At 47.3% G+C, this 72,089-nt stretch overlaps 1 long non-coding RNA gene across 1 annotated transcript; it reads right to left on the bottom strand.

Annotated features, from left to right (window-relative positions):
- Positions 1-11,867: 11,867 nt before the first annotated feature.
- Positions 11,868-71,267, bottom strand: LOC130541909 (uncharacterized). The gene is made up of 5 exons (XR_008956003.1): positions 71,097-71,267; positions 37,967-38,983; positions 17,593-17,728; positions 17,030-17,172; positions 11,868-13,349 (listed from the first exon to the last, which is right to left on the bottom strand). It is a non-coding gene; the product is annotated as an uncharacterized LOC130541909 (long non-coding RNA).
- Between the last annotated feature and the right edge of the window lie 822 nt (positions 71,268-72,089).

Raw genomic sequence — 72,089 nt, 5'->3', positions numbered from 1 at the left:
CAATAGATACTTGAGACCTATGGGATGTTTGTTCATTATTCACTTATTCACTCAGCAAATATTTGTTGAGTGCTTATGTGGCAGGCATTGTCCTAGGTGCTAGGGATGTTCTAGCTAAGGGAGTCTTGACAATAAAGTAAATAGGTCAAATATATGTCAAATGTTGATGTATGCTATAGGGAAGACTATAGAGAGAAGGACATTCGGAGTGTCAGAAGGTCAAGATGGACATCTCAGGTTGGGCAGAGAAAATTTCCCTGAGAAGACAACATTTGAACACAAGCACCCAAAGAATGGAAGCAGGAATAAGGGAAGAATGAAAGAAAGTAGGAAGAAAGAATGAATGCAAAGTGAGTTGCCAGGAAGTCTGGATAGCCTTCCAGGGCTGATTCCTTGGTCTTTTCCTGGACCCAAGAAGATAACAAGGACAGAGAGCCAGCAAGACTCTTCTGCAAGGCAAAGAAGTCACAGGTCTGGCAGAACTGATTAGCAAGCTGAGGCGGAAGTTAGCAAATCCTGCCTCCCAGGAAGTAAACAACAGAAATAGAGGCTTTAAGGACCAGGTCTTCCTACTTTCATAGCAGACCTTTAAATTCCTTGAATTCTTTCTCTCTCATATAGACCTCACACACACACACTATACACACACACACACACAGGTGTGCATGCACACACACACAGAGCCATGCACATACACGTCAGTTCCTAACAGAATATCTGACAAGACGCTCCCTCACTGCTTGTGGAAGCTTTGAGGCAAACTCTTAGGACTTCTGTGATTTCACCAGGTTACTTAAGGAGGGAGTCTAGCAAGGCCAAGAAACATGGTTGGGAGGCTGGGGGAAGAGCTGTTTGAATACATGCAGTATGAAACCTTACCACTAAAACAAACAATCAAAAAGCTATGGAAAATAATTCTATCAAGTTAGCTAGCAATTCCCAGAGATTAATCTGTTTCTGGAAATCAGCTTGGTCCCCCTGATGTCTTCTAGGAAGGTTCAAGACATTTATATAACCTTGATATCCCACCTTTCATCCATCCTCTGAATCAACATGGGCCTCCTTCTGTGTTTTCTATGGAAAACATGGGTTTTGGAGTATGACAGACCTGGGTTTAAATCCTAGCTCTGTGTGTTACAGAAACTTGTTTTTAGGCTTAATTGTCTTAACTATTTGTTATTTTTTTTTTTAATCACTGCACGATCTCTCCCACCTACTGCATATTCCCAGAGACAGAGCTTGTTTTCTTGAGTATATTTCTCAATAAGCCACTTCATGAGTCTTCCTGAGGGCATTGTGGAGTAACAATGGATGGTGCCAAGCTGTTTCCTAGGGGCTTTCTGTTTCTCTGTCTCATACAGCCTTTTAAAACCCTGTCATCCTGAGAAATTCAGCTCTGGCTCAGCTTGCATATCATGTTCAGCAAAACAGAAGTTTCCATCTCTCTGCTTCACTGTCCCAGCTAATGATTTCCATCCTCAAGGCCGCCTCAGGGATTGAGATGGCTGTGGAGTTCTAGCCATCACATCCATGTTACAGGTCAGAAGGAGGAAAAGCAGAAGGACCACAATGGGCTCCTCCAAACTGAATCACTCCCTTCAAGAGCCCCTTCCATAAATGCCACCTGCATCTCACTGGCCAGCACTCCGTTACACAGCCACACATCACTGCAAGTGGGATAGCAACACAGCCCATTAAAAGTGAGGACTTGTTATAAGGGAGGAAACGGAGAACAGATGTTTGAGTGGACCACCAGTGGTCTCTGCTAAAAGTGCTGGAAGCCACCATTCAGGCACCTGGAGATGGAGGCCCCCCACACATGGATCCCACATTAACTGAGAATCTCATACTATCATGCCTTTGCACCTTTGCCCAAGCTCATCACCAGCCTGGAGGCTTTCCAGCCCCTTTTAGCTAACTCTAGTCTTTCTTTGAAGCACCACTGCTATGGTGCCTCCAGAAAATTTTCCTTATCCACCACCCAGGTACCCAACCCTTACTCTGTTTTTGCTTATTGCAATACTTTTCACATTCCTTGTAATTCTGTCTTTACTGCGCTTACCAGAGAAAGAACCAGAATAAGAATACATCCCTGTGCTATACTAAGTGCCAGTCAATTTATGCATTCCTATTATTTCTCTCCTTTCCCCCGCTTTCTCTTCCTTGCTGCCCATTTTTCTTTCATCTTTTTCTTTCTGTCATGCTCTTGCCTGTTCCTTGGGCCTGCCAGGGGCATGGGAGGTAGGTCACCATGGAGTTCCACTGATGGTCTCTAAGGTCAAAGAGTATCCTAATCCTGAATCCATTATATCAAAGCTTCAAAGCCAAAAATGGGTGACTAATGGTCCTAAAAAGTCAGTATAGCTCCCAATCTGTTTTAACTTACTCTTAGGGAAAAATGTATGCTCCAGGAGAATCTGGTCCAAGCTATGCCATTTCAATGTCCTTGACCTTGAGAAATGATAATTTCCCTTATAGGATATCATGACAAAGAATGTGGCAAGGTACCAAAAAAGTGCTGCATCCTTTGCAGAGTGCATGTGGATTTTACATGAGTTATGGGCATTCTTGTGTCACCCTGAGTAGCTTCTCCCAACTGGGCCTTGAAGGCCACACCTCCATGGTTGAGACAGATCACCAAGGAACTGGGAAAACTTCAGTTGGGAAAACCAATTGGGACACAGACCTTCCTTCCCCTAAGCCCTTCTGGACCGGAAGGTCTGTGCTTGTCCCTTGGTGTCACATCTTAGAGGTGGCCTATAGCAGGGGTGGGGGCAGGAGTGATAGAGGTGGTGATGAGGGCTTGCTGCAAACATCCTGTGAAGAAAGACCCAAAAGCATGAAGGAGACAGTCTCTGATACCACAGCCTGAAGTAATGAAGGGCAAACCAGATCTCAGATTTATCAATTTATCAGATTTCATGTCAATTTCTGGGTTTATCTCCCTTTTATTTATTATACTCAATCCTTTTGTAGAGTCATGTTTAAATGTTCCTTACTTATCTTTGTGGGCTTTACAGTATAAAGAGAGAGGTGTCGGGTCAATATATGACCCAGGGGTGAAAGTAGAAATGGTTTCTTCTTCCTCCTTCCCATCCCCCCAGGTCAAGGAAGTAGCTGAAATTATCATTACTGGGGAGACAAGAAGTATTTACTCTTCCTAAGAAAGGTGATAATCTCTAGCATAAGAGAAATAAGACAAAATTTCCTGCTAAAGAACAATCTAGGGTACAGTGGGAAACACCTACTATTTTGATCAGAAAATCTGGGTTTGGACCTCTGTCCAGCCACTTACTGACTCAGAACCAGATGCTTAACCTTCCTGAGAACCGGTTTCTTCCATCATGAAGGAGGGATTATAAAATCTACTTCAGAGTGATATCATGAAGATTGAATGAGATTTCAAACTGTAAATATAAATAACATGTCTCATATTAAAGTAGGTGTCTATAAATGCACTTTTGAGCCTGACTCAGACCCTGAAAGAGCAAATACCAGAGCAAGGACTCATACTCCTTTCCTAAAACTAGTTAGTTTGCCTTCTATCTGGAACATCCGTCTCTCTTCCACCCACCCCACAAGGTAGTTTACTCCTCTTAAATACTTAAAGATGCTAATATGATTTCACATAACTACTATCAATAAATTCATATTGAGTACCTAATACTAAAGTACTCTCCTGAGCATTGACAGGGAATGGGGGTGGCATGGCAGGATAGAGTCAGCTAAGTGAGATTTACTATATTCAGGACCTTACAATGTATATGGAAGTCAAGACTAAACTACTAGAGAGCAGCAGTAAACAAGAGCCCTCTTTCCAAAGTTTGGGGAGCCAAGGGGGTGTTTCTGCCAAGTTGCTGAGTATGTCTATTCTTTGCATATACTCAGGAATAAGGAGGAAAACTACAGAGAGGACCCACGGGCGCACTGAGAGATGCACCCATGTGAGATGGATTTATGCCAAAACTTCATTTATCACCTGATCCCAAGTAGTTCCCCCTTGGACTAGTGGAGCACAGTGGCATTTGGGGACCCAGTTAGCAGTGTCAATTGAGAGCCAATTCTGTGTGTAGTAAATCCCTGAAAGGTCTGAAGATTTCCACTTACCCAGTGCACACTAAGTCTAGTAAATGGCCAGAGGTCCCTTTGGGAAAGGCTTAGAGGAATATTTATGGAATATGGTTGTAGAAGGTTGCAGGCTCATCCTCAGGGGAGGCCAGTCTCCCCTTCATTCAGGATGCTCAGGCTCAGTGATCTGGCTTATGCCTGAACAGTAAGAAGCTAAGGCTGCATTGTGCCCAGTCAAATTAAGTTCCTGGACATCAGATCTAGCATGTTTCTGTAGAGGAAGTAATATTTCAGTAGCCTACCCATCTATTTCATTCCTAAGGACACAGTAATCAATTGGTCATGGTGAAAGAGCTCAGCAGGTTATTCAGTTTGCCTCTTTGTCCCTCCTGCCCATTACAGTGATTGTGGCTACCTTGTCTCTACCAGTTAAGAGCTACTCCTTAGCCACAAATTTCCCAGCATCCCCATGGAAATTAGGGAGCATATCTAGGAGCTGCATCTCCTCGTGTGTACAGAGGAAGAGACCATAATGCTTTTCAAAGATGCTGGTGTTCTTGTCACTAATGTGTTTTCCAATTTCTCCTCTTAACAAAGGGAAAAATAAAAAGAACGTCTAGGGCCTCTTGGGGCCTATAGTGAGAATGTAGAGGAAGGGTATGCAGGTTGCATACGAGAAATTCATTCCCATATTCCTATCTCATCAAACACTTGGAGTCAATCTTCTACATTATGTTTCAACATCACTCAATATAGGCCATTTTTGAGTGAAAATTTCAGCCCAGCAATCAGGTAAACTAATTTCCTGAGCCACTTCTAACATTAGATTCATCATTTCTGCTACATTCACCTATATAATGAATTTGGTTTGATCCAGATTTATTTTCTGTCCTCCTTATTCTGACACCCTTAGAATTCATTCCCACATGTGTTCCATGCACTTTTATGCTGATATAAATTACCAGCATCTCACATTTATGATGGAGGATAAACAGGAATGGGGGCTGGGAGACTTGAGGATAGGCACCTTCACAAGGCACCTATTCTAGGTGAGGTTATTACTGGGTCTTCAACAAAGGGAAGAGCAGGCTTCTTCCTCTAACAGGGGAGGCTTAGAGAGACTTGGGATTTCAAACCTCAGTTTCAAACAAGTGAACCCAAGCAGAAACTGTGTGTGTCTGTGACTTCAGCTTACATTATGATTCTACAACATGACTAAATTCCAAGCGTAATATTCACCATGACTTGCCTTGTACATGGAAACAGATTCTTTTTGGCTCACTATGAAAACATCCTGGTTGTATGAACATCGGAGTTACAAATTTAAACTTATCATTGTCTATATGCGAGTTCTGCAGTGCAGTTAGAAGCGTCTATTCCATGTTACAGTTCTAATGGTTATTATTGTTGCTGCATTAGTCGAGTTCAGTAGTTACTTGGTCCTCAAGACCCTTAGTACAATAAGCATTTTATCGCAGTCAATCGTAGGTGACAATTTTATCATATTATCATTGCACACTATGGATTAGTAGTAACCCATCTGCCATCGGCAAGGAGTTTCAACATTGTGTTCAAAGCTAGTGGGGGATGGGGGGGAAAGCAGGCCCAGACACTTTTGATGGTCTTTTTCTTCTAAACACTTCCATTACCAATATTATACCAGCCGGTGTCCAATCAGGAAAGCAGATCACAGTAGGAATAGCAACAGAAAAAAATTTAATTAATTACACAAGTGTTGGAGGGCTGAGAAAGCAAAAAGAAAACATTGAGCTATCATGTTACTATTAACTAAAGAAAGCAGCTACCACAGCTAGGATTGGGGGACAAAAGGAAGAGGTTGAGGTTATCAGAACAGAAGCTTGAAGGCAGACCCTCAAGCAGCTGGGCTCATACCACTGAGGAGAGGGTATAATTGAATGCTGCTAGTCCCTCAGGAGCTCATAATAAGAAGCTAGGGCTCTGGAACCAGACCTCAGAAGAGGTTTGCTGCTACTGACCCTGCCCAGCTACTGGTGGTATCTCTGAAGGGTCACTCTAAGGCTGGATCTAGCCGTACTGAAAGGAGCTGAAGGACAGAACTAATTGCTGCCTCCGGAGGGAAATGATCTTGTTGAGCATTGCAGAGAGGTACAGAAGTAAATTAGAAAGCAAAATTACCTTCCAATCTCCTTCTAGAATTCCCTACTGCAGAACCTAACAGGAACACAGATGACAAAGAAGAAAGGTTGTTAGCAGAGTGATAACACTGCCATCACAGAGCAGAAACTGCAAGGGTGTACTTAGAAATCAAAGGCAGCAGCTTAATGACTAGTACAAATACATCTTCCTAAAACTGACACAAGAAAAATAGGAAAACTTATGTTCTGACCATTAAATAAATTTGAGCACAAGTCAAAAAAGTCTTCCTATAAAACAACCTACAAACCCAGATGACTTCATTGGCAGGTGCTACCAATTACTCAAGGAAAGAATAATTCCAATTATACACAACCTTTTCCTAACTCATTATATGAAGCTAGCATAACTTTTATATCAAACTCAACAAGGATAGTACAGAGTAAATTATATTTCTCTTTCATTCATGAACATAGATACAAAAATCCTCAACAAAATGCTAGTAAGATGAATCCAGCAACATATAAAAATGGATAATAAATCTTACAAAATTGGATTTATTGCAAAAATGCAAAGTTGATTACATGTTAGAAATCAATTAGTACAAACCAAGACAATAACATGTTAAAGAAAATATAATTCAAAAATCTCAATAGATGGATGAAAAAAGTACTTGATAAAATTTAATGTCCATTCATTCATAAATTCTTTTAAATACTTTGAGTGCTTAGAAATAGAAGTAATTTTCCTGGCATGATAAAGTTTATCCATTTAAAAAATTACAGACAATATAGTACCCAAGGGTTAAACTCTGAAAATTTTCCCTTTGAGATATGGACCAAATGGAAGATTTTTCTATAACCATTTCTTTTCAATACTGTATTAGAGGTGCCAGCCCATGCAATGAGGCAAAACAGAGAAATAAAAGGGTTACTGAAGGAAAAGAAGAAACAATACTGTCATTATACACAGATAGCATAATTGTGCACATTAAAAAATCTAGAACAATCTGCAGATTAATTCTTTGAATTAATAAGAAAATATCAAGTTTCTTGTATATATAATATATATAATTTGATTTCATATATATATATATATATATATATATATATATAATCAAGGTAAAAAATCAATGGTACAAACCACTCTGAAATCAGACAGTAGTTTCTTTTGGACTAACACTCCCACAGATAACATTTATAAAATACTTAAAAACCAACTATCTAAGGGTATAGAGGGCAACCAAAAGCATTTCGAAACTCGTGAAGAGTCAAACTTTGAAATAAGGAAATTGCCTTCAGTCTGTTTTTGCCTGAGGACACTCTATGGTCTATATAACATGAGACATCTAGATGTCAAACAGAAAGCTTCTGGCTTCCTGGCTCAAGGAGTCAGGAAATGGGCTTCCACAGCAGCTGAAAAATAAAATGAAACTTCTGGAAAAGAGTGGTGCATGAGGAGAGCCTCCAAATCTCCACATAATTCCACCTAAATCCTTGATCAACTCTTGAACTTCACATATATGGGGGAGAATCTCAGGAGATCAGTGGGAAACAACAGCTGCATGGCTGAAAAAACTGAGCCTGAGCAAGGATTTCAGCTGTTGCCTACTCCAGAAGAAACAGTTTGAAGTTTCAGCCCAGCCAAGTTAACTATTTGCTAGAAAAAAATAAAGATTCTTCAAAGGAAGATAAAGAATACACAGTCTGCACAACTTATCATTAACAATGTCCAGTGTACAATAAAAAATTACTAGACATTGGTGGGGAGAGGAATAAACAGAAGAATGTGACCTAAGTCAAGAAAAAAATGTTGTCTATATAAGCCAAATTCCACATGTCCCAGATGTTAGTAATATCAGGGAAAAAAAACTTAAAGAAATTATTATAAATGTGATCAAAGACTTTGGGGAGCTAACTTCATAATGAATAAGCAGATAGGACTCTCAGCAGAGAAATGACAACTATAGAAAAGGACCAAATAGAAATTTAGAATTAAAATTACAGTATCTAAAATGAAAAGATGACTAGATAGTCTTAACAGCATACTGGAGACAGTAGAAGATAGGTCCAACAAGCTTATTGATAAATCATTAGAAAGTATCAAATCTGAAGAAAAAAAAAGAAGAAAACATTTTGAGAAAGGAATAAAATCTCAATGACCAGCAGGAAAATATCAAGAAGTCTAACATTCATGTAATGAAACTCCCAGAAGGAGAGGAGAAAAAGACTGCAGAAGAATAAATATTTAAAGAAATATGGTGCAAACTCTCCAAAATTATGTGAAAAACATAAATCTACACATCTAATAAGGAGGTCAGCAAATCCTGTGAAGGATAATTCCTATGAAAACCACATGTAGGTGGAATTATAGAAACGATGTTGAAAACTAATGATAAATTGATAATCTTGAAAGCAAAGGGAAATGATATATTGCATACAGAGAACAAACAATAGGAATTATGGCTGAGTTGCTCATAAAAAAGCAATGTAAGCCAGAAGACCATGTAAAGACATCTTTAAGTGTTCAAAAGGAAAAAAAATAATCTTTCATCCCAGAACTCTACATCAAATGAAAATACCTTTCAAAACTGAAAACTAATGAAAAATTTTAGGACAAAGAAAACTGGAAGAATTAAACAGCAATGAACCTGAAGTATAAGAAATGCAAAAAGAAGTTCTTTAGACTGGAAGGAAATGATACCATATGGAAACTAGGATTTACGGGGAGAATAAAAACACCAAAAAAGGTTAATAGTGGATTAACATAACAGAGTATATTTTTGTTTCTTCAAAAATCCTTTTAAAAGTATATAACTATTTTTTTAATTATGACACTGTATTGTGGGATTCTTAACATATGCAGATATAATATATATAACGCATCAATAGCACAAAGGACTCAGGAGTGAGAATTAACATATACTCTTGCAAGACTCAAATTTTATTTGAAAGGATAAAATATTAACTCTAAAAATACTCCGATAAGTCGAGGATGCATATTTTAATCCTTACAGAAACCTTAAAGATACAAAAGAAAGAAAGGTGGGAAAGGGAGGCAAGGAAAAAGAAAGGGGGGAGGAGGAGGAGGAAAAAGAAAGGGGGGAGGAAGGCAGGCAAGAAGGAAGGAAGAAAAGACAGAAGAAAGGAACAAAGGAAGGAAGGGAGTCTTGGCTCTGATTTTCCCAAAAGCAGGAAGGAAAGGAAAAACACAGAAAGCAAAAGCAGGTGGGATAAATAGACAACAAATGGCAAATGGTGGAGCTAAATTAAACCATAGCAATAATTACATTAAATGTTAATTGACTAAACACTCCAATTAAAAGACAGGGATTGACAGACTGGACTTTAAAAGTAAGTTTCAACTATCTGCTGTGCATACGAGATGTGCTGTAAATCAAAAGACACAGATAGGTTGAAAGTAAGATGACAGAAAAAGATATACCATGTAGACACTAATCATAAGAAAGCTAGAGAGTCTATATTAATAACAGACAAAATGGATTTCAAGAGAAGTATTACCAGAAATAAAAAGTGACATTTCATAATGATTAAAAGATCAATTAATCAGTGAGAGATGACAATCATTAATCCCTATGCATTTAATAACAGAATTTTAAAGTACATGAAGCAAAAACTGACAAAATAAAGGAAGAAATAGATATATCCATGAAAATTGAAGGTTAACACCATTCTCTAAGTAACCACAGAACAACTGAACAAAATAATAAAAATATAAGAGATCTGAACAACACAATCAACCACCTTCATCTCATTATCATTTCTAGAACACTCCACCAGTGACAGAAAAAGATACACTTTTCCAAGGCCACATGGAACATTTACCAAGATAAACCATAAATCAAGTCTCAATATATTTCAAAAACTTGAAGGGGAATTTGTGTAGCAGCACACCTTCCAGTCCAGCACAAGCATGTGAATACATCATCACTGGATTATAATTTAATATAATAATTTTGGAGTCTATACGTATATATGGACATACATACACATACATACATACATGCTTATTTACAAATATGCATATATTTTTATGTGACAAAGCAAATGGAGCAAAATGTAAACAACTGATAAATCTGGTATAAAGTTATATGGGAGTTCCTTGTACCATCCTTACAACTTGTCTGTAATTTTAAAATTATAACAAAATTTTTTCAAAGTATCCCTGTACACCAGCAACAGGAAATGAAATATTTTAAAAGATACCGTTTATAGCAACGTATCTAAGAATAAGTCTTTATAGGGAGAATTATAAAACTTTGTCAAGAGACTTCGAAGAAGATCTAAATTGAGAGCAATACTGTATTCATTAACTGTAAGAGTCAATATTATAAATGTTTAAATAATCCCAAATTGTTTTATAGATTTGGTAATATTTAAATCAAACTTTCAACAAGATTTTTTTAGAACTTGACAAGTCAATTCAAAAATTTATACAAAAATGCAAAAAGACAAGATAGAGCAAAACACTTTAGATGAGGAAGAAAAGGCGGGAGGACCTGCTGTACCAGATAGTAAGACATCATAAATCTTTAGTAATTAAGGTTGTATGATGCCAATGCAGGGACAGACCTCCATGTATGGACGTTTGATATATGACAGCGATGTCCTTGTAGATCAATGAGAAATGAATGAATTTGCCAACAAATGACCAATAAGTGTATGAAAATACCCTCAACATCATTAGCCTCTGGGGAAATGTAAATTAAAATACAAGGCATCACAACATACACTAGGATGGTTAATAGTAGAAAGAATATACCAAGGGCTCACAAGGACGCGAGGCCACCAGAACCCTCGCAGGCTGATGGTATAAAAAGTGTAAAATGGTAAAACCACTTTGGAAAGCTGTTGGGTGGTTTCTTTAATCCATCCTGAATTATTCCTGTGGTTCCTGTGGTTTTTGTGTATAAAGCCGGTTGGTGATTTGACTTATAAAGTCAAAATTATACCTACTGTATGACCCAGCAATGCCATCCCTACATAATTTATCATATGCTTGGAAGCTTTGTTAATAATTGCCAGGGGCGCCTGGGTGGCTCAGTCAGTTGAGTGGCTGACACTTGATTTAGGCTCAGGTCGTGATCTTGGGGTCCTGGGATCGCACCCCGTGTTGGGCTCCAACACTCAGAGGGAAGTCTGCTTGATGATTCTCTCTCTCCCTCTCCCTCTGCCCCTTCCCCCACTCATGCTTTCTCTCTCTCTCAAATAAACAAATAAATCTTAAAAAAATAATAATGATTGCAGAAAACCGGAAACATTCCAAATGCCCATCAAGGGGAGAATGGATGAACTGTGATCTGTTTATACGCAGAACACCACTCAGCAGTAAAAAGGAACAAACTACTGGTAACACCCAACAACACAGGTGAATTGCAAAAGCGTTCTGCTAAGTAACTAAAAGAAACCAGGCAGAAAAGAGTATTTTCTGGATCATTCCATTTACCAAATATCTGGAAGAGACATCTATAGCGACAGAAAACAGATCAGTGATGGGGGAGGGGACCGAGTGCAAGGGGGCAACAAAGGACTTTGGGGGGTGATGAAAATGTTCTATGTCTCGATGGTGGTGGTGAACACGTGATGATATACAGTTGTCAAAAGTCGTCAAACTACACTCTAAAAGAATGAATTCTATTGAGGTGTAATGTAATTTACACCTCAATAAATCTGATTTTTTTTAACTTTAACTAAAGAAAAAAGCCACAATGAGATCGCCTTAAATACAGACCAGACTGGCAAAATACTAAGTCTGTTGATCCCAGTTTGGGCAAAGATGAGCCGCCACAGGAACGTCGCAGACTGGGTCGTGGGGAAGCAGGCTCTGTGGTGGAGCCCTGTGTGAGAAGTTCACAATAAAAGCACAGGAAGAAACAGGAAAAGGAAAGTTGCTAAGGCACAGGCCTGACAAAGCCCTGATGGGGCGCTCCAGAGTGACGGTGGCTCATCAGAGTGGTCCCACGGTGATCCGGAATGGCCCCCTTTATTGTCCCACCCCCAGCCACAGCCCTCGGATCCAGGCTGTCCCCGGAAGGGCAGGTCCCAGGACAGAGACAGCTCTGCGGTGGAGACAGGCCCTGCAGGAGCTGAGCTGGTCCGCAAGTCTCGCTGGAGGAAGGGTCCACGCAGGGCACCTTCGGGTTTGCCATGGGAACGAGCACACTCTACTGAAGGTGTTGTGACTTAACACAACCATTCTGGACACCCGTTTGATCACGCAGACAATACGCATGCCCGATGACCCAGCATCCTGTCCACAGTACGTAGCCTCGTGAAACGCATTCCCTGCGTCCTGAGATAAACGCTCATCACGGCACTGCTTGTAACAGCCCCAAACTGAAGACGACTCCAAAATCCATTTTGTAAATTACAGTATATTCATAGAGTGAAGTCATCAATCAATTTTATATCAATATATACATACAAAACGCATACAGCATATATATCGCCGAAAATGAACAAGATACAGCCGCAAGAGTCACAAGGGTAAGTCTCATGGACACAACGTTGAGCAAAAAAGAAGACACAAAGAATATCTCCAGTATGATTTCCTTCATACAAAGATTTCGAATTGGCAAAGCTACACCCTATGGTTTGGGAATGAATATGTAAATTATAGATCTGGCCAGTAACATAGTGAAATGGGTTTCACAGAGGTCGGGATAACAGTCACTCACTCTGGAGGGAGAGGGGGGTGCTCTGATTAGAATAGCACGCTAGGGAAAGTTACCAAAGTTTTACCATCCATGCATGTTCACTTTATAATTATTAATCAAGCTCCACGTGTACCTTTGAGGTACTTTTCTTTGTGCGTGCTATATTTCACAACAAAAAGAAGGGAAAATGGGACGTACGTAATGGTTAAAGGAAATAAGCAAGTGTGGTCTAAAAAGGAAAGGCTTTAGGGGTCATATAATGGTTATCGATCATCTAAAGAGCCGCCCCACGGGGCCCAGCTAGGACGTTTGGGAGAAAGAATTTTCTAATGATTCAAGCACTTGCAATGGGCTTCCGGGCTCAGCTGCTCCTGGGCCTGTGCCGTCCAAGGCCGGGGATGAGTGGCCTGGGACAGAGGGCAGGCCAGGTGATCTCAACCTGTCTTCCGGCTCTGAGGTCTCAGGGACAAAGGAAGCAGGGGGGCGAAGGCTGATGGGAGCCAGGAATAAAAGAACAAAGAATGAAAGAGCACATGTTAATTTGTAAAGCAAATGTCAGTTCATGGATCCTTGCCGTGGGAGCTAATTTACCCTGCCATGTCTCCTTGGAAGGGCCTGCTGCTTGTACATGGGCAGAGCCCAGTGTTTAGCTGACCCTGTTCTGCTGGTGGACCTGTGCGCTCTCAGTCCCCAGGAGACTTGCGGTCTCTCTCAGGAGAACAGCACTGGGGATGCCCGAGAAGGTTCCAGCTCCCCTGAGGCCATCTGAGACGGCACAAGGGCTTATCTTCGGGATCCATTCCCAGGTTGATCACCACCCAGAAAAATGAAGAGCCTAGAGACGCCAGGCCAGGAATACCAATAATGCTGCTATTGGTAATGCTGACAAGCCCTGGCCATGTGTTCTGCATACATTTTCTCATTTCCGTAATCAAGCTCTGTGTATGCCTTCCACCCATACTGCCATAGTCACCATGACTCAGAAGATTAACCCGCCCCTGTGTGCCACAATGACCAGGACCGGTCTGGCAGAAGGTGAACACACTTCAGTTCAGACCACATTTAGGGTACAGGTGGGGGGAAGGGTCGTTATTTCTGGTCGTTATTCCAAGAGGGGCAGCCTGCTGTCTCTCACTGCCTAGCTCTCTCACTTCCTTGGGTGCTGCCTCCCTTGCTTGCCTGTTATAACCTTCCCCACTGTCCGCCGTAGAATAACTAACATTAGTACAGCATGTCCTGTGGGCGAGATACGGAACCTAGCTTCTCCTATGCATTCCATTTATTCATCGTAACACTGTTTTACTGATGAGCAAACCAAATCTCAGGGCAGTTAAGTAACCTCTGCAGCGTCACACACCTCATATCCCCAATGCTTTATGATATACTGCCTTCCCCTCCAACCTCCCACTTCTGCCCCAAGCCCTTCCTACTGGACAAACTGACCTCCCGTTTTCTCCAGCAAAGGCCCACCTTTCCTTCTAGGTCAAGTTCTTCCTTGTCTTGCCTATTAACTGGCATCACCCCACCTGACTTCCTGAATAAAACTAAGGCATGTTCTCCATCCTGCCCCCTAACAAATACTTGTTACCAGTTGCAAAATGTAATTCTTGCCATCTCTCTATGCCCTTTTCTGCTTCATTGCTGTGAAACCCTGGAGAGACCGCGAGTCTCTTTTCCACAAAGGCCCATTCTCTATTTGCTCAGGGAGCATCAGACAGAGCATGGGGGCTACAGGTGTGCGGAGCCCATAGTGGTCACAGAGAAGCAACCCATAAAACCTCCACGAGTCCAAGGGCGTGGGAGAAAACTATTTTCCAGAGTGCGCATGTGCAGAGTTACAGCTGCCAGGGACCCGCTGGGTGTGCGAGGAAGGGTCCTGGGTCCCTTGAGCCAACTCTCAGCTCTGCGTGGCGGGCTCTCTCCAGTGGGGAACCTAAGCCGCCCTCATTCCCCGGCTCCCCACCCAAACCACAGGTTCGCCCGCGTGGAGACTGCCATAGCCCCGATCTGGCCCTGAATCACGCGTGACTCACTTGTCAGCCGATTTCTCCGCAGAAAGCTCTTAGCAGTTAATTTCTGGTTAATTTATTATCCTTCAGCTTAGCCCTACAGCGCCATTAGCCAGGAGCCTGACACGACTGAGTGAAATATTGTCTAATTTATTATCTTATTACTCCTCTGGAACAGGATCAATTAATTACCCATTAAAGTATTTCAGCTGCGGAGATTTATTAGGGGCCCTCTGCATTTTAACAGATGATTAGTTATACATGTTTGTTTGCTTGAAGAGCAGAGACTAGCAAATGAATAGAGGCGATGGAGGAGAGAGAGGGGAGAGGGAGCCCGTGCAGCAGGAGGAGGCTAATGGATCGCCCCTGACTCCGTGAAAATGGAGCAGTCAATGACAAGAATTATCGACTCATTCACTTGCGGTTTTGAGATAACCATATGTACAGCGGAAGGGGAGGAGGGGGAGAAAAACCCTCACTCAACTGCTTTTTCCATTCAATAAATTCGCTTCAGAATATATTGGATTGGGGTTTGATGGCTATTTCGTGTTTTGCAGAGTGCTGACACTGGTATGATTCAGTAATTATTGTTTCTTTTAAGTTATTGCTGTAATTTTGCTCTCTAAGATCCCAATCAATTTCTGCCTCTCAAGGGCACGCTTGAAAAGCGATATTTGAAAACAGCCCTCTGATAGATTGTGCTGCTAGACAGTGGCTGAGACAAATAGCCTAATCTGGCACAAATTAGCTTGGCTTCCACAGATACTTTCATACGGCGATGTAAATTATATTGTCAGGCCCAGTCACTTTCCTGCTTAGAGTGCAGCTAACAAGGAACCATGGAGACATTACTGGTGCTGCCTGCACTCCCAGCGCTGCGGCAAAGCCATTTGTAAGGGGAGGGAGAGAGGAAGGGGGAGAGAGAGACACTTGGGGTAACAAAAGCCAGGTAGTCAAGCAGAAGTGAGCTAGAACAAGGAGGAAGCCCCAGTCCTCTTGAGCAGGACACAACGGAAGGAAACCACTGGAAGGGGAGGCTCCCGAGCGCGAGTTGGGCGGGTCCACTCCGTGGGAGACGGAGGGAGGGAGGGAAAAGCTCCGTCTGGAGGGCTGCAAGCAGGAGAGGCAGGGCTCTGTCGGGAAGCCGCACGGAGAGGAGCAGACCCGAACCCCATCCTCCTCTGCGCCTGCAGAAATGGTTTGCGCTGGCCTGGGCTGGGGGCGGGCCGGGGAGCTGGGCTGAGCAGAGCCAGAGAGGAAAGTGCTGAGCTGACAGGCGGGTGCGCGCCTGGCTGCATGGGCCACCCTGGGAGCGCTTGGAAGGCAGGAGGAGCTGACCAGCTCTGACCAGCTCTGACCAGCTCTCCCCACCAAGGGGTAGGGGCGAGCCCGGGCCCCATGAGCTCTCAATGGGGCTCCGTCCTCGGCATCCTGGGGGAGGTGGGAGTTTGCTCGGCTGGCAAAGAAGCCTGCCTCCAAGGTGCCCATCGTTTGCCAGCCTGGGAAGCATCCTGACCCCTTGTCTTCTCTGCCTCCAGAATCGGGCTCCACTCACGTTAGTCACCACACACCCATGCTCCTCATCACTGGCCCTCACCCCAGTAAATCCATGCCCTTCACCACCCTCACCAGTCAGCTCCTCCTCCTTCCCTTTCGCTCCCTCTCCCCTCTGGTGCCCTGTCTTCTTGCACCAGGAAGAGCCCCACTTCTCCAGGCCTCTGTGGACCCTGGGAATTCTACCACAAAGCCTGCTCCTGGCAGGGCAGTGGAAGGCTGGAATGCCTCCTGCATTCATTTGGCCTCTGTGGAATCGAATTCCACGTTTTGGGGGGCTCACCTTGTACGCTGGAATAGAAGCAGGCCCGGCCCTAAGGGCAGTAGCCACCACTCACCTAACTAGCCCTGAGAGGACCCCTCTGGAGCAGGTCATGGGTAGCCTCATGAGTTTAAGGAGAGGAAGGCTCTGGAGGGGGTGGAGGGCCTGACCAGGCTGGTCCCAGAGCCTAGGCAGACATCGGGGAGTGTAGGAACACCACGGTCACCTGCCACGCACAGGCCTCAACCTGGACTGGTTGCAGGGGAGCCCCCGGATGGAGCTGATCAGCAGGTTTGGATGTTTGGAGAGCACTGCGCCCCCCCCCCCATCCTCCCAGTTCCATACCTGCGCTGACATCACCGTCAGAGGCCCTCCTTCCTTGGCAAGGGACTGATCATACATTTCTCAGAGACAGCAATGAGGAGGTCACGTCACTGAACGTCTTCTGAGGGAAAACAGTTTCCCACACATGTCCTGGGCCTCTTCGTCTGGTAATGACCCAAAAACATTTGCTGCTTTAATGAAAGTGTTTGTTCTGAGTTTCATTTCCTCTTACCTGCCTGTCCATTGCCCCCATGGCCGTTTGCTACTTCTGAACTGCCCTCAGCCACACCTTCTCCCGTCCCTGCTTAGAACTGACTTATCTCTCGGGGACTCCAGGAGGGAGCTGCTATCACTGTTGGGTTTGCTTGGAAAATGAGAGTCACGTGCCTTGGTGACAAAAATGACATAAGCAAGAATGATGTTGACTGTTCATCCAACCTGATAAAAGTGCTGTTGGCAGGCAGACAGCAGGCACTTTTGTTTCTTTAACCCTACTGTGTGAGATGACTGTCTACATTCATTTGTAAAAACAGCATCCAAATGCATGCCAGCTCCAGCACAACAGAAGTCTACTCCCCACTTACACCAGGTCAGAACAGCATGGCTCACAAGCGGGTCGCTCGTCCAAGCGGTGACTGGGGGCCCAGCCTCCTTCCATCTCCTGGCTTTCATCTTCACCGCGTGGCTCGCGAGCTCCTTGTGCTGTGTTCTGCATCAAGTCTGGAAGGGAAAGAACATGCAGGTTTGCCCGTGGGAAGTTTCTTATGGGCCAGGCCTGGAAGTAGCCTGGGTCGCTTCCACTCGCATTGGATCTGTAGAATTATTTATAGACGGTATTTATAAATGGACAATTTTTTTAAAAGTAAGCTCAACCCCCAACATGGGGCTTGAACTCACAACTCTGAGGTCTAGAGTCACATGCTGAGCCAGCCAGATGGACTTCTAGATGGACTATAGATGGACTTCTAGATACCACAGCTTGGCCCTCGCTGGGCAAGAAATCCTCTGTGCTATCAGAAGAACTAAGAATCTCTGATGGACAGCTGGTCATCTCGGCCACACCATCTAAGCAGTGTTATCCTCATTTTACACAGGAGAAAACTGAGTTTAATGTCAGAGCTGGAATTTAAATGCAGGTGTGTCTTACACCAAAGCCTATGTTATTCCCCTCCACCAGATTAAACCATACAGGGAGAGAAAAGAAAATCAGCACATAAACTTCCAAGAAAATAGTCCATCATCTTCTCTAAGACTCAAGTTGGAGAACTGGTTTTAGAATACCTAGTTCTGAGTGCTCTTAAAGTCTGACATGTGGACCCTGAGCCACACTGGACCCGGAACTCAGGAAGCAGAAGCTACATGCATCTTCTTTACGAGCAGTGACAGAGATTACTACCCAATTTGGAAATAATGACACTGAGACTCAGAGAGGCTAAGCGATTTACTTAAAGTCACACAGCGAAGTGGGCCGCTGGCGGTACTACAATCGAGTCTTCTCACTTCGAGTCAAGGGCACAATCCTCAGCTCTCCACCCCTCCCACCTCATTGGGGTTTTTCACACCTGAGCTGGAAATGAAATCGGAGATCGACATACTCTCCATGCAGAAAGACTGCTTAGAGCACCTCTTAACTCTTACCTGAATCTAGAAATATGCGTCTTTTGCGGACCTTGCTCTCCCTATTCCTAAATTTGAAAAAATTGAAGACCCCACCAATATGGAGGTCAAAAGAGTCTCCATCAATTCACAGGGGAGAAGGACAAAACTCCTCAAAGGCAAAGACTACATTTTTTTTTTATATCCTCAAGACTTCATATAGTACCTGAAAATCTCAGGGCCGTGCAATAAACATCTATGAGACAGGTGCATGTATGAACGAGTAAATGAATGCATTCCCCATTTTCCCAGCAAGAACGAGGAATCAAGATGAGTTTCAGACAGAAAGGGGAAAAAGAAGAAAGTCTCTCCTATTTCTCTCTCGGTTTTTGAGCCATAACTTATTGTATTATCTTCATCATGTTTTTTCTAGTAATTCTAATGCATATTCTTAACTTTTTACAATCTGTGTAGAATTCACATTGTATCTTTTCATGCAAAATGTAAAAACTTTGCCACTGGATAGGTCAGTTTACCATCTCTCCCCATCTTTTCTGCCATGGTTGATGGCCCTAGTTATGACATCTGTACATGTTATAAAGCCCGAGAGACAATGTTAGAACGTGTGCTTTAAATGTCATGTGTATTTTAGAGAAATTAAGAAATTAAATATAGTATTTTTTTTATTTACTCCAGATATTTACCATTTTTTTGATGTTCTTCACTCCTTCCTGAAGATCTGCTTTTCCGGGGCGCCTGGGTGGCTCAGTCAGTTAAGTGTCTGCCTTCTGCTCAGGTCATGATCCCGGGGTCCTGAGATCCAGCCTCACATCGGGGCTCCCTGCTCCGTGGGGAGTCTGCCCCTCCCTCTGCCTCTGCCTCTCCCCCAGCTCTCTCCCTCTCTCTCCCTCTCTCACGCGCTCACTCAAATAAATAAATAAAATCTTTAAAAAAAAAAAAAAGATCTGCTTTTCCATTTGGTATCATCTCGTTTCAATCTAAAGAACTTCCTCCAGCATTTGTTGTCATGCGGTCAGCCGGCAGTGAACTCACTTGGCCTTCTTTTAGCTAAAAATGTCTTTATTTTGCTTTGTTCTTAGAAAATATTTTCACTGGGTATAAATTTTGGATAGACAGAGGGTTTTTTTTTTTTTTAATCACTTTAAAGATGGCCTTCCCTGATTTTCTTGCTTCTGTCAACTCATTGTCTTCCTATATATAAAGCATCTTTTTGGGGCCCCTGGGTGGCTCATTCGGTTAAGCAACCTACCCTTGATTTCAGCTCTGGTCATGATCTCAGGGTCATGAGATCGAGCTCCAAGTCCAGCCCCACATCAGGCTCTGCGCTTAGCCGAGCCTGCTTCTCTCCCTCTCCCTCTGGCCCTCCCTGCGTGTGCTCTCTCTCTAATAAAAAAATCTTTAAATAAACAAGTAAAACATCCTTTTGCTCTAACTGCTTCAAGATTTTCCCTTTCTCCTCTGGTTTTTCAAGGCATGATTTTCTCCACATTTGCCCTATTTGGACTCTGCTGAGTTGTTGGGTTCTTTTTATGAAGTAGGCTCACGACCCTGCGATCAAGACCTGAGCCAAAAGCAAGAGCCGGTTGCTTCACTGAATGAGCCACCCAGGCGCCCCTGCTGATATTCTTGAATCTGTAAATTTGTCTTTCATCACATTTGGGAACTATTATTTCATTATGTCTTCACATTATTTCTTCCTATTCTTTTTGTTTGTTCTTTTTCCTTTCCTTTTGTTCTTAAAAATATATCATTTATATTGATTTACCTTCAAGTTCACGGACTACTTCTCCATCATCTCTTCTGCTTTTAAGTCCATCCAGTGATTTTGTTACTTTAAATATTTTTTTTTCAACTTCTGTTTGGTCCTTTTTAACAGCTCCTATTTCTTCTTTATATATTTTTTCATCTGTCTCAGGCGTATTTTCTCATACGTTAATGAGTATAGTAATAATAACTAATTTAAAATCCTTTCTCCACTAATTCCAACATTTGGGTCACACAGGGATCAGTCTTCACTGATTGTGCTTTCTCTTAAAAACAAGTCATGTTTTTCTAGCTCTTTCTGTACTGGGTAGCTGTGGGTTATGTTCGGGACAGGGTGAATGTTGTGTTGTGGGTACTCTGAATTCTGTTACATTCTGCTGAAGAGTGCGAAGTTGCTACTTTGGCAGTTGTTGTCATAACAACAATTCAGGCAATTAGATTGGCTGCGCTGAAATTGTCAGTTCTGTCTCTTGGGTGGCAGCTTCAATCTCGGTCCTGTTCTTCTATTTTTCGCTGAGCTGCTTGGATTCTACCCCACACGTGCTGGAACCTGAGATTTGGGTACAGTTCATATTTAGCAGTCACAGTTGCCCAAAAGTCTGTCATCTGGTTCTTCAGGCCAGGAAGATTGCAGGTTTCCTAGAGGAGTCTTAGCTGCCCTATGGGGGATGGATTGCAGCTAAAGGCCATAATAAATGGGAAACTTACCCCACACTAGCCCCTTCTCCCAGGTGTCAACTGTGCCTTCAGGTGGATGCTTCTTGAATTTTGTCTAGAGCTTGCAGTTATTGTCTGTTGGGAGGGGGTTCATCTGATAGGTGCCTACTTGACCACACCAGAAGTAGAACCCTCCCAGTGTATTTTGAGAGGGGGGAAAAGGCCAGCTGTTCTGATAAGATGACCCCTTGTAGTTCTTTGTCTTACTGCATGTCATAAAACTTTCCCAAACTTTCGAAGGTGAAAGAGGTGTGCTTGTCATGGGGGTGTGAAAGGAACAGAATGCAACTAAAATATCAGACATGACTGGATCTTTAACATGTATCACTACATGTGTCTTTCACATGTCAACAAGCATTTACTGGGCGTCTGCTGTGTGCCAAACAGGGAAATTTCAACCAAGGTTCTTAATGGGTAGGGCACATCAAAGCTCTTCCAACCTTGATTAATATGAATATATAGGTTTTCCTGTATCATGTGTGGCATAATTAACAATAACAGTTACTATTCTAAGTGTCAAAGGTGTACCATGCACTGGTTCTAACCATCACAAGAATCCTGCATCTTTGTCATCTCTATTTTATATGAGAAGTGCTGTGAGGTGGAAAACGGTCGGGTGTCAGAGTTGGATAAGTCTGGGTTTCGATCTTCACTTTGACACTAACCAGATGACCACAGCCTGAGGCCAATTGCTTAACATCTGCAAGCCTCAGTTAACTTACCTGTAAACTGAGCATTCAAAGTTGTCGTAACCATAAGAAATAGCAGGAATAGAACACCTAATATGGAATCTGGCTCATCTAGCTACCCTTTTTTTTACAGACAAGAATACTTAAGATTAGGAAGTTTAAATAACTTTCTCTGTGAGGAAGTTATCTTGCTCTGTAACAGGAAACTACCTTGCCACCTAATAAGTGTCATAACTAGGTTTCAACCTCATGTCTGTGCACTTCCTTGATAGCTGGTTGCATTATCTCCAGAATAACCACCAATTATTGAAGACCTAGTATGTCCAAGAACTACATTAGGTGCTTAACATACAGAGAGATAGACTTGAAACTAACCAAAAGATTAAAAAAAAAAAAGACCTTCAGACCTGGTCACTTTTTCCCCTTTTGGAATCATCAGAATTATTAGATCTTTAAGATATCTCTTACTAACCCAGAGTTAAGGTCTTCCCTTGGAAGAAGCACCTTCCCTTGTTGGAGTTGCTGTCTACCCCAAAATGCTAGAGAAAGACACACTGGCTATTCTACTAGAGAGGCAGAGGTCCTATAAATAGCCACTTGGTACCCCCTTTATTCAAGAATACATTTAAATGGCTCAGAAGCATGGGGAGAGAATGAAGTTTGGACAGAAAAATATTTAAGGACACCTCAAGCCAATGACACAGTCAACAGCCTTCTCCTTTCTGTGCATAGGAGAGTCAAGCTGGGTATTATTTACTCATTTTATATCTTGCATTTCAAACAAATTCTGAGCTACAGTAAAATTTCCTTTGTCAAGCCATCATCAGTGGGTTCAAGATTCTTGATGAGTATATACAGACCTTCCACACCCACATAGTTATTTAAAGTGATCACTGAATTCACTTTAATTATCCAGTGGGTTGGCCAGATTCCATTTCTCTCCTATATAGCATAACATATTTTATTGTTTCTGTTCATTATCCCACATTGTTGACTTCCAGGTTGGTGTTAAATCTTAATCACATTGTCAGACCTACTGGTATATCTATTCATGCATTTATCTGTTCAAAAAATAATTCTCAAATGCCTGCCTGTGTCAGACACAGAAACAAGAGATATGCACAGTTGTGTTTCATGATCTCTCTCACAGCCCGATACAGTGGACACACTCTGGTCCTGAAACCAGAGATCCGGACTCAAGCTCTGTCTCCTTTATTCACCAAATTAAAGACCTCAGTTAAGTCAATTAACTTCACAGACTCTCAATTTGCCCATCTGTAAAGTGGGAATAATTTGCCTGACATCTCTAACTAACAGGGTCTTGTGAGGTTCAAATAAAATTATACGAACAAAAGCATTAAAATTATAAAATCGTATATAAATATAAGCTATCATTCGAATTAAATATTACATATTATGTATATTTATTGCTCTATGTTTTCTTCACTATATGCTCCTAATAATTTTCATGAGCAGAACTATTACTATTATTATAATAGGTAAACACTACATCATTATACGAAGAAAGGCTTTGCATAGAGCAGTAGAGGGTGAGGGAATTTTTCGAAGATAGTATATTTTTTGCCAAATGCTTAAGTTTGCTTTTGTCATCAAATAAAGAAGGCAGCCCAGCCTTCTTGGGGCTTACAAGATAGTCACAAGGACAGATACTGGCCATTTAATTATTGGTTTGATTAGTGTTAGTAAAAAAGAATTAATAGGTGCCATAGGAGCACAGAATAAGGAGAGGGCCCCAGTAAGAAAATAATCCCAAAGCTGAGCTCTGGGAGAGAAGGAGTAGTTAACCAAGCAGGGAGGGAAGTAGAAGGAGTGCTCCCACAAGACAGCATTTGTGTGAAAGACCAGAATCAAAGGATAGCATCGCCAATTTTAAAATAATGTCGAGATAAGGGTGCCTGGGTGGTTCAGTTGGTCAGGTGCCCAACTCTTGGTTTCCGCTTGGGTCATGATCTTGGGGTCACAGGATGGGGCTCTGCACTTGGTGGGGAGTCTGCTCGGGATTCTCTTCCTCTCCCTCTGGTCCTCCCCCCACTCGTGTGCTTTCTCTATCTCTCTTTCACTAAAATAAATAAATCCTTTAAAAAAAAGTGTCAAAACAAACCCCATATATCAGGCCTGGAGAGAACCAAGATCAGAGAGGCATGAGATCGGCCTGGTGACTCAGACAGAGGTCACATCAGGCAGGGTCTTCTAGAGCCCATTACAAATTCGGGTTCATGAAAAGCCACTGGAGGATTTTAAGCAGGAGTGATATTATCATATTTTCATTTTTATAAAGCAACTTTGACAACGGAATGGGAAAGTGATCGGAAGGGTCAGGAGGAAGTAGAGGAAGGCCAGTGAAGAGCCTACTGCGATGATCCAAGGAAGAGATAATGGGGCCTTGACTAAGCTGGTGGCAGTGGAGTAGAGAAGTGTCTAGATCTAAAATACGTAAGAGATATAAATGGCTGGAGTTCAAGAAATACTGATGTGTAGCAGTGAGAAAAAGAACTAGAGACTGATTCCAGGTTTCTGGTTTGAGCAATTGGGTATGACAATGATACTCGCCCAGAGAGGTAACTGAAGAAGCAGGGTGGAAGGGAAGGATAATGAAGCGGTTTGGGAAATATTCAGTTTGAGGTGCCTCAACTTTAGAGACTGTCTTCATTCTGGGGAGCTAGGGGGTGAAGGGAATGTACAAAGAACCTTGATCTGACTAGTCAGTTGGATAAAGTTTGTCCTTGTTCCTTAGGTCGTTTTAATAAATTTGCTTAATTTCTTAGATCTTGGATACTAATCTTTTATCTGTAGTGTCATTTGCAAATATCTTCACCCATTCCATGGGCTGCCTCTTAGTTTTTTTGACTGTTTTCTTGGCTGTGCAGAAGCTTTTTATCTTGATGAAGTCCCACAAGTTCATTTTTTCTTTTGTTTCTCTTGCCTTTGGAGATGTGTCATGAAAAAAGTTGCTGTGGCTGATGTCAAAGAGGTTGCAGCCTATGTTCTCTAGGATTTTGATGGATTCCTGTCTCACATCGAGGTCTTTCATCCATTTGGAGTTTATCTTTGTGTAAGGTGTGAGAGAGTGTTCAAGTTTCATTCTTTTGCAGGTAGCTGTCCAATGTTCCCAGCACCATTTATTGAAGAGACTGTCTTTTTTCCACCGGATGTTTTTTCCTGCTTTATCAAAGATTAGTTGCCCAAAGAGCCGAGGGTCCATTTCTGGGTTCTCTGTTCTGTTCCATTGGTCTATGTATCTGTTTTTGTGCCAGTACCATGCTGTCTTTGTGATCACAGCTTTGTAGTATAGCTTGAAATCCGGCATTGTGATGCCCCCAGCTTTGTTTTTCCTTTTCAACAATTCCTTGGCGATTCGGGGGCCTTTCTGGTTCCACACAAATTTAAGGGCTGTTTGTTCCAGTTCTTTGAAAAATGTCATTGGCATTTTGATCGCGATGGCTTTGAAAGTGTAGATTGCTCTGGGTAGCACAGACATTTTAACTATGTTTATTCTTCCGATCCATGAGCATGGAATATTTTTCCATCTTTTTGTGTCTTCAATGTCTTTCAGGAGTGATTTGTAGTTTCTAGAATATAGATCCTTTACGTCTGTGGTTAAGTTAATTCCGAGATAACGTATGATTTTTGGTGCTATTGTAAATGGAATGGATTCCCTAATTTTTCTTTCTTCAGTCCATTGTTCGTGTATAGAAATGCAACTGATTTCTGAGCATTGATTTTGTATCCCGCCACATTACTGAATTGCTCTATACGTTCTAGTAGTTTGGGGATGGAGTCTTTTGGGTTTTCCATATAGAGTATCATGTCATCTGCGAAGAGAGACAGTTTGACTTCCTCTTTGCAGATTTGGATACCTTTTATCCCTTTTTGTTGTCTGATTGCTGTTCCAAGGACTTCTAGTACTATGTTGAATAAAATGGCAAAGAACTTCTCAAACTCAATACATGTGAAACAAATAATCAAATCAAAAAATGAGCAGAAGATATGAACACTTTTCCAATGAAGACATACAAATGGCTAACAGACACATGAAAAAATGTTCAAAATCATTAGCCATCAGGGAAATTCAAATCAAAACCACATTGAGATACCACCTTACGCCAGTTAGAATGGAAAAAATTGACAAGGCAGGAGACAACAAATGTTGGAGAGGATGTGGAGAAAGGGGATCCCTCTTACATTGTTGGTGGGAATGCAAGTTGGTACAGCCACTTTGGAAAACAGTGTGGAGGTCCCTTAAAAAGTTAAAAATTGAGCTACCCTATGATCCAGCCATTGCACTACTGGGTATTTACCCCAAAGATACAGACATAGTGAAGAGAAGGGCCATATTCACCCCAATGTTCATAGCAGCATTGTCCACAATAGCTAAATTGTGGAAGGAGCCAAGATGCCCTTCAACAGATGACTGGATTAAGAAGATGTGGCCCATATATACAATGGAATATTACTCAGCCATCAAAAAGAACGATTTCTCAACATTTGTAGCAACATGGACCAGACTGGAGGAGATAATGCTAAGCGAAATAAGTCAAGCAGAGAAAGACAATTATCATATGGTTTCACTCATTTATGGAACATAAGAAGTAAGAAGATCGGTAGGAGAAGAAAGGGAAGAATGAAGAGGGGGTAAACAGAAGGGGGAATGAACCATGAGAGACTATGGACTCTGGGAAACAAACTGAGGGCTTCAGAGCAGAGGGGGATTGGGATAGGCCGGTGATGGGTATTAAGGAGGGCACGTATTACATGGAGCACTGGGTGTTATACACAAGTAATGAATCATGGAACTTTACATCAAAAACTAGGGATGTACTGTATGGTGACTAACATGACATAATAAAAAATTATTATAAAAAATAAAATAAATTAAATAAATAAATAAATAAATTTGCTTAATTTCTTATCATTCAAGGGAGGGGGGGCTGATAAAGTCCAGACTCTTCTATTTTTTGTTTTCACAACAGAGCGTCCTAGGTCTTAACGGATCCAAGTCTGCCCAGGTGATACCACATTCCCTAGCTTAGCTCGCAGCTAGGTATGGCCCCGTGGGTTGGGCATTTATGCGCTATGCACAGCTACAGGCTCACTTTCTGGAAAGGGAGCTAGTTGCCCTCAGCTTCCTCTTCTGCCTTCACGCATGCTGGAACACAGTGCCAGTGAGACATTTTTCACCCTGTGGAAGAGTGGACAGTGCTTTAGATGGTGGAGTAACAAGATAGAAAAAACCTTAATCCCTGGACAACTTCATGAAACAGAACCATTTGCCCTCCCTGGAAGGCCCAGAAACTCTGGACGAGGGTGTGAAAGAGAAATAAATTGCCGTCTTATTTGAGTCACTATTTTATACTCTGTTTTATTTTTTTAAAAGATTGTATTTATTGATTAGAGAGATGGAGAGAGATCACGAGCAGGGGGCAGGGGTAGAGGGAGAAGCAGACTAGCCGCTGAGCAGGGAGCCCGATGTGGGACTGGATCCCAGGACCCCGGGATCATGACCTGAGCCAAAGGCAGACGCTTCACCGACTGAGCCACCAGGCACCCTATACTCTGTTTTAGCAAAGTAGCCCAATGGAACCTCCTGGTAAAAAGGTGGAGAGAGGGTCTCAGGAGAGCTGGAGACTCTTCAGAACATAAAAGTCTATTGAAGCCACAGCGAAGAGATAAAAAGTCTTGGCAAGAGAGGAAAGAGGGTGAGAAAGCACACACTTGGTCAAAACCCTCAGGGCGCCAACAGAAGAGTCAGGTGCTAACACCCCAGCCGATGAAGCCAGCTGACAATGACCAGGAAAGTGAGCGGACTCCAGGAGAATGTGGTCCCTGCACAAGGGAGCGGGCGGTGCTGGGAGGCAGCACACAACCTTAGCATCTGTTTGAGCTCACTGGTGACCTTGGGGAGAAACTTCAAGGACATGGAAGGGAGCGGAAGCCATGCCCAAGGAAACTGAGGGGCAACAGAAGTGACGAGTATAGCACTGTTGTTCAGAAAGTGCGGCTGGAAAGAGCAGGGGCCAGGTAGGTAATCTAGGCATTTTTTTAAGAGGTGAGAGATTCGGGTCTGTGTCAGTGCTAAAGATAAAGGGCAGCACAAATATAAGTCATCGTTCTAGGTCCCGAGAAGGTGAGAAATAATGGGATGAAAACGTATATTTGAATTCTGGCTACAAATACGTTTATCATTTTGAATTATTACCGTCGAATCTAGCCACTCCAGTGTTAGGAACATATCTACGAAGTAAAATCAAGAACCCCAAACCTCTTAAATCCAGAGACAGGAGGTTATAGCCACTGGAGAAGACCTCAGAGGCAGAAGAATTTCTGAAATTTCAAAAGCTGGGAGGTGGCAAGTGGGGAGAGGGGAAATGCAGAGGACCCTAACCTGAGTGGCTAGTTGCATCAACTTTGCCTCTGTGCCTCGGGTCATTTTAACAGATTTACTTAACTTCTTCTCACTCTGTCATGGGTTGACGAAGTCCAGGGCCTACCTATGTATCTTGTCCCTAAGGTGAGCCTCTCCTGGAGGCCGAGACGTGACTATGGGAAGGAAATATGCAGCTACGCATGCTCTGGCTCGAGGTTTTACTAAAGCTCTTAAACTCACCCTACCATGTCCTTGGTTTCTGAATTATTAGTCTATTCACCCTCTTTGCCCCCTGTCAGAAGATGTAACTAAGACACACTTGACAGTTCCTGGAGAGCTGTTTCTCTCTTCTGGGTCACTGCAAGTAACCCTCAAGAACACAGCTCGGATGATTGGGTGCATGAGAACCCCCCCTTCAGTCTTTATCTGCCTGGAGTGACTGGGGGCAGAGACATGGCCTTCCGGAGAGAGGCGAGCCAGTCCCATCGCTTCATTTGTAGGTGAGAAGGCCGGCCCGAGGTCATGCAGCCTGGGTGAGCAGCGGGCTCGGACGGGGATCTGATCTCCCGGCCCCCGGCCCGGGGTTTCCCTGAGAGACCCCCAAATTGAGACACTCTCCCCCTTGCAAACATGTACTCCCAGCCTTTCCCATCTTTTTATACAGGTCAGAAAGAAGAATATATGCCTCTCTGTCCATATGCTCTTTGTTTTCTAAGATAAATCGCTGGGGGCCAGATCAGTCCCTGAGTGACATATGCTTTCCGTTCTCCAGCCTATTGTTTTCTGCAAAAGCCTCCAGAGGTCACAGAGACTTGAAAACCCACCTTCCTGTGCCGCCTTGCTTCTGAGCATCTTCACCCCGCCTTCGCCCCCCCATCCTAAAAATACCCCAAATATCTGATCTACCCGGGCTCCCTATTGCATTTCGTAAAGCCGCCCCCTCAAAGCCAGGCATCGAGGCCTTCCAGGGCCACCCAGTCCACAGCCATGCGTCGGAGATGGCCAGGGAGCAAAGACAATCCTCGGAAGAAAGAGATGCACCTCCAGGGCCCTTTTATGTCTCCCAGGCATTTGTACGCATATATTTATACACGCAGAAACATGCACACACACACACACACACACACACACATATGTAGCTGCCACATGAGCCAAAATGCAAAAAAAAAAAAAGGCCCAAGCAGGAGAGGAGAAAATGTCCCCTTTATATCTGCAGGCTGCCTCCAGCAAAAGCATTCCTAAATACGATCGGTTAAATATATCGCTGCCATTACACTCTACAAGAAACACATTCCATAAAAACGAAGGTGCTGTAAATTATACAAATATGATGCTAACAAGCCAGGAAATGCGCCGCTAATGAGGTCAGCTACAGAACTCCCGCAGCGCGGCAAATCAGGTGCCAATCCCGCGTGTGGGGTACAAGAACGGCATCGGGTCAGCATTTTCCAAGTGCGTCTGTAACCTGCTGTTCGGTGTATGGTTACACAGGTAGATAAAAAGCCTCCACGTCTCCCCCCACGGCACCCCCCCAACTTTGTTTATGTGTCAAATATCCAAGCCACCAGACGAGCGTGCTCTGCATTAATGTACCTGACTATTATGCCTATTGTTCTCCTGCTCGGAGTAGAGAATTAGTCACTCAGATGTGTAAATATTGGTTACAGTTCTGAAGCATGCAAGCTTTGTGTTTCTATCAGCCCCGTTCCTGGAGGAATTATGCATGCTGTTGGCACCGGGTTTTGTACACACTGTATTTGCTAAAGCTCTAAAAATCAAATAAACATGTTCTCGGCTCCTGAATTATTAGTCCATTCACCATCTTTCCCCGTTAGGGGGGGAAACAATAAACACGCCGAAATGTGGCATTTAGGGACTGCAACAAGATTTCTGCTTGGCATTTACAAGTTGGAGAACAATCGAAACACCCTTCCTCTGCCTTTGTCACAAGGCCTTCCTCACAGAGAGCCAAGACGCCTCTGAGATCGCTCCGGACCCCTAGATGAACATGACCTTCACCTCGGGTCCGTGTGCAGCCTCCGCTCACAGACACGCGCCAGATACAGGGACTGGGTGCTGTTCCCAGAGACGAGGGCGGGGGGGGGGGGGGGTCAAGAATTTGGATGTCGAGGAAATCCGTTCCACCCAAATTCGGAGGCCAGAGCCACAGCTGCTAAGAGGAGCCTGGCTTGCCCCCTGGAGAGTTCCAGCCTCTCTTTCCTGCCCACGGTTGGGATCAGCAGAGCTCCAAGACAGAGCCGAAGACGATAGATTTACCCCATATGCCGAAGATCCCCTCAGACGGGCAGCCGTTCGGAAGCAGAGAGGGCAGACGGTTTGAGAGGCCAATCCCATGGTACTTCTTGGCACTTTTTTTTGCCCTGCGAAGATCCAGGGTAGTTAAGGTTTAAAGCCGTTGAGGATGTGCGAATAGAAAAGTGAGGAGTTTCATGTGAGATGCACAAAAGGATGTAAGCGAACGTTTAGCAGACAAATAGGATCACAAAAATACCTCCCGCGTCCCCTGACGCTAAGCAAGGTATTTATGGTACGGCTTCAATTTCGAGCCAACAGCAGGGGTGGGAGGTCGTTTTGCTCCGAACCGCCTGGCCTAGCCCTAGTCTCAGACACCTGTTTATACTCCATCGCGAAGGCTCTGTCGAGTCTGCTCTCCGCAGTCTAGGGGCCCTGCCGTGGATCTATTTGTATACACATATCCTCGGTTTTGGAAATAACTTCAGCACATACATGCCATTATTTCCAGCAGAGTTGGTGTAAACCATATTTACTACTCAAACACTCAGCTAAAAATCGAGCTGTAAGGGAACAGAGGCAGGAGCACAACAACAACAAGAAAATCTGTGACAGCTACAAACCACAACCGCAAATCAAACAAACCCGTAAAGTGGCCTTGAGATGGGAAGCACGAAGCAAAGACATAGCGAGGGGGCGGGCCGTGGCAGCCCTCCACACAGAGGCAAGGAAACTGAATCGCAATTCCCCGCTTTCCATGAAGTACGGACTCCATGCGGGGAGCCCACGGGGAGGTAAAAAGGCACAAGGAAGGTACAGGGGGAGGGGGACACAGTGAGAAGTACTAGTTGTTCTCACTCCCGTAAAAATCTCAACAGTCCATGCGATCGTAGACAAGGGGATCTCAGGGTCCACGCAGAGAGCACGGGAGCCGTCCCGACGCCCCACGGCTCCCTGATATCCAGCACTGTCCAGACAGAGGAAATATCGGGTGGGCAGCACGCACGCAAGCCAAGAGTCTCTTCCCTTGGAGGTGTGAGCTGCCTTGCCTCACTCCTCCAATCAAGAAAGATAAAGCCACAACACTAGGGCCGCCCTCACACCCCACACGGGAGTTCTCACTCATTCATTTTTCTGACAAGCATTTACGAAGCACCTGCTGTATGTTTGGTGCTGGAGAAGATGGAAATGTTCGTGGGACCTGTCGTCTCACAGGAGAATAAGAAAAGTTAAATAAGAACAAGTTAAACAAGAAAAATGTTATGTAAGAAAATGACAATGCTTTTCAGGACAACAACAAAAAAATCCAAAAAGCAGGGTGCAATCGATGACCAAGGGAGACAGTGATACAGGCTGCAAGTGCTGACCGTGTCCCAAGTGAAGAGAGAGCCCTGTAGGCTGGGTGAGCCAGGAGGGCTTCCAGGAGGTGGTGGGCTTTGAAGGTAGACAGGACTCAGCTGGGCAGAACAGAGAGAGAAGCAGCACAGATGCAGGAGGATTGTGCGGGGGTGGGGGGTAAAAGGCCAGGAGGTGGGAACAGGCGTGGCGTGCTCGGGAAGTCAAAAGTGACCATTTTGACGGATCCGCGGATGAGCCTCGGTAGGAGAGTTCCCCACAGGAGAACAGAGGCAGGTCAAAGTTTGTTCCTACTGAACACCGACCAAGCTGATGTTAGAGATCGGGTCATGTTTCACAGTCACCTGTAGTGAACACGAGGCAGCCTTCAGTAGAAGGAAAGACCCATATTAGTCTATTTTACATGCATTGCCCTCTAGGAGGAGATGCCAGGATAGACACGAGGCTGGGTGTGGAAGAGGCCGGGGTCCTCTGTCTGCAGCCTGCGTGTGTACACTCACTACCAGTGTGCATGGGTGGGTGGGGGCTCCTCCGCCCCCTTCCTCCTGGAAAGCACTGACTCCCGTAGAGAGCGCTTCCAAACAGCCTGGCAGAATGCGTGTGTGTTTGCGGAAAGAGTAAGGGCCAGCGGGGGAGGGAGACAGAGACAGGGCTCTTCAGGCCAGCAGCAGGCACTTGAACTCTGTGCGAAGGTCGGCGGTTTGTAACGAGGATGAGTTGAGAATCACCATAACCCAGAGCAGACAAAGTGTGAAATATGCATTTTTCTCTTTCATTTCACACTATTTTTACGAGACCTCTGCGGAGAGGCAGCAAGCGAAGCCCTTGGCTTGAGCCCTGCGGGGTTGGCAGATTTATTACTGAATAAAAAAAAGAAGAAAGAAAAAAAAGAAGAAGGAAAGAAAACAGTTCAGCTGTCTGGCCAGGTAGAAGGGATTATCTCTACTTGAAAGAAACCAGACCAGAAAAGACTTGCACGGGCCGAGGGAAGAACCCCGGCTCAGCCCAAAGCCGTGGGCCTTCCGCTGCAGCCAAACGTGCTACTAATTCTTAAAATGGTTCTTAATCCCATCCCCAGCCTGTCTGCAGGAACCAGACTTTCCCTCTCACAGACACTGTCCCCGGCGCTTTCCGGGGCCAACTCTCCACGCCCGTCCCACCGTGGCGAAACTGCGGGCCTGACGCACACTGAGGACGGGCCCATACCTGAGACCAGCCCCCGGCTGGGGCACACAGGGGATCTGCGTCTGGGAAAGCTGATCACTGCCGAGTTCCAGGCTCCCAGAGGAGCACCCAGTCGGGAACAGCTGTTCTAGAACCTCTGTGCCCACACTTCCTCCCCCGGGGCTCAGCCCAGAACCAGCCCAGCCTTGAGTCAAATACCTAATCTCACTGTCACAAACAGGAAGGTCCTGAGAGTACCCCAAATGGCTTATTGGAATTTACAAGATGCTCTTCCACTGACATCATCTCGTTTGACCGATTTTCCGTTTTAACCGGTTTTACTAAACTCTCGCTGTGTGCCAGGCACCGTGCTAGGCACTGGGCATATGAAGGGCCTAAAGATGGAACCCCGGACCTTTGGGACAACGCTCACAGATCCACGGGCTGCTTCTCCCAGCCCCCACTCAGGTAGGGCTTCCTTTTTTTTCCTTTTTAAAGGAAAAACCTGTACCTGGGGGCCAGCTCATGGGATTGCACATTCTGGAGGCTCCACACCCTCTCAGGGGGCTCTCCAGAGGCCCTGCTTCCTGTGTTGGTCTCACTTCTCCCTCCATCCTCAGAACACACCGCCCTCTTACTTCTCTTCTGCAGGGAGCTGTTTTGCTTCTTGCCACGTTCACCCCGTAGAGATGATCTCGTTCCGATCAGCCCACTCTCCTGCTCCCCGGTACCTGAGCCTATTGCCTTGTTCCGCCTTCTTGCTGCTTGCTTGCCCCGGCCATGGAGCACTGGTTGGCTTTTCCCAACTCTCTAAATCTCCTACTCCCCAAACTTTGCCGGCCCCCTAGAAACGGAGGTTCGGGAAGTCCTGGCTGGAGCTTCCGTGCCAAACCCACCAGGAATAAAGGAGCCGTGCCCCCAGCACCTAGCCCGCAGCCCCTCTCCTGAGTGGCCCTGTCATCCTGCAGGAGATCCCTCTTGGCCTCAGTTTTCCGCTCCCTGTCCCACACCCCTCCCCTCACTCCAGCCTCCAAGGAAGTAGGGGATTCGTGCTTGCGAAGTGCTGTGAGGAAGAAAAGAGCCAAGCACTTCCCATCCACAGGAAGAAAGCAATTTTAATTGAAAAATGAAATCACAGATTACATGCAAATCTTTGTTGGCAAATTTCAATTACCATCAAATTAAATGCATAGCTAAGCTAAGCATCTTCGGGACACTTCATTTAATGTTTTCCCGGGATCTGTCCACAGCAATCAGAGAAGCCATGACAGGTGTCCTCCTGCAGAATGAGTCCCTGGGAAGATTTCAGGGAGCTCCAGCTCTAGCCCCCTGGGGGTCCCCACATTCAGACCTTAAACAAGCTTATCTCGGCTGGGAAGTGGGAAAAGAGGGCAGGAAAGAGCAGGGGTTCCCACTGGTTTTACCCATTCAGCTTCCTGTCTTTCAAAAACAGCGGGCATCAGAAAAGGCAACATTAGAAAACATTCTTCAAGCAGCAATATGAAAATTGTGGCCCCCAAATTACCTCATCTTTTCCTATTATTTTATAGAAGAGAACACTGAGGCTCAGTGAACCCCTTCATCAGGCTGAGACACGAACACAGGCTCCATCACGCACAGGACAGGATTTTGTTCTGAGACGGTCTAATGAACCCTTCGAAACAGGGTTCACACTCTGCTCACACTCTGCTCACACTCACCACATTCCATTCGGTATGTTTAACACGCACGGCCCAAGTGTTTACATGGCACCCGGCAGCACACTGGTCCCTGGGACTGCAAAACCAGAGAATTGAACCCCCTTGCGTCCCTCACCACCATGATCACATCACGCAGGTGCTGTGTCTCCCCGTGTGGACACTGCCACAGTTGTGCCTGAGACTGGTTTTAGAACAGTCTCTCCGACCAGGCTGGGAAAGAGTCACAATTGTTATGAATCTGTGCATTTCTCTGTGTCCAGTGCACTCGAGTACGTCCCCTAATGTGTATTAACAGAAAGTAATCCACATTCGAAAGAAGATTCTAACATCATGGTGATTGCTGCTCCGAGAAAGTGGGAATGTCTATCTATCTGAAGCTTTACCCTGAACTGTAAGGAGGCTCTCCTAGATGTCTTTCATCCAAGCAGGAAGCTTCTTATCACTAGGTGATAATTTCCATGTTGGCCAATACCCAAGGGGCTGGAAGACGCCAAGAAGGATTCAATTAAACCATAGTCATGTCCATGACAGCATGTGCTTTGCCCTGGGACACCCCTGCTCTTGCCTGCTGTCAGACCCCAGGACCTTCTATACACCTGCGGGGGCGGGGTGGGGAGACGGGAGAAGGATGAGATTTTCAGGCCTGTCCCCAAAGTGGGATGAACAATTCTGTGAGTTGGAGCAGCCGCCAAAGCCAGGGCCCCCATCCTGAGTCTGATGAGAAAAGCCAGAAGGAGTGTGACAGGCCCCGGGCTGCTGGGGAGAAAGTCCCCCTCAACAGGGCCCCGGGCCCCAGTCAGGCCAGCTCTCACTGCACTCTGCCTCGACAGAGCATGTGGGTTCTCGCGGCCTTATCTGCCAGATGGCTCCCGGAGGGGATGATTTATTAGGTGCAGAAAGCTCGCTGATAAATTTTACTGCAAGTCCCCGGCAGAAGACTGGGGGTAGCAACAGCCCAGCACAGGCAGCTCTAATGGAAAGTGCCGTCACCAAAGAGCAAAGCATTATTTATGACTGTCTGTAATGCCGTTCGGGGGAAATTCATCATTGCCTCCCTGCTCCGTGCATGCGGGGACAGCAGCGCTGCGGGGCGGGGGAGCACGGGACAGGTGGGGAACAGTTAGAGCTTCTCTGGGAATCTGCCAGTGGAGAGCAGGGCCATATTTTCCCTGAGTGACCCCGCTCCCCTTGTCAAGCACTGACCTACAAGTCCCCTCGCCATCCGTGGTCCCTCTCCCCCGCCGTCCCCACCAACCCCCACCCTCCTCCTCTCTGCAAAACAGAGAGAGAAAAAGGATGGCGTTTTCTTGTTCTCTGTGTGGCGTGCACATGCTTAGCCCTCTGCTGGGGTGAGGGCAGTCCTTTCCAAAAACAGACGTCTAGACCAAGGAACACTCCAGTCCCCACAGAGTACAGAGCAAGAAAGGGGATGGTCTCCCATTTTGCAAGAGTGCTGAAGAAACAGGCTTGGACAGGACAATGGCTCAGCTCTGGTCACTCCACTAAAGCCACGTGAAGGCCAAGGATCTCAGAGGTTGGCGTCCTTGGTGGACCCTAAACGCACTTTTCCTTCCGGCACACAGCAGGGCCCTGGGGGGGGGACTCCCTCTACCCTGGTGTCTTGTGCACTCACCTGGACAGAGACATTTGGGGGTGGCCCTATCCTCACCCACCCCCTTCCCACCATGTCAACAAGTGAGGCCCCGATCCCCTATACTTCCTTGTGGTCTGTCTAGAGGAGTCATGGATTACCATCTGCCTCACATTGGAATTATTTATGTCTCAGTCTGTCTCTCTTATCAAATGAAGTGCTCCTTGAGGGCAGGGTCTGTAGCCTATTCATTTTTATATTCATCTCGGCGGTAAGCAGAGCTCCTGGCACATAGTAGCCTTGATAAATGCTTGATAATAAAATTACACTGGCAGACTGAAGATATACTGGGATTGGGGCCCCATGTGTTCTTACGCATCTGTCACCATGCTGGCATTCATAGCATTTCAGAGTAGCTTGTCCCCACCCACGCATCCATCAGCCCAGTATAATGGAAAGAGCACTGGATTAAGAGTCAGGAGCAATGAGTTCTAGTGGGCGGCAACCCCAAACATTCTTTGAGTACGTCCCCTGAGCCAAGTCAGATTTCACCGCTAAGGCAATAATTAAGCGTGGGCAGCTCAGTTTACCTCTGCATGCCTTGGTGAGCTGGGGAGTAAAGGAATAATAAAGTCCGCCCATCCTCACTTACGGGACTTCTATGAGAACGTGAGTCTGGTGAGGAGCAGGAGATCTGAGTTCTAGGAAGGGAGGGAACAGCTGGCGTCCAATGGGTGTCCATGCTAAGAATGGTGCTCCAGTGCTTTGTAGGCATTTTCTTGTTTACGTACCTTCCCTGCAGGTCCGGGGGGGGGGCAGTTTTATTACTAGACTCATGGTATAAATTTGAAAACATGGGGGGCGCTTGGGGGACTCAGTCATTAAGCATCTGCCTTCGGTCCAGGGCGTGATCCCGGGTTCCTAGGATCGAGCCCCGCATCGGGCTCCCTGCTCCGCTGGGAGCCTGCTTCTTCCTCTCCCACTCCCCCTGCTTGTGTTCCCTCTCTCGCTGACTGTGTCTCTCTCCGTCAATAAATAAATAAAATCTTAAAAAAAAAAATTTGAAAACATGGTGTCAATTCCCTCACTGACTGGCTTTGAGTTGGGTCACTTTCCTTCTGGGAGCCTTTTATTCTCATCTGGGAAATAAAGGAGTTGGAGTAGATGCTCGAGAAGGTCCCTTGAGCTTCAAATCCCCATGAATCATGGAGGTCTGCTGTCACACGTGTAGCCCAGGCAGCCCTAGCCCACGGCCGGGGTGGGGTGTAAATGGGTGGTGAGCATTTCCAAGAAAAATGAGCTATGCGTGAAGGGGCTACTCCAAGTTTTGCTTGAAGATCTGGGATTTAAATTCACTCCAACAGGAAGTATCAAAGAATACGGCCCTGGAGCCCGCCATGCCTGTCTCCTGAGGAAAGAGGAGTCTGAGAACGTCGGCCCAAGAAGGAGGCAGGCCAGAGAGGTCAGGGGGACAGGAGAGACCTCAGGAGACTGGGCTGCAGAGCTGTCCACCCTCTGCCCATCGTAAGCGGGTGAGGACAGGGACAGTGATGCCACTCACAAGCCCCATCGATCTCTTTGCCGGCTTCACGACTGACGTTTTTTTCCAGAATCATGACATTTTCGATCCAGAAAAGAATTTTATAACCTTTAATTCAACAGATTTGCATGGAAACCAAGGACCCGAGAAGTAAAATGACTTGGCCGAGAGAAAAGACCTACCTGGAATCCAAGCCTCTTGACCACTGTGCAGTGCGCTTGCATACGCTGGGTGATCACCGGTCTCCTGGGCACCGGCCCCGTCCCCTCCACACGCACTTTCCAGGACATGTGGGACGAACATCCAGGTTGTTCCATGAAAAGCCACATATGTAAGGATCACGTTGGTGGTTCTTTATGTGTGTGTGTGTGTGTGTGTGTGTGTGTGTGTGTGTGTGTATGTATATATAACAGTGATAAAGTCTGTAGCCTTTTATCTTCGCAAAAATATGAATCTGGGGCATAAGAACAATCCTCATACAGTTAACAAACTTTATTCATGCGAAAGTAGACAAATAAAAGACCCAGTAATAAACGATGCATTTTGATCAAGCCAATGGGAACACCAGAGTCTTACAGACCACTACTGGTGTGTTTAGCAGGAGCCCTTCTTGTTTCTCTCTTGAGGTTTGCATCATTAATGATGGTTTGGACCCCAGCAATCTCAGAGAACAGAGTTATTTCTCGGAAACAGCAGGTAGAGTGTAGTAAATAAGAATAAAAGTTGTGGAGTCTGACAGCCATAGGTTCAAGACACATCCACAGCGTATGTCACCCAAGGCAAGTTACTTAACTCTTCTGAGCCTCAGGTTCCTCTTCTGGGGACAATAATAACTTCTTCATAGGATTATTTGAAGGACTGCATCAGACGATGGATAGGTGGTCCTGGCGAAGTGCCCAGTAGAAATAAACGCACAATATCTAACATTTGTTCATTTGACTGTAACATTCAGAAAATCAGGTAGACTTGAACTTTGCCCATAGAACCAAAAATTTCAAGATGGTCTGTCTTCTTGGTCAAGCTGAACTGGCTTTCTTCTCTCTCAATTCCTCTCAAACCCAAGCCCAAACGATACAGAGATGCATGATAATTCAGATACATCCTGAAGACTGATCTCCATAAAGCTCACCCAAATGACGAACCCCTTTGGAAACTGAGACTATATTTCCATTTTCCAAATGACTGCAGTCTTTCCGTACCTGGAATAAACATGGAATATAAGGTATCTCAGTCATGGCAAATGAATACGGTATTTTTTTTTTCTTTTGCCAACCATCCAATGACACAGGCAAGGGCAAAAACTTTCCTATCATTTTGAGTCTCAGCTTCCAAACATAGGTTTGTGAGCTGGTCTCGGGTATACTGCAGAAGAATGACTGAGGGTTTTGTAGACATGCTGATTTCTAAGCTCCAAGACCGGAAATTTTGATTTACTCTAAAATGAGGCCCAGGAATCTGCATTCTAAATCAGCAAGAGATTCCGATGTGTATCCAGGCTGAGAACCACTGATCCGAGGCCATGGTTATTTTTCTGTGTGTACTTTATTATACTTTCTCACATATGTTCTGTCTCTATCAACTTCATTTTTACACCATTAAGTCACAGGGAGATTGAGAGAAAGGACCGAGAATACCTTTATCCTCGTCTCATGGACTCATCAGCCACTTCCTTTTATATTTTGAGACTCTCACTGCACTAGATGTTATAAAAATGTCTCCCTGCTTTCAGACGGGTCTTTGGGTTTCATAAAAATGCACTTAGTATTTAAGATAGCAGTGAAGTATTCCTACTTTAAAACAGAAAATGGCAAATAGGATTCATCTGGTATAGTACCACCAGCTGATTGGCAGGGGCCGTCTGGAACACCAGGCACTCTGAGGAGAAGCCCAGCTCAGGGAGAAGGCGTGCTGAGCTGGTTCAGCGAGTGAGGCCTGGCCTGAGTCAGTCTAGGGACAGTCAGAAAGATGTCACTTCCTTCCAGCTCCTTTGCAACGTATATTACGTCCAAGGGAGAAAGAGAATTCAGAATTGATTGAAAAGTGATATTTACATGTAAGGTTTTCATTCATACTTCAGTTGAGACCCTATTTTCCATTTTTGTTATTTTCCTAACTAAACTGAGGGTTCGTTCGAGAATCTGGGTGTTCCGGGTCCAGATAAAGTAGAAAACAATCTGCAATAAGATCAGAAAATGCTGAGGCTCTGGGCCCCGTGGAAGGGTACACAGCACGCAGCGCTTCCCTTCTCCCACTCCGGAATGCAAGAAGCTAGTTTGTGTGGTTTCTTCCTGTCTGGGCACCATCAAGGACAGACTGCACGTTGAAGAAAGGATTCGCTCTTGGCAGCTCTTGGCATTCCCTTTCCCATCCTGCTGCCTTCCCTGGAACTATTCCTTGCATCCTAAATGCCCTTCCCCACCCTCTGCTGTGTTTTTATTGCAACCCTTCCAATTATTTAAGGTCCAAATCAAGAACTACCTCCTAACAGAAGCCTTGACAAAAGCCTTGACATTCCCAGTTGGACTTACTCTTCCACCATATTTAGTGACTTTATAAAAGCACTCCTGACTGTCTGCCTTGTTATCCTCGTTAATTGTGTGTTTGCCTACCTCTCCCCCTAGTTGTGAGCCCTTGGAGAGTAGAGACAGAATCCTATCCCCCATTAGAGCCTCACAAGCTAGCATACTGAGCTGCCCTCGTAAGTACTCAACTGAATGAAACTGTCAATGCGGCTAGGCTTTGTTCTGTAAAGGAAAGTAAGGTATGGGGTGAATCCTGCAAAGGAAAGTCTTCTCTGGGTTTTATGCTCTTCCTGATGCATTTGCGAGCAGGGAAGCCTACGTGAGAAAATACCCTAACCATTCATCCTCCAAGACTCTCCCCCTGCTTCTTCAAATGATGCAGAAGGAGCACTTGACTCAGGGGGCCCCTAACTGAGGCATGTTCAAGGAGGTTTGGTTTCTGGGAAGACTCTTACCACCCTTTGGAGAATGCGGGCTCTGCTGAGAAGCATAACCTGCAGAGATTAGCATAGTAGCTAACACCACACCTTCCAAAGACGGTGCCTGCCCGAGATGCAGTCAGCAGAGCAGCCAGGGACCCAGCAGCCAGCCCCTCGCCGGCCTTCCCAAGCCTGAGAGATCAGAGCAGCTGGGCTTCCGTGCACAGATACCTTCACTGCCTTCGGGCTAGACCCAGCTGTCTCAGAGCAGGGGAGGGAGGCAGGAGGGAGGGGGGAGCCTGGGGTCCACCAACAAGTAGGTGCTGAGTCTGGGACGTCAGCAGCCGCCGTAGAGTCTGGGTTTGCTGCCTGGCCTTCCAAACGGGGTTCATTCCCTCCTGGGTAATGAGTCCACAACATGGCACTGCCCCCCATTCAGCTGGGGTTCCTTGAATGATCCCGGGACCAACCAGTGGGGTTTCTTTCCTATGGCACAAGTCACCCAGGAAATGGAAAGGACAAAGGTCACGCACATCATTTGGGTTGTTCCCTAAAAACCAGTTCTCATAAAATTATAAAATTGTGAAGCTCATGAGTAACTCTATGATCGTATATTCCAAGCTCTTCGTTTTACAGATTAGGAAACTGAGACCCAGACATGCCAAGTGATTTGCTCAAGGGCCTCCATCTGGTTCGTGGTGGAGAGGGGGGATGAGGCCCAGGCTGTCTGCTCTCTAGTCCACCATTATTTCTAACACAAGCTTTAAAATACACTAATTACTGATTACTAGCTTTTACTCCGCATGGGTCAGAAAAGTGATTTTTTGACAAGACACTGATTAAAATGATAAACCTACCCAAATGTTGTTCTCTATGTTTCCTTTTAGCTCTCAAAATCGTACTGGACAGACAGTTTAGGTTTTGCCAGGAGAGAAGATTAAAGGAAAAATGGAACCAACATTTACTGCATGCTTATGTCCCATCCATCATGCTGAGCACTTCTATACAGGTTACCATATTAAATCCTTACACATATCCAGAAAGAGGCATTGATACCCCTTCTTTTATAAATGAGGAAATGAAGCCTCAGAAATGTTAAGGGATTGGCGCAAGAAAGAGAGCTACTCAATGGTCAGGATTCAAACTCATATCTGGGGGCGCCTGGGTGGCACAGCGGTTAAGCGCCTGCCTTCGGCTCAGGGCGTGATCCCGGCGTTATGGGATCAAGCCCCACATCAGGCTCCTCCGCTATGAGCCTGCTTCTTCCTCTCCCACTCCCCCTGCTTGTGTTCCCTCTCTCGCTGGCTGTCTCTATCTCTGTCAAATAAATAAATAAAATCTTTAAAAAAAAAAAAAACTCATATCTGGTTCTCAGGCCAATGTCTTTCCACTGTTCCATGGTGCTATGCTCTTGGGACTTGGCACTTTGGGGACCCTATGATAGACACTGCCCCACATACCAAATGAGGGCTAAGGCAAGGCAAGAGGGCAAGTCAGGGCCAGATTGTCATTGTGATTCCCAATGGTTTTGCCCCCATTCCACAGGCCTTTGAGGTGAGTACCCTCCGTCCCACAGTGAGCCAAGTCCTCTATGGTATCCAGCCTCTGGATGGCTGTAAATTATCCTGGAGCAAACTCCCTCTGTTTGAGGTTGAGGTAAAGGACTATACCCCTAATGGGGCTTCTCCTGGCCATACCCCAAAGGGGGGGGGGGTTCCTCACAGAAGCACAGAGAGGAGAGGTCTGTACTCAGTGTTTAGTTCTAATGGGTCCCCTCCCTTCCTTACAAATATGCTATGAGGACAAATGAAGCAATATACCTGAAGTGTTTGAGAGCTTTCTAAGAGCGACATAAATATAGTGATGGAGATGCTGATGCTGATAACAATAATAACAATGGTGATGACGGGACCATATCCATGGTCATAATTTAAGGGAATATTTAAAATGAGAAAACCCAACCAAAATCAATCCACTGAACTTTATTTAGAAGAGAGGCTGCTAATAAAAATATTATGGGAATGTGAACTCCTGGGAAATAATGATGATTTTCTTCTATTAAAAGGCTCATCAGATCCATTTCCAATGTACAGCTCAGTTATTTGTGGGCTCTTTGCCACTCAGTGCAACAGATTTGAGAGAGAGAGAGAGAGAGAGAGAGAGAGAGAGAAGGAGGAGGAGAAGGAGGACGAGGTGGGGAGGGGTGGAGGAGGAGAGGAAGAAGAAGAAGGGGAAGCCGCCATCCCTGCTGCACACTGAAGCCCTGGGTTTTGAAGATACAACTGGCCTCTATTTCCAGACCCATTGCCAGTTATTTCCATTTACTGAGGGGGCTGACACTGGTGAAGCATCTGTCTGATTTTTTCCTTTCTCTCATCCCCCACCCCCATCAGCAGCTGCTGTACAGCTTGAATTTGGAGTCAATAATACTGGAATAATAATGGACGGATGCTGTCTTTCTCAGAGTTGGTAGGGTCACATTCCAAAGGTGAAATCTACCCAAGTGTAAGACCCCAACATGGAATGGACATGGAACACCTAGTGCAGCAGCTAACAGAATGCTTCCGTGTAATATGGCTCTGATCCCTATCTGCTCAGACTACCATGTTTGGGGAAGTAGGGGTGAGGAGATTAAAACCTAGGGGAAGCAGCAGGGCTAGGAAGAGACATATTAAGTAGAAACCAAACCAAGGAGAATGGGACAATGAGGAACTGGGCAAAAAGGTAGGGCAGAATCCTATCCCAGACCCAAGTGGCAAATGGATCCCCATCATGTCATTCTTCAGTTCTGTCCAGGAAATGGTAGTAGAGATATGGCTACTCCAATGCTCTTTCTCGGCTGGAATGTTGGAAGCCCTCTAACCAAGCGCATCATCAGAAGACAAACAGACAATCAACAACAGCATTTTAGAACTTGCTGAAGCATCTTAATTCTTGGAAACACCTCCTAAAACAGCATGATGAAGCAGACTGCAAGGGCGGTCGAGGACTGAGATTGGTTTCAGGATGAAATTTATCACCATGATTTTCTTTAAGGGATGCAATGTGCCACTGAAAAAGGCTGGACAAGGAGGCCATGTGGAGTAATGCTGGGCTCTTTGTACGGGTGCCCATGAACTTGCATTTACACAGCTGTGGGCTGGTCACCCTGGTGGGTCCTGGACTGAACACAAGGCAGTGTCCTGTGCACAGAGGAGGCCGGACCACGACAGGCAAGCCTGAGGATTCCCATCCAGGCACTGGTCCACCGTGAATGTGCCATCTCCAGGTATTCTCAGTGAGAAAGAGAGAGTTTTCAGCACATCTCAACTTAGCTACCACTCTGAACTCGAAAATTTGTGAAAAACTGCACCATTTTTATCAGTTTTCAGAAAGCAAAAATGATCTGTCCCCTGGCAGTGATAGGCTACCCCTTGCCCTTCTAATTCAGAGCTCCAAATACTGGATTCAAAAGTGCTTTTGCCTTTATTTGAAATAACTGAGAAACATGCATTTTCCTCTGTGTTTTTCCTAATGGTAATTTAAAGCATTGTTTTTATATTAAAACACAAGTGTACTGTGACTGAACATACAAAATGTTGGTGATTTTTTTAACAGTAAACACTACAATTCAAACCTGTAACACTTGCTGGAAGATGTTTCAGCCATGACATCCTGGGGGTCTTGTCCAGCCCCCTCCACCTTTACTTGGGCTAAAAGGTTGAAGATACTCCATTCTGAGCTGGGTCCCCCTCCTGGTCAGTCCACTCTCTAGCCAACGGAATCTGTTTAGTCATCTGCAGTATTAAGTTTTAAAAGCTTTTGAATCTGGACATAGCCTATAGACATGTGGTTCAAGAACTTTTTCCCCAGAAATCTTAAGGACAGAAGAGTCTTGCATCATTTAGTATGACGGAACCTGAATTTCCATGTTACAGAAGAATAAAATTCATGACTTCCAAAGGCTGTTGCTAATTTATAAGGGTTTCCTTGGCCCTCTGCCAGGCTTCCTCTGCCTAACAGTGCACAATGATCAGCAGCGCCGTTCTTGTCCCTCTTTACTGTTCCCTTCACCTAAATAATGCTTCTCGCTTCTATTCTTGCTCCATCCCAACAAGATACTGGAACTTGCATCCCGAAAAAAATGAGGCCATTCCCTCTCCAGCTTCTCATCACAGAAATTAAACTCTTTTCAAAGGCATCCACAATGCAGACTCTACCACCCCACCTTCCTGCCGGGGGAGGGGGGAACCCTGCCACCTTATTCTATACCCCACCTCCACTGACTGGTAAATCCAGTGTGCCTGGGTCTATCATGGCGCAGGAGAGACAGGGAATCATTGGCCACGCCAGCTTCTCATTTCAACAAGAAGAATAGCCTTTGGACCTAATTACCACAGAGATCACTTCTACCCTCCAACTAGGTAGAGTGAAAGATGCCTGCATTTTGCAAATGCTGCTCACATTCACAATAATTCAGCATGATAGTGGGTGATGCCTTGTGTTTCCTTAGCACTTGGCACTGTCCTAGATGCAGTCTCTGGTCTAAAAACATGTCAGCAAAATCCAAGGCCACTTTCTCTCCACTGATTCAGGCCTCTACCAGAGTGGTACTTTGGCCCTTGGTTAAACAACAGACTCCCAGGCAGTGTGGGTTTGCAGACTGGAACATGACCTAAGCACCATCCTTGGCTGATGTGCAGTCCATTCTGAGCTTTGCTGGGATTCGGACCTCACTCTGAGCTGTCCAGCCCATCCTTAAGGTAAGTGGGGACTGCTGGGTCAAACAGTCCTGGAGTCAAAACATTTTTTAATAAGAGAAGGAAGGTTTCAAAAGAATGGTCGATAATGTTTAGATTCACTACAAATTGCCATGTAGAGGCTTGCGCAAAGGGAATCCGATCTCATTTCCAACACTCTCAGATAAACATGGCTGTGATTTCTTCCTGAGACCTAATATTATATGTGTGAGATGCTAAAGCATTCCTGTTGGGGGTCACATCTTGTCTCCAGGAAGCTTTAATTATTTTCAGTATAGTTCTTGACCATTCAACCACATCCACAAAGCATGCACGACTATAAGAATTTTTAAAGGACTTTTATTTGCTCATTTATTCAAAAACACCCTCAAAGAGCTGTATTATCTGTAAACACTTTGGTCTGAGACTTTCTTGCCTGGCTTTATTGAGACACCAGAGTGAGCAGTGAAATACATGTGTTCAATATACACGATGTCAGCAGGATATGCACTCTATTTACTCCATCACACTCACCGTCTCCATTCAAACTAGACCCTCTTCCTAGTTCCAGGAAAAAGATGATCAGTAAGAAGGAGAAGGAAGAGGAAAAGAAGGAGAAGGAGGAGAAAAAGGACGAAGAGATGAAGGAGGAAGAGGAGGGGAAGAAGAAGAAGAGGAAGAAGAAGAGGAAGGAGAAGAAGAAGAAGAAGAAGAAGAAGAAGAAGAAGAAGAAGAAGAAGAAGAAGAAGGAGGAGGAGGAGGAGGAGGAGGAGGAGGAGGAGGAGGAGGAGGAGGAAGGAGGAGGAGGAGGAGGAAGAAGAAGGAGGAGGAGGAGGAAGAAGAGAAGAAGAAGGGGAAGAAGGAGGAGGGGAGGAAAGAGAAGAAGGAGGAAGAGAGGGAAGAAGAAGGGGGGAGGAGGAGAAGGAAAAAAGAGAAAGGAGAAGAAGAAGGAGGAAGAAGGAAGAGGGGGGAAGGAGAAGGAGAAGAAAGAAGGAGGAGAGGAGGAAGAAGAAGAAAGGAGAAGGAGAAGAAGAAGTGTTCTTCGCTTTTGAGTTTTCAGGGTCCCCACAATATAAGGACTTTCAGAAATAATTCTGACTTTACTGGACTCACCGTCCCCACGGACTTGAGAATGCAACACACACCTGAGCTATGGCCCTCTATCTCTAGAATTCATTACGCTCCATAAACCACCCCAGACTGAACACCTAAGTGCAGCACCCCCACCTCCCCACCATTGCTCAGTGCCCTTCCCCTCCCGAATGTAGCTAGGAAGATCATGTGGGAGCCTCTCAAGTCAGCTCCTTAAACATAAACAGTAGAAATCATTTTAAATATTTAGTACCTAATACTAGGCGTATCTGTAGTCAGGATAATTACCGCCTTTAGATACAGATAAGTCTCTATGCAAAGCAGCTTTGTACCATTTCTGTTTGGCCCCTTTCTCACTGAAAGAATCTTTTACCCTTTCTTCCTGAAGTGGCCCAAATTCATGCCTTTTAACGCCCTTCCCAAATGCCATTATCCAGAAATCTAAGAAACACTTGAGTGCCCTAGAAGCTCCTATTTCTGGCGGCAGATTTACCAGTTTTCAGCTGAAAGTCAAGTCATTCCCACATCCTTCAGTACCTTCGGTTGGGATAGCCTCTACCTCAGTCTTCCCCTCTACTAAATGGGACACACAGCATGAATAGCATGCATGAGGAGACCCAGGGACAAGAATCATAGTATCAAGGAAATGATCAGACACCAAGGGTGAAGATGTGCCTTAGTGATCATTAAATAGAGGGGAACAGTGCGACCCAGAGACGGGAAAGAGCTCAGCCAAGCCACAGAGCTGTCAGCGCAGAGCTGGGAGTCCCCACCCTGAGTCTCCTGTTTCCAGAGCAATGTTCTTTCTCCCACACAGGAACCCTCTCCCATAGCGATGAATGCCTTCTGGCCCCGCCCTCACCTGGGGCTGGTTCCTGGAGCAGGCAAAGCTTCGTCCCTTGTGGGGCAAGGGGTGGCATTTCTGATCCACTGCCCGGGGACCCCAGCCACCTGGAACCCCTAGCTCCAGCACGCTCCCTGCGGTCCCCATGTCTGCGTAAAGCCTTCCACTCAGCATGTGTGTAACTCAGAGCCACATGACACTGAAATGCTAAGTGAAGAGCAATTAACTTTTGCTTCTGAAAACCCACTTTAGCTTTCCATAACTCTTTGGGGGCCATTTCAACTAAGCCAAACCTCCCGCACGTTCTCCCTCAGCAATAAATTACCTTCCTGGCTTTAATTAGCTGCCGGAGTGCAATACGGGGCTGGGTGCTGACGTGGCTGCTTTCCCCACAGGTCCCATTCTGTCACCCGGACTCCAGGAGAATGGCAGCTGCGCAGAGGGATGTGGCCGCAGCGGACTCCTTACCTGCCCACAGGGTGGGAGGGGGTCAGCGCCGAAGGGAAGCCTGGCTGGAGCCAAATTCTGAAGTAGGTGAAATTAGTTGGAGGGCCTCAGACTTCCCCTTCAGCTCTCCTGGCCCCCAAGTGATGCATTCCAGACCCACTTTCTCTCTTGCCAGCCTCTCCCTCCTCCAAACAGCCCCCAGACACACACACTAGCCCCCAGGTGGCCAGTACCTTATCTCCCTTACCATTTTTACTAAGGGAGAAATTACTGACAGCGCTTAATGTATTAGCCCTACCAAGAGAATTTGCTGTATAATTGTGAGCTTAGCTTGAATCCAAATGAGTAAGTCCCTAAGTATGTGATTTTAGTGACACCCGTGGGCTGAAATGACATTGTCTGGGAAAGAGAGTAAAAAGGCACTCTAAGAATCCCCACCATCATTCTAAGCCCAAGATTAAGATTTGAGGTCCAGTTAACCCTGCCTCTAACTACAGGTGTGACCCTCGGCAAGCCCCCCCCCTCCTTCTCCAGCCCAGTTGCCAGGGAGAAAGCTGTGAGCCACAGTCCCCTTGGGCCCTGAAAGTCTTCAGTGTGTGTGTGTGTGTGTGTGTGTGTGTGTGTGTGTGTGTGTAGAGGTGAGCGAGGAAGATGTATCTAACCCAGCCTCAGAGCACGCTGTCTCCTCTCATCCCTCCTGCTTTCTTCTAGAATCTTCATCTGGGTGGGGGCGCATCCTTGGGGGCCTGAGCAGCCCCACCCCGCATGAGAAGGCAGCCGTCTCAGCCGGGCGGGGGGCGGGGGGGGGCTGCACCCACACACTCCATCCCAGGAGCTGTCCAGGCCAGGGAGGGCCCTGGAGAAGGACCGCAGCCCCCTTCCTCCCCCTATGCAACACGCTTATGCTAATGGCTGCTTCTCAAGGCTTACACCTTCTCTGACAAGCGAGAACCTTCCAAAGCCCAATTACAGCCTGCTTTCTTCCGCCTTTCCTTTCCTTGGGGGGTGGGGGGGATTAAAAGAAGAAGTGCCACTACGAAGCCCCCCGGGCGGGGCCCCGCTGTCGGAGGCGGGTGACAGGCCCTCCCCCTGGCTGCGGTGCGCAGGGCCCCCACCACCGCCCTCCGCGCCTCCCCAATTAGCAGCAGCCCGGCGGCGGGTGGGCAGGTAGCCGGCCTGTCACAGCCGCCAGACAGGCCCCGCGCCCCGCCGTCCCGCCCCCGCCGGCGGCTTCCTCCCCAGCCTGTCACACGCCCCACGCAGGGAGAACGGAGCGTGCCCAAGGAGAGCGCAAGGACTGAGCGCGGACCAGCCGCCACCCCCATCCCCGCGGAGATGGGTGACACAGGCACCTCCCCTTCCCAGTGGCCAGGGAGACTACTAAGAGTAGGCCCTTTGGGAATCCTAGGAAATGGGCGATGGAGGACAGCTCGGATAGAGAAATCTGAGCAGCTTGAGTCAAGTCACCCTTAAATCCCCTGGCCCAGCTAACGACACACCCGCCACCTCCTCTGCCTCTCTCCAAAGGCCACTAAGCTGAGATCTAGGAGTGCCTCACAATTTCCTGGCACAGGGATCCCATATAATGACATATCTGGCTCCAGGTCCCACAGATAAAGCCCTTGACCTCCTGCAGGCTTGGCCTCCCTCTGGATGCAGGCACCAAGCTGGCATGGCCAGACCCCCGGCTAAACCCAAGCCCCCTGTCACTGAGGGGATCTTCAGATCCGCTACCTGGTCCATGATCTGAGCTAGAAGTCCTTACTCTGGCCAGTTTTCCCTGGGAACACCCCACCCCTCTGAGGCTGACTTCTCGCCTGCCAAATAGCTGAGTGGGGCCGGCTTTGCCAAAAACCCACCCATCCATGCTCTTCCTCCACGGAGGCTGCCCTCCACACAGACGACGATATGAACTGTGCTCCCGGAGTGGAGCAACATGTAGCCCTGACTCTCCTGAGCCCCCTGAAATCAATCCTCAGATGCGGGCCCTGTGGACTTGGTACCCTCAGGAATGGTCTCTGCCCTTTATCTCCTTACATTCGCGGCTTGGTCCTTTCGGGCTGCTGTAACAGAGTACTGTGCACTAAGTCATTTTGAACAACAGAAACGTCCCTCACAAGTTTGGAGGCTGGAAAGTCCAAAATCGAGGTGCTGGCAGAGTCAGCGTATGATAAGGGCCTCCTTCCTGGTTCATGGACAGACTGCTACTTCTCTCTGTGTCTTTACAGGGTGGAAAGGGTCCTTTTTATAAGGTCGCTAATCTCCATCATGAGGGCTCTGCTCTCACATCCCCATCACTTCCTAAGATCATCATCTTGGTGGTTAAGATTTCAATATATGAATTTTGAGGGGATATAAACATTCAGTCCATAGCAATCTGTCTAGAAAGAAATCTACTGTCCCTGGCACTGATTCGCTTTGGCCATATCCAAGGAAGGCTGGGTAGGAGCACATGCACCCATCGTGGAAATGAGCAAATCATTTGGGACGACTCAAAGTCAGCACAAGGTGGAAAGCAGAGAAGGTGGTCCACACCGGCAAAGGATGGGGTAAGGAGAAAGAATAAGTGAGGCCAGGTGCAGAAACTCCCAAAGGACAGGGACTGTATCTTATTGGTCTTCATATTTCTGGTGTCAAGGGTATGCCTGGCACCCACCCAATCAGCATTCATTTACTAAAGGAAGGAGGGACGGTAGTCAAGGTATCCGGTGGTGATCCTGGCTCCTTCGGCACTGGGAAGGTTTCGTGTACATTCACAATGGTGGCTTTCGGCATCAGTTCAACGACCACCACCGCAGTGGACGGCCCCATAAGGAGAGAAGGAGAGGAGAAGGACACTGGAAGGAGAGATCAAGAATAAAGAATGGTAAAAGCACACTGGGACCAAGCCAACAATGTGCTCCTCCTCTCCACCCTGTACAAGGACCTCGGGCATTTAGAGCAATTTAAGCAGCTCTAGAAAGCCGGCATACAGTTCAGAATTTGCAAAATGGTACTAGAAGTGGGGAGGGAGGAAGGAAGCAAGAGAAGGAGAGAGAGAGAGATGAGCTGCTCCAAACTGGTCTCTAAGCTACAGAAGTTCTTACAAATATATAACCTTTCATTTGCATGTGGCAACATCCCACCCCCTTGTAGAGGGGAATATGAAGTTATGGAGATGTAGATAAATAGAAACTAAACTCCAGCTCCCATCCATGGCAAGGAAGAACATATATCAAAATCATTAATTATGATCCAATTTGTGCTTGCACTGTGAAGGATAATCATTTGCCATCAAAGAGATGCCCTTCCCTTATTAAAGCCATTGAGACTCTCAGGAAGTGCTCAAGGGTTTGAAATTCTGTATTTGAATTTCACACATGCTTCTCACTACTGGGACCCAAGCTCAATCAACACTTGATAGTGCTGACACCAACATTCAAGCCACAGGGGTCTTCACTCCTTCACGACAGACCTACAGATAGGACCCAGGTAACAAACTTGCTCATTTGTTTTTCTCTGAATTCCTCTGAATTCTTCTGTGTGTGTGTGTGTGTGTGTGTGTGTGTGTGTGTGTGTGTGTGTGTCTGTGTGTGTGTCTGTGTGTGTGTCTGTGTGTGTCTGTGTGTGTGTGTATGAGTGTGTGTGTAACACGTGTATAAGCTTAGATCTTTTTTTGTAATGGAGTTGCGGTGGGAATAAGAGGACCCAGGCCAAGCTGAAGAAGGGAGCAATTAACCTCATCTCTCTCAAATGTCCAGGGCCCAGCTGCCATTCCTCGCTTTCATCTCAAAGCCAAACCAACATGAACAGGTTGCTTGGAGACCAGGCTTCTCTTTCAACTCTGGACCCATGCCTTTGGTCCATGCCCAGACAGGGGCTAAGTTAGAAGCCAGAGCTCAGAGGTCATTACTCTTTTCTTCAGAAGCTCTACGGCACAGCTTTGATTCTGATTTGCTTTTTCTGTCCCCGTTTCTTGCTCTAGGATTCAGGCTGAGCGAATGAAAGTCATCGGATTTCCTGACTCAGTCCACTGTGTCTCAATGAGAGTGTATTGAATGGTATCGATGGCATAGACCGGAATGCAATGGACTGGAATAGATGGAACATAGTTTGGAAAAACCCTACTGCCATCCAAAGAGACCTTTCCTTTCCTGAAGCTTCCCCCACTGGAACAGGGGAGGGGCTTGCATATTATAGCAGATGGCATAGTCTACAGCCTACTTGACTGAAGGCCAAGTATTACCTATCTGTCTTGAAATAGGATTTGCATGTGCAGCCAAAGGTAATAATAATATCGAGTCTTGTCACAACCTAATGAGGTGTTAAAGTCCATTTTATATATGAAGCAACTCTGACCCAGAGAGGTTAAGTAACTTGTTCAAGATCATACAGCTAGTAAGGGCAGAGAAGGAATGTAGACTTAGCCCTCTGGGAATAAACTAGGCACAGGCAGACGGGAGGCTCCAACCTCTGCGTGGAATATTCCGAGTTTGGCACATTTCCGTCCCGAAAGACTCATGAGACATGAACGCAACACCACCTTCTTGAATTACTGACAGAGGAATTTCCTCTGTGATTTCTCTTGCTTGGTATCAGGCATCTGAGCTGTCCTTGGAGCTGGCTCATGGTGAGCCAAGGGCAGGTATGACTGCATTTAACAGAAGGGAAGTCTGGGGCACAGAGAGATATGATACAGTGAGAAGTTGGTGATCAAACCCAGATTCTAACTCCCGGTCACCTGGCGCCTGTCCCGAACGTACTCCCATGCCGCAGGGCACGGCCCTGCTTCTGCCCCGCCCCCCATGTGTGCCCCTTGGCCAGTGCTGCGCTGTGACTGACAGACCTAGACCCAGGGATGGAGCCTTTCAGATAGAGTTCTTGACACCAAATGCCTCTGGAGCGGGCAGGCAGTGTGGGGAGGGTGACTGATGGGGGAAAGAAGGACAAGGCCCTTTCCAAAAATAGAGTGAGAAAAGACCAGAAGAGTAGGTGGAAAGTCTCCGGGAGAGTTAAGGCAGCAGGCTTCAGCGCCCCAGCCCAGTGGCAGACAGGGGGCTCCAGATACCACATCCATAGCAGCCCAGACGCCACTCGGGGTCAACAAGCCCCCCACTGCACCCCACCTGTAAATTACCCACATGGCTTCCCAGGCAGCATTGGACCCTGCCTCCTACTTCACAGCCAAGTCCCAGAGGCAGTTTCTCAAAGGGGATTTCTTGGCCTAGGTGGGTTTGGGGTTTTGTCCCTTCCCCCAACTTCCAATGAGGCTTCTTTCTGAAATTCTCTTATGTAAGAAGCATAAGTTATGTCTCCCAGTGGATGTGGGTTCTAAAAGGGACACACTGCCTCCACTGGTCTCCTGATACTCATGGTCCCTGGTCAAAACCCTGGCTCACCTTTCACCCCAGATAGCCAACGGCACCTGCCCCGTCCCAGACACCGGCTCCGTGCTCTGATAGTCCAAAGTAGAAAACAAAGTCACTGCCCTAAAGGGACTTACCGTCTCCTAAGTTCAGAGTCTTTACTCTGCCACTACAAATTTAGAGAGACAATTAACAACCAGTGCCTCGGTCACCCCTCTGAGTCCTTTGGCAAACTGTGCGATCCTCTCCTCAGGGCCAGATGGCAGGAGCTGACCGCCCTTGTAGGGCATAAAGATAGAGTGCATTGATTGAGCACCTATTCTGTGTCAGGCCTTAGGCAAGAGGCTTGACAAATATTCACAACGTCCCTCACTCTGTTCTTCAAGAGAGGTATTGATATCTCCACGAGGGAATCATGGCTCAGAAAAGTCAAGCAAACTTCCCACAATCCTCCAGCCAGTAAGGGCAGAGATAGGATTTAAATCACACACCCAGAATGTGATGGAATCACCCCTGAGTAGAGTGGATAGTTGAATCACAACAATAATTTAATAAACTGCCAGGACCAATTTCCACAGCATTTACTGAACACATGCAAAAAACAATGTTTAGATTGGTGTTGTAAATGGGGACAACCTCTTTGGAGAGCAATGTGGCAATATCGATCAAAATCTTAAATGCACAAATCCTGCATGCCAGAAATTTCATTTATGTGAATTTATCCAACTGTATGAGGATGCTCAGTGAAGCACTGTTTGTAATAGAAAAAAGCTGGAATCAACCTAAGTGTCCATCAATAGATAATAGGTTAAATAAACTGGTTCATCCATAAAATGAAATATTAATATTATGCATGCATTAACAGGGATGAGGTAGGACTGCGGGTACTAACAAGAATGCGTGTCCATAAAACGTTCTTCAGTGAAAAAGCCAGTTGCTGTATTATATGCAGAGTGGGAGCCTGCTTATGCTTAAAAGCATTTTATATATAGCACACACATACACATACAGCATATCCATGCTTAGAATGTCTGGAAGCCTCATATGGAACTGCTGACAATAGCCTCCACTAAGAGGGGGTGGGAAATGGGGACCTTCTAAATTATTTGGTCTGCTTTGATAGACCCCGTATTAAAGGTTTTGTTAATAGTTATGCAGATCACTGGGTTAACACCTGCTGGAAAGCAATCCTCCAGCGGAAGTAACTGAGAATGGGAAACCGAAAATTTCAACAGAGACCTGGCGCCCAGGAGGCAAGAGTCTCAGAATTTGAATCTGAGGTCCTCTGTAGGACGCCGTGGCAATCCATGAGTGCTTGGGTAACTCGTATTCACTCTTACCTGGTTCTTGATTCAAGAGCTGAGGCACCGGAAGAAAAGTAGAAAGATCATGGTGGGCTCTGACATCAAAGACCTAGATCCAAACCTGGCTTCATGATGTTGGGTGGCTCATGGGTGCTCTTGAAGCCCAACTTTTGTCACCTAAAAAATGGGGGTAGGGCTAGAACCCACCATCTGGGATTGCCAGGAAGGTTCACTGGAGCAAAGAATGTCATAGCACTTTTTAAAGACCAGGTTGGAAACTGACAAAAGGAAGTGAAGTCCCCCTTGACTGGTACCTCCCACTGGGGAGGCTGAGTCACCAGAGAAGATGGGCCCACCCCAACACTAACACCACCCTCTCCCCTCTGCAGGGACAGGACATAGTGATGAAAACCACCAAGTGCCCACCAACTCTCCCAAGAACATCACCCCCTACAGTTCCAGACTCCAGAGTTGGCGATCTGGGATTGTGTGGCCATGGAAAATGACCCCAGCGTGAAGTGTCCTCCAATGCTGAGTCTTCTGCGTCAGCCTCTAAATCCCCAAGTAAATATCAGTTCATTGGTTTGTTGATTAAAATCACTGATGGTGTGTCTGATGGCTGCCCAGAGACCCAAGGAGCTGAAACAGCAGAGAAGTGACCCAGGAATCCCTCCACGACCAGCCTCACGTGATTCCCAAACTTATCCCTTCACTCATACCCTCTCCCTTCCTTTCTTCTCACCCATTTTCCAACCACTGCCTCCCAGGCCTGCCATGAGCCAATCCTCCCCACATCAGTAGAAATGCACTCCCTTAAGGGCCCCCCTGGGCTGGAGAAAATAATAATTAACTTAATAGGCCCATGGAATTACATTAAATAATGATGATAATAATAAGAATATAGGCTTTGGAAAAAGAAAACAGAGTTGGATTCTAACTCCGCAGCGTATTAGCTAAGTAATCTGGGACAACCAAACCTCAGTTCCTCGGTAAGTTGAGGTTGGTCATAAAACCATTCACGCAGTTGTTAGAAGACAGGTAAACGCACGTTCCAAATGTAGTTATTATTAACCCTCCATACAGTTCAAGCTTCCACGTGTTTGTTAACGTGATCATCTCAGTAAGCCCAGGAGGTGTCCAATGAAGAGAAACGAAGCTCCAAGAGGCCAAGCCATTTCCCTAAAGTCACTCAGCTGGGGCAGGGGACTCCTGAAGCGAGGCTTTCGGACACTGAGCCCAGAGTTCTCCCCACACGATGGGGCCGGGGGTGCGCAGGTGATGTTGGGGTCTCTCCATTGTCTGGCTCAGGGAGCGGGCAAGGCCAAGTGTGTGGGTCTGGTCAGACCCTCCACCATCCCAGTCAGCATCTCTCGGGAAAAAGCAACAGGACGGAAAGCAAGGCTGTCAGCGGAGAAATGTGACCAGACAAGGAACAGCCAAGAAAGGGGGTTCCAAGAGCTTGCTTGGGGAAACAGTTAAATGCCAGCCCCACCAAGAAGACTTTCAAACCAGCACTGCTGAGCTCATGTTCGACTCGCCAGAAAATTCCCAAGTGCTTCTGAGATTCTCAACCAATTCTTCAATCTAGAAATTCTCACTGAATGCCTACGCTGGAAAAGGCACAGGGCTGGGCCTCCGAGGGGCTAGGAAATGGGCTCGGCGAGCTCTACTACCTTCTATGTGTTGTCGTGTGCCCTAGGCACGTGTTTTCTCTGCAAGGAATTTGTACTCCCTCATACTGGGGAGAAAAGATGCAAATGCCTAAAAATATCATTAAGCCCTTGTTAGGAGGGGCTGAGATCCCAGGGCAGGTGCCAGCAGGATGAGCTTTAGGCATCCAGAGAAAGAGAGAGTTCCACTGGGCTCACAGAGCTGTAGACATACCCTCCTTGCACAGAGGATTTGAGTGCAAAAGAATTCTTCCTGTCTGTGGCTATGGCAGGGCAGAGTTAAAGCGGTTTTTCAATTCAGGGCAGGCCTCAAATTGGGGTGTCATTATCTGAACTTTTAATTACATAATACAGTACAACAGAAAGCATCAGACTGCATCAGACGTCTGCACAAGGACACACACACTCATACACGTATGTGTGTCCTAGGCCACACTGGAAACTACGTTTCTTGCCACAGACTGTGATCCAGAGAGTTTGAAAAACACTCTCATACTGAACTAGAATCAGGAGGGAGATGGCTATGGGGAACAGGTATCTTATTTAGAAGGAAAAGAGTGAGCAAAGATGAGTGCTAAGGAGGAGAGAGTGTCTAGGAGGGATCCTCACCTCTCACACCCCTGTCCTGAGGAAGCCAGACCCGCCTCACTGACTGCAGAGTGCCCCCTCCCAGCCTCCCTTCCCCTCCCTTCCCCCCAACCTGAAACCTTCCCTTCTCCAAGTCAGCCAGGACCAGTCCATGGCCCTGACCCAGGGCCTCTGCTTCTCTAACCTCCTGTGGCTCCTAGCGCCCCACACCGAGTGTGCCGTTCTTTAAGCGTTTCATGGTCAAGGCTATATACGGAGTACCCAGTCCTGGAGTAGCTGTGTGACTTTGGGCAAGTCATCTGAGCCTCCACTTTGTCATCCGACAGAGATATATGGGCTCTGAATATGTCTCTTGTCTTGTTTATAGTTTTGTAGATACCTCTCCAGGGTGAACACTGTCCCCTACTGATTTTATAAAAAACCACCCCCCAGGGTGTTTTAAAATAGTGCTGGACACATGCTAGACACTTAATATTCTTACCTAACTTGGAAACTGTGCCCAGGAAAAAGAACACACTGACACCATCGCCATCTAGGCCAACATGACAGCAGCAAGAGCCGAGACGCACATGGCATAGCAGAGCCAGCTTCGTAAGCACACGGCCCCCTGCCCAGCCACATGGACCCCCAACCGCTGCCCCCGCACCCACCCCCACACTCAGAAAGACCCGGGTTTAGATTCTTACTCTGCTTGTCACTATCTCGAAAGTCTTCATAATTTTTGAACAAGGGGCCCCCGTTTTCGATGCGCACTTGGCCCGGCAAATTACACGCAGGTCGTGACCACATCTCCGAAGACCCGCTAACACATGACTTTGCAGAATGTATTGACTTTTAAAACTCCGTCTTCCAGGAGTTACTGCAAGTGACATTGGCCAGGAAAGCATGTCTATAAAGATCTCGCATCTGGTCAAGGGCAAGACTCCTTGACAAGCAGCTGACCTCCCCAACATGGGAGTTGCTCACTGGCGGGAGTTGGCAGGGCTTTGGGGTGCCAGCGAATGTTCTTTGTGGGCAGTAAGCTCTGAACCCTTTCTAGCCACTCCCAGTGTTTTCCCAGACCCAGAGTCAAGCCAACCTTGCAGATCAACACTGACCAAACTGCTCACAAAAGGAATCTAGAAGGAAAGGCTAAGGGAGTCTAAATCATTCCTCTCTCCTATAAATAGTGCCTACACGCCTACTATGAGCCAAGCCCAAAAGGCAAAACTTGAGGGTATTAAAAAGTGGGGGGTGGCTAAGTCATGGTCCACTCCTTTGCCCTCCAGAAAAACCACATGAAGATAGCCAAGCAACACTATTTCATGGAAAAGGAAGGTCCTGAGAGGTCACATAAGGAAGAACGGCTGCAGGAAAGGCCTTGAAGGGAAGTAGAAGTCAGCTGGCACCCAGGTAGGAGGAGGGAGGAGGGAGGACAAGCTGGTATTTCAGGAAAGGGAGTAGCATCAGCAAAGGCTCCAACGTGACCGCTGTACCTTGTCCTCAGGCAACGCCAAGGAGAGCGGCCGTTGGAGCAGAGAGAGGTGCTCAGGTGGAGGCAGCAGGAACTATCACCAGATCATAGGGCAGGACCTGCTGGGGACGGCTTGCATGCCGTCGACGGTGGCTGGACTTGAACTTACAGATGATGAGACAGCAGATCAACCCACGCCTGGTTCTACCCGGGGAGAGAGGCAGGATGAATCCAACTGCTAGCCTGGGCTCCCCCGAGCAAGGCCACCTGCCCCAGTGTGTGTGCTGTGTCTGGTCCACACCTGCGGCCTGGACATAGGCACATCCCACAAGAGGAGGGAGCCTTGGGGCAGAGACACCCCAGATCTGCCTGCAAGAAATTCCCTCCCCCACCACCACCCTGGGCCTCAGTCTCTTCTGCCTTCTCTAAGATTCCAGCTGTCCTGCGTGGGAGGCTCAGCCAACTCTGGCCAGATTAGTCCCATCTGCCCTGACTCCATACCATAACGTGTATGGTACATTGCAGTTTGCAAAGTACTTGTCACAGAGATCGTCTGATTTAATCCTCAAGAGCCCTGGCTGGCTGGCTGGGGAATCCAGGGCTTGAACTTGTAAGCAAATGTTCCAAATATATGCCACTTCCTCAAGCCCCGCAGAAAAGATCCTGGCCATTTAACTCTCTGGGTGCCTATGTCCTCATCTGTAAAATGGGCATGATGATGGTCCCTACCATTTGGATTAAATAGGTTAATAAAGGCAAAGCTTTTAGGCCAGTGTCTGACACACTCTCAGTAGATGCGAGCTCCCCTCAGCCACAGCATCGTCATCATTAGTAGTGCTGTTACTATGGTTACGTTATGGGAGGACCAGTGGAGGCAAACAAGCTGTGTTTTATAGGAAGCAAACCAACTTTGGCTTCCGATCCCACAACATGGAGTCCTTTGTGAAAGAAGCACCTTGGCCCCGGGAAGTGGAAAATGCAGGAAAGAAAGTATTTTTGATGGTAGGAAACATCCAAATGTCCCAGAGCCTAACTGTAAGAAGGGGATCGACCCATGTCCCCTCTCCAGATTACATAATACTCAGCCCCCTCACGTACTTCTTCTCTGGGCTGAGAATCCAGGGAAGAATGAAGGTGTTTCCTCATGCTGCTACCAAAAAATAAAAATTAAAATGTAAATGTTACAGATCAGAGCTGGAAAGGACTTTAAGATAAATTGGCCCGACCCTCTTGTTTTCAAGAATGCAGACTCTGAAGCCCAGAAAAGGACAAGAAAGTGACTCAAGTCAGGTGAGAGAAGCAGCGAGGGGCACTCAGGACCTGACCCAGCTCCCCGCCTCCTGGTCCTCGCCTTTTTGTTTGGGTTCATTGTTGTTATTGGGGTTTATGTTGTCCTTCCTACATTTGCTAATATTTCTCTATTTTCCAGTCTTAACAAGATATTTCAGTGAATTTTCTTTTTTAATCTAGAGATGGGAAAGACAGAAGCTTGTAAGAAGGTTGTGGAGAAAGTCAAGGGGGACAAGGAACACATGGGAGCTTTTTACTCCTTTTCCTCATTTATGCTGGAGCCGTTGTTTGGTGGGGCTACTCCCAGAACGGCTGCCCCTTCACAATCTATCGGCTTAAATCCGTAGCAGCGAAGGCTCCAAATGTGGGCCGCTGACTGTGGTGGTGAGCGGAGATGGCAGGGTGACCACCAGAGCCCAGGGAGCCATTCTGTCAGACACCCTGCCAAGGGGGTCTCCCCCAGAGCAGCAGGGTTCCCTGCTTTCCTGTGAAGTGTTCTGCCTCCAAGCCCAGCTGACCCATCAGACCTAACATTTCTCTTCTTGAGACTATGAACTAGCTCTCTGTGGGGAAGGTCAAAAAAACAGTAGCATTATAATCAGAAAGACCTTGGGTTTGCCAGTCCCCACCCCACTCCTTTTACACACACACACACACACACACACACACACACACACACTATACCTAAATTTTATAGTGGTTTCCCTTTATTTCAGAGTTTATCCTCCTTGGTGTAGCCCACAAGGCTCTCCTTTGACCCCGCTCCCCATCCCTACTCCTCTCCTCTCTCTTAACGCCAAACTAGTAGTATTTCCCCCAAGTACACCACCCTGGGTAAAGCCTCTGTGCCTCACCCCTGCCGTGGTCCCTACCAGCAACTCCCCCTCCGTCTTCCCCCTAAATCCTGGTGAGTTCTCAGTCATGCCTCAGAATCCTTCCCACCCATCACCCCTACTGACTGGAAGGATTCTCTTCCCCTCCTCCGCTGCCTGAGAAATTTCCACTGCCCTCGAATTCCCAGCCGACATGCCTGTCCTCTGTGAGAACGACCTCATCCAGCTATGGCACTTGCCATGCTCCTCTGTTACAGCTCGGGGGACCACGTCCTCCAAACCAAAGCTGGAAACACGTTTCACGCACACAGATGTTTTTATGGAAAGACAGAGTATTTTCAAGTGGAGCTATCTTTAGAAAACCCAAGACCTAGGGGCGCCTGGGTGGCACAGCGGTTAAGCGTCTGCCTTCGGCTCAGGGCGTGATCCCGGCGTTATGGGATCGAGCCCCACATCAGGCTCTTCTGCTATGAGCCTGCTTCTTTCTCTCCCACTCCCCCTGCTTATGTTCCCTCTCTCGCTGGCTGTCTCTATCTCTGTCGAATAAATAAATAAAATCTTTAAAAAAAAAAAAAAAAAAAAAAAAAAGAAAACCCAAGACCTAGCATCACCGTAGTGAGAGTATTACTCATGTTCGGTCGAATTATTCCCCCATGTTTACCTTCTCCCCCAGTGAGCTTTCCTCTGATATTGGTCTCAGGATGCCCAGCACCTACCACAAAGCCCAATATGTCTGACTGACAGATGGACGGATGGGCTGGTTTGTACCTTACCGCCATTGCTAGTGGATGCAGAGTAGTACCAGGAGGAGGAGAGAAAGGAACCAAAAGGACATTCCACCTTCTCCTTCTTTCTCCTTTTACTCCATTCCAGGAGAAAGTGGTCCTTCAGTGGTCGAGTACTCTCTGAAGGCCACAGTACCTGTCCTACATACTTGACAGGATTATGGGGAGAAAGATGCAAGAAAGACCAGTACCATAAAGCCTTGGGCCACATAAAGAGATGCACGTAAATGAAGGCAATCTGTTAGCACGCGACAGCCACCATTTCTTTTTTTTTTTTTTTAAGATTTTATTTATTTATTTGACAGAGGCAGACAGCCAGCGAGAGAGGGAACACAAGCAGGGGGAGTGGGGGAAGAAGAAGCAGGCTCCCAGCGGAGGAGCCCAATGTGGGGCTCGATCCCAGAGCACCGGGATCACGCCCTGAGCCGAAGGCAGACGCTTAACCGCAGTGCCACCCAGGCGCCCCGACAGCCGCCATTTCTGAGCCATGGTCCGCATTACCTTAGTATCAAGAATTGAAAGTGTGAGGGGGCTGTGAAGAGAGGGCAAACCCCCAGAGAACCACTGGACCTCTCCGGGCTTAAGGTAACCCCATAAAGCCCGGAGACCTCCCCCAATACCAACATTCCCCATCCCGCCACCTCCAGTTCCCCCATTATAAGTGCGAAATGAAAAGTACTAGAAAAGCCCCTGCTTAGGCTCCTTTTAATTAAACACACGCACACACACACACACACACACACACACACACACACAAGAACCACTCCTGGGTTTTGTCTGTTGTACTTTTGTTCTCAGGTCTGTTTGTACTTATTCCGAAATTACATAATTAAAAAAAATAATATTAGGTAAATGCGCCCATCAGCTTGTCAAGCCTGCCTGGGCCAAGCTTCACTTGGGAACCACAGTGACAGCCCCTTTATTTCTCTTACTTGTTTTTAAGCACAAAATATGTCACACCTGGAAGTAATTAGCATAATTTTTACTAATTTATAGCTAATTACACAATTACTTTTCTATGAAAGGTTCTGGAAAGACACTTGAAGTAAGTTTCACCAAATCTAGTGGCAAGAAATTGCTTGAAAACATTTTGTTAGTTTCAACCATTTAGGAGGAGGGAGGGGGGACACCCAATAAAGTAATTCTTTCCTATTTCAGAGTGTTCAAATATGACAGGGATATAATTTCTCCAGTAATGTGCAAAGCAGAATGCCTACATGTCTCTGCTAATGCAACCCAACTAGAGGCTGCTCTAAAAAAAAGGGGGGGGGGCTCCAAAAGAAGCATGGTTAAGAGCACGCAGGACAGAATCTAGAAAGCACTGCTCTGAGACCGTACTTGTTTTCACAAGGGAGACAAAATGTGATGGAGCTCCTCCCCGGAGAAAACTCACCTCGTGGCAGGACATGACCCCTGGCAGGTGCTTTGCTCAGCTCCTGAGAAACTAGGGTTCACGCCTTGGGGAGCCACCTGACTCTCAAAGTGGCGCTCCAGGATGCCGGGACGTGAGAACATTACACTGTCTACACGGTGTAAATACTTTCCAAGCCGCTTCATTCAACGAACATTTTCTTAAGCCCCTACTCTGTGCCCAGTGGTCAATGGGAAGATTTATAAAAAGAACAATTCCTGCTTTCTCTAGTCATGCTAAGAAGTGAAATATGATGCCTCTCCACCAAGAAGAGCTTACTGAGCACGGCTTTGGGCAGAGGGAGGAACGGAAAAGCAGCCGCAGAGGCAGCCCTACCCTCAGGAGGCTGACAGTCTAGAGGCCAGAGCCACAGGCGGGAAGCACACGGCCTCGCCTGGCAGTCTGGGTCCGGCCAGCGCCCACGAGGGCAGCATGGGCTGCAGGTGCCCACAGAAATGGAAAGATGAGCCAAGGAAGAGTCAGGCCCACACTGAAGTATCCTGGGCAGGCAGACGGTGAGGGTAGGTAAAGCTCCATATATTCCCTATCATGAAAGAACGTGAGGGAGCCAGGAGTAGCTTTAAAACCTAGAGACAGCCACCAAGGTCCTGCGATGGGACCCTGAGACCGAGTTTTGGCCTGTGCCTGTCCTGGGGCTGCCTTCGTGGTGACAGTCAATAGAAGGGACGGACACAGAGCCATCAGGATCAGGACAGACAGGAGGCGTGGTGTGAGGTCAACAGACTCACCGCGGGGGCAGGAAGGCCTGCTGTCACACGCATTCCCAGGCAGGGGTAATAGCATCCCCAAGGAAGCAAACACTGATTCTCGGGGAGGCGAAGTCTAAGACAATGCCACGGTCTGTGGCCCTCCAAAGAGCCACAGTCCATAAACAGATACACTGTATATCTGTGGTCTTAACACTTCACGTTGGGGGTGACCGGGAAAGACTCTGAAATGTCGGGGCGAGGGGGGAGGCAGCGCCAGCTCAAGCGAGGTTGCGAAACCCAGCCACAGAAGAAACTTCTCCACCAAGGTGTAAGCTCTTACAAAATAGGACCTCACCCTCCAAGGGGCTCTGCTGCCATCCCATCTTCTGAGGGCTAATCGCTCCTTCCAGCACCGTGAGGATCTAAACTTGCACGTGTCCCAGTATGGAAGCTTACTGGCTTACGAGGTGGGCCCGCCCCCTAGGTGTGGAGTTTTCCTGTGGCACCTGTGCCTCCTAGCACCCAGCAGCGAGCGGCGGGCAGGCACCCAATGAATGGGAGTAAATCTGAGTTCCGTTGTTCTGTGATCCGAGGTCTTGCTTCAGGGACCCCTGTGATGGTGGGAATGAAGCATTTGAAAGATGTCTGGTTTCTGCCAGGCTCCCCTCAAGGCTACTGAGAGATTTTGGCAAAGGAATGTTCTCTGCCTCCCCCCAGGAGAGTAATGTTAATGGCTTACACTTAGCATATTTCTCTTTCCTTTTTCAAATTATTTTCACAGCTCCTGTCACTTGACCCTTCCGAACACCCTAGGAGGCAGGGAGAGGAAGGCCTTCACGGCTGCTCTTTGCAGGCTCCATCCTCCAGTCAACAGGTATGCCTGAGCGCCTGCGGCCTCGGCGGTGCGGTGTTCAGCGCAGAAGACAGGTGCACAGGATGGCCAAGGCCCTGCCCTCTTCTCGCTTTCCCTCCCCGGAGAGGACACGAGTAACAAGACAGGCACCATTCCGATCCATGCTAACAGAAAACAAAAAGCAGAGTAAATGACAGAGGTCGTTTAGACCCTGTGCTCCAGGAGCCCTCTCCACAGACCTTCCAAAGGAGCAGGAGCTGGTCATGTGAAGAGGTACAGAGAGATAACAAGACCCAAAGAGGCTCAAAAAGGGGCCCTATCTCCCGCAGCCAGAGGATGGCAGGTCTCCAGGCCCTACCTGCACCAGACCTTCCCTCCCTCTTTTTAAACTGTTCCCGTGGTGAATTCCCTCCCCTCCCATTTCCCCAGAGGAGACCTGAATCACAGGAAAGACAAACGCGCACACACACACACACACACACACACACAATCTGCCACCTCCGCAGGAAGCCCCAGACAGGCAGACAGGCAGACAGGCGGTCCCAACACACAGGCGGAGCGCCCACAGGCCCCAGCCCAGGCCCAGCTCTCCGGCAGAGCCCGCGGGCGCCTCTCTGAGGAGCGCACCGCCCCCCTCCTGTGGCCAAGTGGCCGCCCCGTGAACAGTGTTTATTATCTGTCAGGCATGATGAGACTGTTCGGAGATTTCAAAGTCAGCTGGTGGTTTCATTAGAAGCAATCAAGGAAGCTTTGGACAATTCGTGGGAAGGTTTTGACAGAGAGAATGTGGAGAAGCCTGGTGGCTCTCTCCCTGCACCAAATCAGAGCCCAAACTCCTCTTTCCATCCCTCCCTCCACACCCCCACCCCAGGGCAGAAACTGGAATATTCATTCTTTCCCCTAAACATCAACACCTCTGGTGACTCAGGGGTCAGTCGGTTCCCTCCCTCCGCTCAACAGATGCTTTATTCAGGCTCCAAATCCCTCTGCCTTGGAATTTCTCCTTGACCCTGGAAATGGAACACTTCCTCCAGCAGGCCGGCACCCTTTAACGGACACAGCCAGAGCTACGTGCTTGGTCCTCGCCCTGGGCTGTGAGCTTGACAGCAGCTAGGAATGAATTCAAAAGGTGGCCAAGGTGGGTGTCTGCGCCACCTGGGCCACACCGTGAGAGGAAGAGGCAGACTTACCACGTGCCTTGGAGCCTTCTGGGTCTTTGCACACATTTTCTCTACTCCCCACGACAAACCTACGAGCGAACTGTTAGGAATCCCCATTTGACAAGTAGAGTAACGGAGACCGACAGTTGCTGTCTCTAGGAAGGTCACACGGCCACTTAGTAGCAGAGCTAAGATTCGAACTCTAGTCCGACCGACTGGAAATCTGGTGTCTATGCACAGCGGGGTGGTGGCTTCTGGCTTTTCTTTGCCTCCATACTTCAAGGCACCAGCTGTGGAACTGTGTGGAACTGAACGCTTCCAGCAGGTGCACAAGGGCGAGGTGAAGGTCTCTTAGAGCTGCAGCCCAGGACGAGGGCCCAGAGGCGGGCAGGAGCAGCTCACCTGGCAGCAGAAAGACTATTTATGGCCAGAGCTTCTGTCCTGGACAGCTGGTGACCAAGGCTGGGGCCGGAAGCTGCAGCCACCGCACTGCTGGCCAGGATTCACTCAGGAGAGCATCCCCTTCCTTGATTCCAGAGCAGGGACCCTGAGACCGAGACATCGCAGCTGCTAGGATGACTCACCTCGGCCAACCACCTGGTTTGAGAGCTCGGCCTCATGCTGCTGGAAAGGCCCCACTAAGCTGGTGAAGGAGCCTCTCTCCTCCCTGTGACCTTATTAACTTCCCCAGGATGACTTTTCCCACACGCAAGAAAGTTGATTTCTGGGACCGACTGATTTCTTCACATGACACAGTTCATCCCACGGTAATAGGTGCCGTGGATTTGAACTCACGAAACCAGAGTCTGAGGCCTGACCTTGCATGGACTATCATGAACAGACTGCTGCCTCGGGCAAGTCATTGTTCCAGTCTGCACCTCGGGTTCTCCACCTGACCGACGAGAGGCTGGGAGCCCTGGCAGTGTGGGCTCTCCTGCTCTGGAACTCTCTCATGTCAGGCTGCATAGGGCGGTGTCTCCCTCCCGCACGAACACCGCACTGAGCTGTCAGAGCGGGGCAGGTGGCAGAGACGGAAGCAGAGGAAGGGAGAAACAAAGGCCCAGCAAGATGGACAGAGACAGATCGAAGCAGGGCAAGCTCCCCAGCCGGAGAAGGGAGGAACAGTCTGGCGGTGTGGAGAGAGAATTAGAGCCCCTGATGTAAGCAGGCCCTTGCCAGTATTGCTGGAAACAAATAGTGACAGATTGCTAACACGTTACAGTGAGAATTACCGACGTGATGAGACTTTTGCACCATAACCAGCACCTCTTGTTATCCCATTAACAAAACTGATGAGACCAAATTGCTAATCGGAGTAAACGTTCATGTTGGATTATATTGCTCCTGTCCTGCCTGGGGAACGCAACCAAAGGGCAAACCAGAAGGCACGTTGAGAGCTCCCAAGAGCCATTTTACCAACTTCAACAGGAGTGGAGAAAGCCCTGGAATGCACACACACCCCCCCTCCATTACATCTAGAAACACCCGCAGATGCCCCCGGCACCTCTATGACCGCCGCTCTGGTGTCTGTTCCCATTGCCGAGCCGGGCTGGGAAGGGCTGTCTGCCATGGCAAAGAATAAGAACCAGTGACCTTTACGAAGTACACAGGGTACACTGGCAGGGCCGGCGGGGGGGGGGGGGGGGCATGGAGCTGGTGCGTCTGTGTTCGTAGAGTGTTGGATTCCAGCTCACTCCCAACTGCTCCAAGAGCAAACCAACACATCCGCACTCACAATTATTTACATTTCTACTACCCCCATCTGGCCACTGCCCATCTAGCGAGGCCAGAGAGAGCCTCACTTCTTAACTCCATTCATCACAGAGTTCAAACTGTCACCGAAGCCCTGGGAGGTGTAAGGAACAGGACACATCTGGTTCTTGGAAGGACCTGCCCAGGCATCCGAAGAGGATCTTTCCTCTTTGGGCTGGGGAAGGGTTTCCTGCTCACACTCAAGTCGTCCAGAGACAGCCAGATTCCAAACTCATTTTATACGTGCTCCTCTCTCAGGAAAACCCTCCAGTTACCCAAACCTCTTAACGTCTGAGTTGGTTTTCCTTTTTTTTTTTTTCCAGCTGGGATAATCACTGACCACGCCAAGCTCCCCACTGCCACCCCAGAGAGCCGGGCCAGCTGCAAGCCTTCCTCCCCGGTAGTCACTCAGAAAAGTAATTGGCCAAAGATTATTCTGAGTAATTTCATGGCAAGGGTTTTTTGTATACCAAACAGGGACTTGTCTTTGTCAAAAAGTCTTTACAAAGTACCCAAGTGCTAGGTGTCAGACAGGACAAGTTTTTTAATCATGTTAAAATGATTTATTTAAACGTCAAGCCATGTCACCTCACTTCCTTTCATTTTTCAAACTGTTTGTGTTTTTTCTGGATGATAAATTTATCTTCAGACAGCCTCAATATGACTAATTAACTTTGAAATATAAGAACCAGATGTGTGAGTTGGAGAGCTTTCTGAACTGATGCCAGACGGGCTGGTGGGTTTTTTTCTTCTTCTTCTTCTTCCTTGCCTTCCCCCCGCCCGCCCCCCACCGCCCCACAACCCCGCATTCTCTCTCCCTGCTGGCTGCCCTGAAATTGCTAAGCAGAGACACATTTAGTAAATGGAATCACAGGACTCCAGCTAGAGTGAGCACCCACGGCTTGTTCTCTGCTTTCTACTGCTTAGCCTCTCAAGACCCCATGCTCTCCCTTTGAAAGTGACCCCAGGACGCCTCCCTGCGACTGGCAGAGCTGTCCTCGGAGGAGGGGCTGGGAAAATTCCCCGGGCCCACCCCTTCCTTAATGATCTATGGGTGTGGAGCAGGGAGCTGCCAGAATGCATTTGCCACATGAAAGTAAGTCACCCTGCACTGTGACACAGAGTGATTTCTTCTAAAGAGTCTTCCCCTGTGAAGTGCTCCTCAGATCTGCCTCCTCCCTGCTCCCTTTTGATGAGCAACCCCATGCACAGCACAGGAGGAATAGCAGGGGTGGAGGCTGGCAAGTAAGTCTCTCAACTCCCTAAGCCACAGTGCTTTTCAGTAATGGCACGTTGGGGGTTGGAAGCCACAGATGTGTGTGTTTGTGTGTGTGTGTGTGTGTGTGTGTCTGTCTGTCTGTCTGTCTGCGTCTGTGTGTTTCACTCTCAGGGACAGAATGGGTGAGAGCAAAAATGAAAATTCCTCTTTGCAGGATGTGTGCAGCTAAGGAAAGAGACCGGAGTGGAAGGCATGAGCTGGGTACCTCAGTTTCCCCGTGTAGCTATGACGGCCCGCTCCACCCAGTCTCTCTACCAGAAGTAGGTTAAGGTTATGTGAGATCACAAGGGGGAAAGTGCTCTGAGTACTTGGAAAGACATGCGCACATCCTAAGGGATTATTAGGATAATTACCGCTATTATTATATCATCATGACCAGTATCATTAACATGCCTCTTAATGTCTGAGATTTTTCACCTGGGATAGTCTCACTCACTCGCAAGGCCAGTGGAGTTCCTCACAATGCCAGGCTCCAAACAGTGGGCTTGGTTCTTTTCCTTCTCAGGAAGAATGCCAACAGAACACCTTCTGGGGCCAGAGAGGAAGATGTCCCGCCTGACAGCCCAGACTCCCTGCTGCTGGCAGAAGAGGACTCAGCCACCAACAAACACCAGCACCTGTGCTGTCAGGGGACAGGGGAGTCAAGTGGCTGTCCCTCGGCTTCCCCAGAGAGCAAAGCAGATGAGAGGACTGGGGACAGTCCCAGCTGCTCCCCCCCCCCCCCCGACCCAGCCATCCTGGAGCTCTTTAAAAAGCTTTGTTTCCCACTCTGGGGGCAGGACCAAGATGCAGCAAGCAGGTTGGACTCCCAAAAATGTAACCAGGTAAGGCAGGTCCCTTCGGATCCTCGTGCTTCTCCTGCCCCGAGCCCCGCTTCCTTTCACAGAACACTCCCTTGCTTTCAGCAATGCCACCTAGTCCCCAGGGAGGGGGGAGTGTCACCCCTCAAGGAGGGGTTTGCATCTTAGCAGGAGTTTCTGGGAACTTAGGAAGAAAAGGCCTTCAATCATTCCACACAGAAAGCCATGAAAAGGAGGGGAAGGAACGGATGGGGCGGGAGAGCATGCTTCACACTTCCCAGAGCAAATCGTGCCTGCTCCGGATGCCCAGGAGACATCTCCCAGGCAGACAGATGGACCGGAGTGGGTGGGGGTAGTGGGGAAGGCAACACAGAGGAGGCCAGCCTGGTCGCCCCCCAGCCCTGACCTGAGGCAGCAGGAGGGAAGGCCCTGTTATAGGGCAAGGGCGGTGAGTCTTAGCACGTACCCGTGGAAGCATGCCCCCACCTCCTAGAGCCCTGGCCCCTCCTCTCGGAACACAACACTGCCAAGCCTGCCAGAACTCCTTGGGGAGTGGGAGAGGAAGGTGGCAGGAATACAGAGAACTACAGCTTTGTTTGGTATCTTCCAGCTTCCCAGAACAGACAGACAAACAGATGAGCAAGCAGTGCAACAATCCAGTGAGAGAGACAGAGAGCATGTGTGCGTGCACGCGCGTGCAGACACACACACACACACACACACACCAGTGCAGCAGCACTGGCCCCAACCATCCCCAAGAGGGTACCGTTACAGAGCCCTGAATGCCCCACCCCCCACAACCCCCACCAGGGTACCCCCACCCCCCACCCCCACCTCCACCCGCCCCCCAGTCTGCCTCCGGAGAAAACCGCATCCAGGACCCTGGCTGGGTTCTTTCTATAGCACTGCCCCCCTTTCCCCAGGGGAAAAAATTTTCAGATAATTTTTGGACTATGAATAACATTTCCTGCTATGTCAAACGAAGATAATTATGGAGCTTACCAAATCGCAGGATCCCTGATTAACTGACCCCGGACAGGGAAGTCTGGGAAGTTTGGGAACCCCGCAGACTGGGAAAGTGAGCCCTGAGCTCCTGGGACTGGCGTGGGACCACTGCCTCCCACAGCTCTGCTCTGCCAGAGAAAGACCAGACCTGTTTCCAGGGGTCCGCACCTGAGAGCTTCCCTCTCCCTCGGGCTTCCTTCTCTCCCCAGTGGAACTACAATTCGCGGTGATGAGCCAGAAGGCGCCCCGTACTTTTGGCTAAGGGAGCCCACCCTGGAACGCCCATCCCACTGCAGAGCCCCACCCAAGCAGTTTTTGAAACTAAAAGACCTGGATTGGCTCTCCCCCCACCCGCCCCCCATGCAAGCATCCCCTCCGTGCCTTCTCCCACTAAGTGCACATAACAAGCCAGAAACTTGACGCTGTAACCGACAGGAGCCATCGTTTGGGAGCTGTCAGACGCGATGTCTCAGAGACCCGGGATCCGAGGGCCCTTCCCCCTGTGCAGCCTGAGATATTTAATAAAGTAAAGCCCTCAGGATCAAGAGGCTGCAAGGCCTCCCATTCCTTCCTACGGCTCGCGCTGGAGTTCTTTAAAGCCTGCCTCGCGTCTGTCTCTCTCTCCAGAAAGCCTTTCATGCTGCCTTGCCAGACTGACATTTTGACAAGTTGCCACGAGTGACATCTGATTTGTACAAATTTCAAGACTAATAAATCTACCTGTCAAAGCGGAAACTTTAAAAGGAGCTAAGCCCAGCGGGTATAGTTTAACAGAACTCAAGTTGATGAAACTGTAGGATGGAGAAATTATATCTGTCACAATCCACCCACATTAGTTCTGCAGAAATGTTGGCATGAAACAAATGTCTTTCACGGGCGTTACCGAAAAAAAATTTTTTTAATAAAAAAATTTTTAATTGAAATAGGAGATTAATACCATGAGTAACAAGTAACAGTTCTATTTGTAAACTAACAAATTTTATTTATTTAATTTTTAATTTTGTTGCAGATGTGAGAAGTGTCTCCTCCTACCTCTTAAGCTGTCTCCCTGGGATCTGGACTTTCCATTCAAGCTGGGGCCCATCAATCACGCTGCAGCTCCCCAGCTCGCTGGCTCTTGGGGTGAATGGGGGCTGAGCGCAGTGTGCAGGGCTGAGCGCAGTGTGCAGGGCTGAGGCTGAGGCGGGCCGCGCTACCCACAGCCCTGCGTCCTGGCCGGGCCTCCTGGCACTCTGCTCCTTCATCTGGGCGGGTGCAGGGTGCTGAATCACTTCCCCCACTGCTCTCCAGCCTTGACCTGGAGCCCGAAGTCTGACCCCCCATTCTGGGCTTTGCTGTGGGATTTTTGTTTTAAGGATATGACTGTTGGGGAGCGGGGGGGAGGGGAGAAAGTTATGTCTAGCTAACTTTTTATTTTATTTTGTTTTATTTTTATCTTATCTTTCCTTCCTGTTTCTGACAAGTCCACTTTTGCCCTTAATCATCACGTCACAAATGGAGAAGCCAGGATTCACAGATCAGAGCAAGAAACTGGGGGGGCACGGGAAGGCCTTCTCAGGGTTCCCATGCACCTAGAGAAGCCAAGAACGTGAATGCATCTGCAGCAAAACCCCTGGTGTTCTCTGTCCTTCCCTCTCACTCCCACACCCCCAGAGCCCAAGAGGATAGACTGCTCCAGCTCCTAGAAGTGGCCTCCAGTTGCCCTTAGAGGTGAGCTGTTTTCTGTTTGCTGGCAGCTGTAACCTCCAGATAATTGTTACTATTACTGCTGTCTTTTCTCCTGGGAGTTCAAAATGGGATCTCATTTGCCCTCTCACTCATATGGTTAAGAAGCAAGTAGGCGGGACAGAGAGGATCTTTGTTCTCGAGTTCAGCCAGGGGCAGTGGGCTGAGGTCACCCAGCCAGGCAGGATGGAACCCAGCACTTCGGGGCGGGGCCAGCCCCCCGCCCCCCCCCCCCCCCCCCCGCTAGTAGACCACGTGGTCCTTCTCCTTCCTCCCCACATGGGCTGCCTCCTCCCTCCA

Source organism: Ursus arctos, unplaced genomic scaffold (assembly GCF_023065955.2).
Source record: "Ursus arctos isolate Adak ecotype North America unplaced genomic scaffold, UrsArc2.0 scaffold_27, whole genome shotgun sequence".
Lineage (NCBI taxonomy): Eukaryota > Metazoa > Chordata > Mammalia > Carnivora > Ursidae > Ursus > Ursus arctos.
This window is presented reverse-complemented; position numbering and strand designations above follow the sequence as displayed.